The sequence below is a fragment of the Lolium perenne genome, chromosome 7 (assembly GCF_019359855.2).
Source record: "Lolium perenne isolate Kyuss_39 chromosome 7, Kyuss_2.0, whole genome shotgun sequence".
In the NCBI taxonomy this organism is placed as follows: domain Eukaryota; kingdom Viridiplantae; phylum Streptophyta; class Magnoliopsida; order Poales; family Poaceae; genus Lolium; species Lolium perenne.
Genome location: NC_067250.2, coordinates 8,573,177 through 8,645,265, shown reverse-complemented (window position 1 = coordinate 8,645,265; position 72,089 = coordinate 8,573,177). Strand labels below are relative to the sequence as shown.

Below are 72,089 nucleotides of genomic sequence, written 5' to 3'. Positions count from 1 at the left end.
GAGACAGCAGTAGTAATTATAGTAAACAGCAGGATTAAAATACTGTAGGCACATGGATGGATGACGGGCGTTGCATGGATGAGAGAAACTCATGTAACAATCAAAGCAGGGCATTTGCAGATAATAATAAAACGGTGTCCAAGTACAAAGCAATCAATAGGCATGTGTTCCATATATAGTCGTACGTGCTCGCAATGAGAAACTTGCACAACATCTTTTCTCCTACCAGCCGGTGGCAGCCGGGCCTCTAGGGAATCTACTGGATATTAAGGTACTCCTTTTAATAGAGTACCGGAGCAAAGCATTAACACTCCGTGAACACATGTGATCCTCACATCACTACCATCCCCTATGGTTGTCCCGATTTCTGTCACTTCGGGGCCTTTGGTTCCGGACAGCGCATGTGTATACAACTTGCAGGTAAGATCATAAAACAATGCATATCATGATGAAATAATAACATGTTCAGATCTGAGATCATGGCACTCGGGCCCTAGTGACAAGCATTAAGCATAACAAGTTGCAACAATATCATCAAAGTACCAATTACGGACACTAGGCACTATGCCCTAACAATCTTATGCTATTACATGACCAATCTCATCCAATCCCTACCATCCCCTTCAGCCTACAGCGGGGGAATTACTCACACATGGATGGGGGAAGCATTGCTGGTCGATGGAGAGGCATCGGTGGTGATGATGGCGATGATCTCCTCCAATTCCCCGTCCCGGCGGAGTGCCAGAACGGAGTTTCTGGCCCCCGAGACGGAGTTTCGCGATGTGGCGGCGTTCTGGAGGGTTTCTGGTGACTTCGACTTCGTCCTCGCGATTTTTAGATCGAAACCTTTTTATAGTCCAGAGGGGGGCGTCAGAGGCCAGCCGAGGGGGCCACACACTAGGGCGGCGCGCCCCCCTGGGCCGCGCCGACCTGGTGTGTGGGGCCCTCGGGCCTCCACCTAGCTTGCCCTTCTGGCTCTGTGAGTCTTCTGGTAAAATAGGCCCATTGGTATAAATTCCGAGGATTTTCCCGAAAGTTGAATTTCTGCACAAAAACAAGACACCAGAGCAATTCTGCTGAAAACAGCGTTAGTCCGCGTTAGTTGTATCCAAAATACACAAATTAGAGGCAAAACAATAGCAAAAGTGTTCGGGAAAGTAGATACGTTTTGGACGTATCAGCGAGCTCCCCAGTAACCCCATGGATCCAGGCCGGATTTTTGGCCAGACTTTTTCAGAAGGCCGGATTTTCCGCGGGGGGGGGGGGGGGCGGATAATTCGGCCCTCACTTCGACCGGATTATCCGCCCCCAAATATCCTGCAACGGCTCGATTTTTCGGGGGGGGGGGGGTATTTATATACCCCCCTTCTTCCTCCTTGGGCTGGAGCTTCTCCCACTCTCTCTCTCCTCCATTGTTGATCTTGAGAAGCTTGCCCTATCTCTCTATCCCTCCATGATTCTCGCCCCCTTTTGAGGGAAAAGAGAGAGGCGATCTAGATCCACACTTTGACCAAACCATATCATCTCTTTGTGAGTGAATTTTTGGGATCTAGATCTTGGAGAATTTTGTGTTCTCCTCTTTGTTCTTCCTATCTTATTCCCCCAATAGCTTTTGTAGCTTTGTTGGAATTTGAGAGAGAAGGACTTGAGCATCTTTGTGGTGTTCTTGTCATTGCATTTGGTGCATAGGTTTGAGTTCTCCACGGTGATTCGTGGAAGTGAAAGCAAGAAGGTTGTTACTCTTGGGTTCTTGGAACCCTATACGGATTCTAGGCCTTAGTGGCGATTTCTTGAGAGCCTCCAATTAAGTTGTGGATGCGTGCCCCAAGCTTTGTGTAAGGCCCGATTTCCGCCTCGAAGGAAATCCCTTAGTGGAACCGTGACCTAGGCCTTTGTGGCGAGGGTCACCGGAGAATAAGGTGAGGCGCCTTCGTGGCGTTCGGTGTGTGGTGTGAGTACCGCATCTTGGGGTGAGGCCTTTGTGGCATTGGTGTGCATCGAGCAACCACACCTCAAGGTGAGGCCTCTTGTGGCGTTCGGGAGCACTAAGCCACCGCACCTCTCCAACGGAGATTAGCACTCGCAAGAGTGTGAACTCAGGGTTAAATCATCGTCTCCCGCGTGGCTCGGTTATCTCTATACCCGAGCTTTTTACTTATGCACTTTACTCTGTGATAGCCATCGTGTTTGAAGTTATATATCTTGTTATCACATAGTTGCTTGTATTGCTTAGCATAAGTTGTTGGTGCACTTAGGTGAACCATAACATATAGGCTTTGGGCTTGACAAAGTAAACGCTAGTTTTATTCCGCGTTTGTTAAGCCCATCTCGTAAAAGTTTTAAACCGCCTATTCACACCCCCTCTAGGCGACATCCGTGTCCTTTCACTCTCACTTATACCTGGCCCCATACCAAGGAAGTGTGGACAAGCTCATGACTTGGTTGAGCAATAAGGATAAGATCTTTTATGGGTACAGAAACACACCTCTGTAGAGTGTATCAAATTGTGGCTTGTCACTCCATGTTCTGGGTTTGGAACTGCGAACGCCGCTAGAAAGGAACTCCATAAAGTTCTAGACACCCGGTGAAGGCTGATGGACATAGTTCTTCAGAATAAAAGCAACCTTTTGAAGAAATGTTTACAAAAACTTGCATTGCCTACGACTTTCTGGTTCATGGCTGTAGCTAGTGCATTAAACACCTATTTCCTATAATAAACTTGTTGAATACGCTCGTACTCATCCCTCTTTAAAATCCCCTGCTTAGATCTGAAGGCATTAAAGGAGGATCTACAGTGCAACTCGAAGACCGAGGAGTCAACCAATTACTTCAAGAGACAGGATCCTGCCAGAGGAGTCCAACACCACATCCACCTTGGCGAAAACCTAGATTAGCAGTAGAAGGAAATCTTTTCCCTAATCCTAGAACCTAAATAGATAGAGTTGATCTATAGTTATGTAATAAGCCAAGTACCTCTCTAGATAGAGTTCGTGATAGATTAGACTACGAGTTATTCTTCTAGAGTTTATTTGCAGCTTTACCTCATTGTAAAGTAGGAGGCTGTGTTGATCTTCTGTGAAGAGTTTGTATTGTAATTCTATAGACATGCCTTCGATCCGTATATGTTTACATTTGTACCACTGTGAGGGATGTAATAGTAGTGGAACAGTGTTTCATTAGTGTTATGTCAACGACTTGCATACTACACCATGCAGTGGTATGCTGGGTCACCACACCTAGCCAACGCCCAACGGAATTGCAACAAAAACTCTTCGGAGCATAGGACGAGTGGTGGCTTCTCTCCTTATATCAAGGCCAAGTGAAGCAAGAAATTTATGTCCTTTGGGAGAGAGCTCTTTGAAAAAAATTGCAACTCTAATTCTAATTTTATATATTTCACGGATCTACATTTAATTAATTTTCGTAACTACCAAATCAAAAATACTAATTCATATAACACTAAAAATTACATAAAATAAATCATTAATCGTTAATAATTCAAATGTTACTTTAGTTTGTTATACTTATTAGTTTCAATCTTTATAATTGTATTTTTAATCCTTGACCAACAACAAGGATATGTTACCTTTAATGAAATTTACAAATGCGAGATGGGCTAAATTGAAAATAATATTCGATGATTAAGCTCTTGAAGTTGAAGATGCCGGAGCAACTACGACTATGGTTTGGAAACGATAATGACTACATAATTTCTTATGAACTGGCATTTTGTTTATGTCATTTTCTCGAATAAATCACTTTGCGGATCATTATTTCCATATCTTGCAAAGATTAAAAAAGATCTACATATTATATTGTACGGTTCATATGGAAGCTAAAAAGAAACAATGGTGTGAACAAACATGAATACACAAACCAGCTCCTAGGTCGTCAATGTGTGGGCTCGGGAATACTTCACTAAATAATTCGTGTGGTAGCTGAAGCTATACCTGTGCATGTGTCGGGCCGGGCCGGGAAAGCCCGATGCTGAGAAAATAGGCCCAAGCCCGGCCTGACCTAACCAAATACCCACAAGCCTGTCGGGCCGTCGGGCCGCGGGCTGGGCCGTAGTGCAAAATCGTGTTTTCAGGCTACCCAGGCCCGGCCCGGCTGTCGGGCCAACAATTTCAGACCCAGGCCCAAGTTTTTCAGGCCGGGCTTCGGGCCGGGCCTCGGGCCGGGCTGCCCATGGCCAGGTATGGCTGAAGCATACTCTTTATATGTGTATGGTGATCTAGCTTGCTCTGGATAACTAAAGGACTGCCTCATATTTTACTTATCATTCGATCTTTCAGTTTATGCTGTTAGACATATCGCTCCTGGATTAAGCCTGCTTTGCGTGCCGGTTGCACATGCTACTAGAGTTGCCGATTCTACCGCATCGGCGGTCTCAACCCATAGATTAGGAGGCTGGATTCTGGGAGCGGCCCAGACGCCACAGAGGTCGGTAAGCACACATACCCAGCATCCTCAAGTCGAAGCTCCATGATGGCGGCCAAGACAGCGCCGCGCGGATCATGCCGTCGCTGATGCGGTGATGCCGAAGAACGGTATCTCACGCTCGATCCTCTGGCTGCCCCAATGTGAAATCCCCCGTCGTCGTCAATTTCTCGACACAATCACATCATGTGGTGGATGCGATAATGCCGCCGGCTTATGCATGATCTCAACGTTGTTGTCTTCGGAGAGAATTAGATTGTTTTGATTTGATGCAGGGCAATCAATGATGCTCTGGTATTTAAAGGCTGAGAAAAGGCAAGAATCTGAGATCGTGTATGACAAGTTTGAAAGGATTGCGGACGATCTCTGAGATCCAGTACTACAGGTCATCCCATGGAGCGATTCCTTTCCTTTTATCTCCCGCGTTAGCTGCCGTGCCGGATTACTTAGATCGATTGTCGGCAGATTGGTGCTGCTAACGGACAGGTTTCAGCTTCAATATTCAGGTTCTGGCACGTGACCTCGATCGTCGTTAGTTGGTGCTCGTCAGCAGGCCGAACGAGGCGATGTGCAGCATGAGATGCATGCTCCGGCACCCGAACGCGTGTATCTCGCCGGCGTCCATCGCACCACCACTTGTTCCGGTGAGTTATGAGATTTGTTTAGGCCTTACGCCGCTTTTGCTTGGGTTTGGACAGTTAAATATGGAGATAGACTCCCTCACTGCTACGAAACAAACTGCACAACAGACTACGTATGTGATCTGAACTGGAAATTATATCTAACTTGATTAGACTCTATATATTCGAAACCTAGCTACCATGGATTGTTTTACCGGCCCAATTTATTTTGACATACCATCACCAACCATCACCACCTAAACGTCTCCCAGCCGCTATCGTCCACCCTCCCGGCCGCAATCCCTCCCGTTCGCATCATGTCGACGTCCGCGCTCTTGTCCGCTCTGCGCGTCGGTGGCCGGCAGAAGATCACCGCCTCCACCTTCGGCGCGAGGACGCAGGCGACCGGCTCCCACGACTTCAGGGTCCACAGGTTCACGCAGGTCAGGGAGAAGGTGGCCAATGGCACGGCCGTCCAGTCAGGCACGTTCGGCATCGGCGGGCACGACTGGCGTATCAAGTGCTACCCAAACGGCAACAACGAACGGAACCAAGGCTGCATCTCCCTCTACCTCCGGAACGCCAGCCACGCCAAGAGCGGCGACGCCACGGCTAACTACAAGATGAGCATACTCGACAAGTCCTGGAAGCCGTCGTGCACCGGGACCTCGTCACAAGGCCGCCTCTTCAAGGGTTCTAGTCTTAGTTGGGGCTGGAAGGATTTCATCAAAATTGAGGATCTGGACAAGGAGAAGCACCTCGCGGACGATTGCCTCACCATCGTCTGCGACGTCACCGTCGACACGGGGCTGCGCACCGAGGACTACACGGACGAGGTTGCTGCGGCGGAGGAACTCACCAAGGCGCCACCGCCGTTCCCCGTGCATGGCATCGCGGAAGCTATCTGGAACAGGCAGGAACCCGACGTGAAGATCGAGGCCGGCGACGGGCAGACGCTCGCCGCGCACCGGTGGGTGCTCGAGGCCGGATCCCCAGTCTTCAAGGCGGACCTCGCGCTCGCCTCCAACGACACCGTCGCTGAGCTACGCGTCGGCGACATGGACGCCGACGTGTGCAAGGCGCTGCTCCGGTTCATGTACACCAACTCGCAGCCGCCGGAGCTCGAGGCGATGGCGGAGCGGCTCCTCGTCGCGGCGGACAGGTACGAGCTGGAGGAGCTGAAGCTCGCCTGCGAGGAGGCGCTGTGCAAGAACATCGACACGAGCTCCGTGACCGCCGCACTGGCGCTGGCCGAGCGTCATGGTTGCACCGTGCTGAGGAAGGCGGGCATGCGATTCCTCTCTTCTCCCGGTAACCTGGATGTGGTCTTGGCGTCGTCCGATGGTCTTGAGAAGCTCAAGACAAGCTGCCCATCTGCTCTGCTGGAGCTCCTCGATAAGAAGAGGCCGCTGAATGAGCAGTTAATTAGCACACGCGTCTGATTCGTACCGTCAATGATGAAGTGCCATATAGTTTCTTTACTAGTATTATATTCGAGTTGATGACGTCGTCAAACATGTTTGATGTTAAAGATTGGGATCATCTGGACCATCAACAACACCCCCTAAACATAAGAAGAATCATAACCGTTGGATGGACCGCTGCCCACACCTCAAAATCTTTCATAATCAACAGTTATGGAAGTAAATTATGTACCAATGAATCACCATAATCCGAATTTAATAGAAACATGGAAGGACCGTAACTCCTGCTTTTTCTCTATGCACAATTACGGGAATCTCTACCAAAAAGGACGAAGTGATTTTCAAACGGAATCAATCACCTTACTAAGCAGAATCTCCATAATTATTGTATATGCTAACGAAATCACCGTAATTTCCTGCCGCTTACATTCATTATTTCACTACCGTGAATCATGCTTCATTTGACGGGAAACAGGGTTTCCCCAACATCTTTACTACTTCATCCGTCCCAGTTCGTAAGGCAAAGTTCCAAAAAATATTTGTCCCAAAATGTCTCACCTCCTAGGCACATTTGCATTTAATATGGGAGTAAAATTGATTCATTATTACATGCAAAAGACTCCTTGTAGAAAATAATTTTTTTAATTTCCCAATTAATTGCAGCACCGATGTTAACGTTTTTACGTGGAAATTTAGAGCCAATAAGAATTCATCTTGGGCCAAGATATTTGAAAACTTTGCCTTGCGAACTGGGACGGAGGGAGTATTAAATTGCAGTCCCTACATCATTAAAAATGTTTGATGTCAAAGATCAAAATCATCTAGACCGTTGGATCTATTCAGCGTCTATCCCACCGGTTTGGAAAAATTAAAATCGAGACGCGATCCCCTCTTTCCCTATTAACACATTAACACATATCTATTGAAAGAAAGAAATTGTTGATGCAATCCCGTTGTTTCCGCTAAGGGAGTTATTTCCAAAAAGATCTGAATGCAATCCCTTCTATCCTCTTGATCTCCTGAATACGCCATCTTCCCTAACGCCAATCCGAGCCCAAGAAGCCCTTGTGGCGACCTTTAGCTCCTTGGCTCTTCAAATCCATCTGTACCGTCGTCCATGGCCTTCTCATCGCTAGCGGCCTTCTCCTCCACCAGAAGCGACGGCCATGGGGCGAGGTTGTAGATCCGTCACCCAGGACCCACAATGGTGGAGGCGGACCGCATGTATGCGGAGCAGCACACGCTGGCAGCGGTGCTGGTGAGTGGGAGGGCGGCTACGGTGCTGCAGATTTATTCGACGTGGTGCCGCCTCTACTCATCGCTGCAGGGCCTCGTGCGCTAGATCGAGGACGAAGCTGATGAGTGTGCGAGCTTCGTGCTCGCCGACGCGAGGATGACCGATGGCTCCATGAGGTAAGATACCTCCACTTATTTGTGCCAATTGTGTGGTGTTGATTTTTGTGTCATTTTCCAATTCTTCTCTAGGAAAAACAACACAACCTGAAGAGCACAACTTGAATATGAAATAAGGAACTTGAATAAAATGCATATCCTACAGGCTCTCATATCTCTTTGAGGTCTCAATAGGAATCTGACTGGCACCAAAATATTTTAACCGCCTTAATCAAGAGCGGATATAAATTGCAGGCTCTGAAATTTAGTTTTACTCGGTGAAGAACTACTAACTGCAAGATGCAAACGGCAAATCTTGACTGAAACTGGTAGGTGGCAGCACAAATTGATTTAGGCAAAAAAGAGAGGTTAAAATAGGGACAAAAGTGACATACCATGATACCAAAGAAGTAAAGAAGAGGGTGCTTGACGCAAGTCAAATTCTTCATCTGGCCATGGTAAATATCAGATGTTATCTTTACTATTATATGCGAGTTGGTACGTCATCAAAAATGTTTGATGTCAAAGATTCAGAGCATCGAGATCGTCTAATCATATAAAACACCTCCCGCTTAATATCTAGCCATCCACTAAGATCTACGCTTCTCAAAATCTCCTAAGCACCGATCACTTTCCAAAAAAACAAACATCAGAAGCATTACATTCATGGGATCACCACATTAATCACCGGATCACCACAATCAAGGGATGGCCATGATTAGGAAATCGCCAAAATCAAGGGATAGCCAAAATCAGGAGACCCTCCTTTCTGTCTCATTTCTCTTAAGGGAGGTCTCTCCGGGAAAATCGGGACACAATCCCATTCTTCCTTGTTAACGCATGTATCCAAAAATGATGGACACGAGATCCTCTCGTTCCGTTAAGGGAGGTCTCTGCAGAAAACCAGGATCGTTTCCCTCAATGGTCGAAGGGAAATCTGCAACTTTTCCGTTTTTAAGTGATTCAGAATTGGTGGATACATAGCTATGGTACAGCTTGAAACTTAATATAGGTACAGTCATGATTCTGCCTCTAGCGTGACCAAATTTGCTTCCTCTACTCCCCTGCTGCTTTTCCATTGAACGGAAAGTAACAGGTAGGCTGACCATGCCGGCGACACCCTCGTTGGAGCTGGCTACCGTGATGGAGATAATACCCATGGTGTTGCCGCCACATGCATGGGTATGGTGATGGCGTTCGTGGACACGACGAAGGTACACCTGGACGTGGAGTTGGTGTTCCTTGTCGTAGTATGTACCGGTGGCCAAGCTGCCCATGGGCTGCTTGGGATGGGTATTACCGGTCGCGGTTTCCGTGCACTCAACTATGTGGCATTTCTTCAGATTAAGGGCATCTCCAACGGGGTGATGCATTTCAGACGTTGAAAATATCGCGCGCGTCCGTTTTTGTCGGCCCAAATGGTCGAAATTGATCGCGCGTCCGTTTGCATCGGGGATGGCTTCAGCAGCACGACGTATTTATTTTTGATTTTGCATTTTTTAACATGAAAATATAATTTACATAGTAAAAGAAATAGTAAAAGAAAGGAAAATAAAAACCCTAAAACGCCTGCGCCTACTGGTTCTCGTCGTCGCTGTCGATCACGACGAGCTCCGGTATCACCCATGGCCAGTTGGGAGGCGGCGGAACATACGCCGGTGCCGCCGGCGGTGGTGGTGGTGGAGCATCCCAGGTCGGTGGTGGTGCGTGAGATGGAGAAGCCCAGTATGTGGTGGTGTGTGAGGTGGAATAGCCGCGACGTTGATGACGAAGGCTGCGGCGCAGACGCGGAAGCGATGCCCTTGATACAGGCTCACTGTTAGGCGGACTGATGACGCGTAAAGCACACGCTCGTTGGGAACCCCAAGTGGAAGGTGTGATGCGTACAGCAGCAAGTTTCCCTCAGTAAGAAACCAAGGTTTATCGAACCAGTAGGAGTCAAGAAGCACGTCGAAGGTTGATGGCGGCGGGATGTAGTGCGGCGCAACACCAGGGATTCCGGCGCCAACGTGGAACCTGCACAACACAACCAAAGTACTTTGCCCCAACGAAACAGTGAGGTTGTCAATCTCACCGGCTTGCTGTAACAATGGATTAACCGTATTGTGTGGAAGATGATTGTTTGCAGAAAACAGTAGAACAAGTATTGCAGTAGATTGTATTTCAGTAAAGAGAATTGGACCGGGGTCCACAGTTCACTAGAGGTGTCTCTCCCATAAGACAAACAGCATGTTGGGTGAACAAATTACAGTTGGGCAATTGACAAATAAAGAGAGCATGACCATGCACATACATATCATGATGATTATAGTGAGATTTAATTGGGCATTACGACAAAGTACATAGACCGCCATCCAACTGCATCTATGCCTAAAAAGTCCACCTTCAGGTTATCATCCGAACCCCCTCCAGTATTAAGTTGCAAAGCAACAGACAATTGCATTAAGTATGGTGCGTAATGTAATCAACAACTACATCCTTAGACATAGCATCAATGTTTTATCCCTAGTGGCAACAGCACAACACAACCTTAGAACTTTCTGTCACTGTCCCAGGTGTCAATGCAGGCATGAACCCACTATCGAGCATAAGTACTCCCTCTTGGAGTTACAAGCATCTACTTGGCCAGAGCATCTACTAGTAACGGAGAGCATGCAAGATCATAAACAACACATAGATATAACTTTGATAATCAACATAACAAGTATTCTCTATTCATCGGATCCCAACAAACGCAACATATAGAATTACAGATAGATGATCTTGATCATGTTAGGCAGCTCACAAGATCCGACAATGATAGCACAATGGGGAGAAGACAACCATCTAGCTACTGCTATGGACCCATAGTCCAGGGGTAGACTACTCACTCATCACTCCGGAGGCGACCATGGCGGCGTAGAGTCCTCCGGGAGATGATTCCCCTCTCCGGCAGGGTGCCGGAGGCGATCTCCTGGATCCCCCGAGATGGGATCGGCGTTGGCGGCGTCTCTGGAAGGTTTTCCGTATCGTGGCTCTCGGTACTGGGGGTTTCGTCACGGAGGCTTTAAGTAGGCGGAAGGGCAAGTCAGGAGGCGGCGCGAGGGGCCCAGACCATAGGGCCGCGCGGCCAGGGCAGGGGCCACGCCGCCCTATGCTCTGGCTGCCTCGTGGCCCCTCTTCGTTTCGTCTTCGGACTTCTGGAAGCTTCGTGGAAAAATAGGCCCCTGGGCGTTGATTTCGTCCAATTCCGAGAATATTTCCTTACTAGGATTTCTGAAACCAAAAGCAATGAAAACAAAGAATCGGCACTTCGGCATCTTGTTAATAGGTTAGTTCCAGAAAATGCACGAATATGACATAAAGTGTGCATAAAACATGTAGATAACATCAATAATGTGGCATGGAACATAAGAAATTATCGATACGTTGGAGACGTATCAGCATCCCCAAGCTTAGTTCTGCTCGTCCCGAGCAGGTAAAACGATAACACAGATAATTTCTGGAGTGACATGCCATCATAATCTTGATCATACTATTTGTAAAGCATATGTAGTGAATGCAGCGATCAAAACAATGTATATGACATGAGTAAACAAGTGAATCATAAAGCAAAGACTTTTCATGAATAGCACTTCAAGACAAGCATCAATTAAGTCTTGCATAAGAGTTAACTCATAAAGCAATAATTCAAAGTAAAGGCATTGAAGCAACACAAAAGAAGATTAAGTTTCAGCGGTTGCTTTCAACTTGTAACATGTATATCTCATGGATATTGTCAACATAGAGTAATATAATAAGTGCAATAAGCAAGTATGTAGGAATCAATGCACAGTTCACACAAGTGTTTGCTTCTTGAGGTGGAGAGAAATAGGTGAACTGACTCAACATTGAAAGTAAAAGAATGGTCCTCCATAGAGGAAAAGCATCGATTGCTATATTTGTGCTAGAGCTTTGATTTTGAAAACATGAAACAATTTTTTCAACGGTAGTAATAAAGCATATGCATCATGTAAATTATATCTTATAAGTTGCAAGCCTCATGCATAGTGTACTAATAGTGCCCGCACCTTGTCCTAATTAGCTTGGACTACCGGATCATCACAATGCACATGTTTTGACCAAGTGTCACAAAGGGGTACCTCTATGCCGCCTGTACAAAGGTCTAAGGAGAAAGCTCGCATTGGATTTCTCGCTATTGATTATTCTTCAACTTAGACATCCATACCGGGACAACATAGACAACAGATAATGGACTCCTCTTTTATGCATAAGCATGTAACAACAATTAATAATTTTCTCATTTGAGATTGAGGATATATGTCCAAAACTGAAACTTCCACCATGGATCATGGCTTTAGTTAGCGGCCCAATGTTCTTCTCTAACAATATGCATGCTTAACCATAAGGTGGTAGATCTCTCTTACTTTAGACAAGACGGACATGCATAGCAACTCACATGAAATTCAACAATGAATAGTTGATGGCGTACCCAGTGAACATGGTTATCGCACAACAAGCAACTTATTAAGAGATAAAGTGCATAATTACATATTCAATACCACAATAGTTTTTAAGCTATTTGTCCCATGAGCTATATATTGCAAAGGTGAATGATGGAATTTTAAAGGTAGCACTCAAGCAATTTACTTTGGAATGGCGGAAAATACCATGTAATAGGTAGGTATGGTGGACACAAATGGCATAGTGGTTGGCTCAAGTATTTTGGATGCATGAGAAGTATTCCCTCTCGATACAAGGTTTAGGCTAGCAAGGCTTATTTGAAACAAACACAAGGATGAACCGGTGCAGCAAAACTCACATAAAAGACATATTGAAAACATTATAAGACTCTACACCGTCTTCCTTGTTGTTCAAACTCAATACTAGAAATTATCTAGACCTTAGAGAAACCAAATATGCAAACCAAATTTTAGCATGCTCTATGTATTTCTTCATTAATAGGTGCAAAGCATATGATGCAAGAGCTTAATCATGAGCACAACAATTGCCAAGTATCACATTACCCAAGACATTAATAGCAATTACTACATGTATCATTTTCCAATTCCAACCATATAACAATTTAACGAAGGAGAAACTTCGCCATGAATACTATGAGTAGAAACCAAGGACATACTTGTCCATATGCTACAGCGGAGCGTGTCTCTCTCCCATAAAGTGAATGCTAGGATCCATTTTATTCAAACAAAACAAAAAACAAAAACAAACCGACGCTCCAAGCAAAGCACATAAGATGTGATGGAATAAAAATATAGTTTCAGGGGAGGAACCTGATAATGTTGTCGATGAAGAAGGGGATGCCTTGGGCATCCCCAAGCTTAGACGCTTGAGTCTTCTTAATATATGCAGGGCTGAACCACCGGGGCATCCCTAAGCTTAGAGCTTTCACTCTCCTTGATCATGTTGCATCATACTCCTCTCTTGATCCTTGAAAACTTCCTCCACACCAAACTCGAAACAACTCATTAGAGGGTTAGTGCACAATAAAAATTAACATATTCAGAGGTGACACAATCATTCTTAACACTTCTGGACATTGCATAATGCTACTGGACATTAGTGGATCAAAGAAATTCATCCAACATAGCAAAAGAGGCAATGCGAAATAAAAGGCAGAATCTGTCAAAACAGAACAGTTCGTATTGACGAATTTTAAAATGGCACCAGACTTGCTCAAATGAAAATGCTCAAATTGAATGAAAGTTGCGTACATATCTGAGGATCATGCACGTAAATTGGCTTAATTTTCTGAGCTACCTACAGGGAGGTAGACCCAGATTCGTGACAGCAAAGAAATCTGGAACTGCGCAGTAATCCAAATCTAGTACTTACTTTTCTATCAACGGCTTAACTTGGCACAACAAAACACAAAACTAAGATAAGGAGAGGTTGCTACAGTAGTAAACAACTTCCAAGACACAAAATAAAAACAAAGTACTGTAGGTAAAAACATGGGTTGTCTCCCATAAGCGCTTTTCTTTAACGCCTTTCAGCTAGGCGCAGAAAGTGTGTATCAAGTATTATCAAAGGGTGGTGCATCGTTATTATGAGCTCCCCCATCCGCAGTGGTACTAAGGACTTTGTCAATTTTAGGCCTATAATAATACTTCTTTGGTTTAGGCACTTTAGAGACATACATAAACTTTTGCTCCTTACCCACATAAGCTTTCTCCTTATATTTAAGAGAAGAAAATGTTGAACCCAAAGTTCCCATAGCCTTTTCAAGTTCATCAATCCTATTGATTTGATCATCATGGACAACACAAGTTCCTAGGACACTAATTCTTTCATCAATTCCTCCTAAGGATTTATCAAGTTCATCAGTTTTATCAAGTAACATTTCCAATTTAGCTTCAATACTTGGAAAAATTTTCTCTATGGTTTCCAATTTTTTCATAACATCTTCAAGAGAGATTTCAGTTTTAACTTTATCAACAGGGGGTATTCCAAATAAACTCTCAATAATGCAACTAGCTTCTAATGCAGGAGTACTTAGGAAGTCACCTTTTGCGAGACTATCAAGAACATATCTATTCCAGCTAGAGATACCAACATAAAAATTCCTGAGTAAAATAATGGTGGAGTGTTTCTTAGTGCATCTATTATGGGCATCACTAATTCTATACCAAGCATCTCTCAAACATTCTCCCCCTCGTTGCTTAAACGTACGAACTTCAACTTCAGGATTACTCATTTTAGTAGTAGTAAATAAAGCAAACTAGATAAAGTAAATGCAAGTAACTAATTTTTTTGTGTTTTTGATATAGCAAACAAGATAGCAAGTAAAGTAAAACTAGCAACTAATTTTTTTTTTTTTTGTATTTTGATTTAGTGCAGCAAACAAAGTAGTAAATAAAACTAAGCAAGACAAAAACAAAGTAAAGAGATTGAGAAGTGGAGACTCCCCTTGCAGCGTGTCTTGATCTCCCCGGCAACGGCGCCAGAAATTTAGCTTGATGACGCGTAAAGCACACGCTCGTTGGGAACCCCAAGTGGAAGGTGTGATGCGTACAGCAGCAAGTTTCCCTCAGTAAGAAACCAAGGTTTATCGAACCAGTAGGAGTCAAGAAGCACGTCGAAGGTTGATGGCGGCGGGATGTAGTGCGGCGCAACACCAGGGATTCCGGCGCCAACGTGGAACCTGCACAACACAACCAAAGTACTTTGCCCCAACGAAACAGTGAGGTTGTCAATCTCACCGGCTTGCTGTAACAATGGATTAACCGTATTGTGTGGAAGATGATTGTTTGCAGAAAACAGTAGAACAAGTATTGCAGTAGATTGTATTTCAGTAAAGAGAATTGGACCGGGGTCCACAGTTCACTAGAGGTGTCTCTCCCATAAGACAAACAGCATGTTGGGTGAACAAATTACAGTTGGGCAATTGACAAATAAAGAGAGCATGACCATGCACATACATATCATGATGATTATAGTGAGATTTAATTGGGCATTACGACAAAGTACATAGACCGCCATCCAACTGCATCTATGCCTAAAAAGTCCACCTTCAGGTTATCATCCGAACCCCCTCCAGTATTAAGTTGCAAAGCAACAGACAATTGCATTAAGTATGGTGCGTAATGTAATCAACAACTACATCCTTAGACATAGCATCAATGTTTTATCCCTAGTGGCAACAGCACAACACAACCTTAGAACTTTCTGTCCTTGTCCCGGTGTCAATGCAGGCATGAACCCACTATCGAGCATAAGTACTCCCTCTTGGAGTTACAAGCATCTACTTGGCCAGAGCATCTACTAGTAACGGAGAGCATGCAAGATCATAAACAACACATAGATATAACTTTGATAATCAACATAACAAGTATTCTCTATTCATCGGATCCCAACAAACGCAACATATAGAATTACAGATAGATGATCTTGATCATGTTAGGCAGCTCACAAGATCCGACAATGATAGCACAATGGGGAGAAGACAACCATCTAGCTACTGCTATGGACCCATAGTCCAGGGGTAGACTACTCACTCATCACTCCGGAGGCGACCATGACGGCGTAGAGTCCTCCGGGAGATGATTCCCCTCTCCGGCAGGGTGCCGGAGGCGATCTCCTGGATCCCCCGAGATGGGATCGGCGTTGGCGGCGTCTCTGGAAGGTTTTCCGTATCGTGGCTCTCGGTACTGGGGGTTTCGTCACGGAGGCTTTAAGTAGGCGGAAGGGCAAGTCAGGAGGCGGCGCGAGGGGCCCAGACCATAGGGCCGCGCGGCCAGGGCAGGGGCCGCGCCGCCCTATGCTCTGGCTGCCTCGTGGCCCCTCTTCGTTTCGTCTTCGGACTTCTGGAAGCTTCGTGGAAAAATAGGCCCCTGGGCGTTGATTTCGTCCAATTCCGAGAATATTTCCTTACTAGGATTTCTGAAACCAAAAACAGCAGAAAACAGCAACTGGCACTTCGACATCTTGTTAATAGGTTAGTTCCAGAAAATGCACGAATATGACATAAAGTGTGCATAAAACATGTAGATAACATCAATAATGTGGCATGGAACATAAGAAATTATCGATACGTTGGAGACGTATCACGGACCCAGTGGAAAAACGAGCGATCACTTGGGCGTCCGCGAAGCATCCGACGTGACGCATCCTAGGCGCAAATATGCGCTGGGTTTCCATCGTGGAAGGCCCGATCACTATGCGTCGCCTGCTGGAGCGTGTTCTAGAAGCATTTTTGACCCGGACGGATGACCGTTTGCATCGCCCCATTGGAGATGCTCTAAGACACATGGGAGCACATTAGACTATCATGGTCATCGAGAGAAATAAAATGACAGGTTTCTTCCAACGGTCCTTGAGCTTGAGTGTGTGTCATGGTGGGATAAAAGTATAAAATGAATTCAGCTGATATCTCTATGTTTGTTCTGTTGTTTTGTGGCAGCTGCCCTGAATTTCTAAGGAAATAAATGTCCAACAAGCACTTCTTGCTTGCCAAACCAGGTTATATATTGATGGATATAAGAATTACTTTATGTAGATTTTAGTTACAAATATAGAACATTGATGTGGAATTCGTCTTACTCTAATTCTAGGAGACAAAATTAAAATGTGAAAATAAAATGAGAGAGTGACTGTGTTTTCATACAATAGTTAAATGTATGAGCACAAAGAAGCTTTGTGTTCATACAATTAACTGGAAGTGGTGTTTTGGAATATAGAAGCATGTGCTCTCTCTATTTTAAAATGCATCTTACACATATTTTAAATTAAAAAAATTAAAATAAAAAATTCCACATACATCTTCACGTGTTACGGGCTCACATATAATAGTGAAGATGTACATGTAGATTTTTTTGTCAATCTTTTTTAACATTTTAGAATATTTTTTTTGTAGAGGGAGCATACGCACCCAAGAGGGGAATAGAATTTTCACAATTAATGCAGACATTTTTCTATTTTTGGCACCGTAGCAACATACAGAGCTAGATTTGTAGACACTAAAAATTTGGAGACTCGTTTAGCCCCTTGGATATAAGAGAAAGCCAGGTACTATTGGATAGTCTAATGGATTATTGCATGGCAAGTGACAAGACCGAGAAAAAGCACACCGAGGTAATCCCACAGGCATAACAACGACAAGCGATTTTTGTATATTGTTTGAAGTTGCCTTTAGGATACAACAAAGTGAAATCTTAATATATTTATTTATTCTTTACTATTATATTCGAGTTGGTACGTCGTCAAACATGTTTGATGTCAAAGATTGGGATCATCTGGACCATCAACAACACCCCCTAAACATAAGAAGAATCATAACCGTTGGATGGACCGCTGCCCACACCTCAAAATCTTTCATAATCAACAGTTATGGAAGTAAATTATGTACCAATGAATCACCATAATCCGAATTTAATAGAAACATGGAAGGACCGTAACTCCTGCTTTTTTCTCTATGCACAATTACGGGAATCTCTACCAAAAAGGACGAAGTGATTTTCAAACGGAATCAATCACCTTACTAAGCAGAATCTCCATAATTATTGTATATGCTAACGAAATCACCGTAATTTCCTGCCGCTTACATTCCTTATTTCACTACCGTGAATCATGCTTCATTTGACGGGAAACAGGGTTTCCCCAACATCTTTACTACTTCATCCGTCCCAGTTCGTAAGGCAAAGTTCTAAAAAATATTTGTCCCAAAATGTCTCACCTCCTAGGCACATTTGCATTTAATATGGGAGTAAAATTGATTCATTATTACATGCAAAAGACTCCTTGTAGAAAATAATTTTTTTAATTTCCCAATTAATTGCAGCACCGATGTTAACGTTTTTACGTGGAAATTTAGAGCCAATAAGAATTCATCTTGGGCCAAGATATTTGAAAACTTTGCCTTGCGAACTGGGACGGAGGGAGTATTAAATTGCAGTCCGTACATCATTAAAAATGTTTGATGTCAAAGATCAAAATCATCTAGACCGTTGGATCTATTCAGCGTCTATCCCACCGGTTTGGAAAAATTAAAATCGAGACGCGATCCCCTCTTTCCCTATTAACACATTAACACATATCTATTGAAAGAAAGAAATTGTTGATGCAATCCCGTTGTTTCCGCTAAGGGAGTTATTTCCAAAAAGATCTGAATGCAATCCCTTCTATCCTCTTGATCTCCTGAATACGCCATCTTCCCTAACGCCAATCCGAGCCCAAGAAGCCCTTGTGGCGACCTTTAGCTCCTTGGCTCTTCAAATCCATCTGTACCGTCGTCCATGGCCTTCTCATCGCTAGCGGCCTTCTCCTCCACCAGAAGCGACGGCCATGGGGCGAGGTTGTAGATCCGTCACCCAGGACCCACAATGGTGGAGGCGGACCGCATGTATGCGGAGCAGCACACGCTGGCAGCGGTGCTGGTGAGTGGGAGGGCGGCTACGGTGCTGCAGATTTATTCGACGTGGTGCCGCCTCTACTCATCGCTGCAGGGCCTCGTGCGCTAGATCGAGGACGAAGCTGATGAGTGTGCGAGCTTCGTGCTCGCCGACGCGAGGATGACCGATGGCTCCATGAGGTAAGATACCTCCACTTATTTGTGCCAATTGCGTGGTGTTGATTTTTGTGTCATTTTCCAATTCTTCTCTAGGAAAAACAACACAACCTGAAGAGCACAACTTGAATATGAAATAAGGAACTTGAATAAAATGCATATCCTACAGGCTCTCATATCTCTTTGAGGTCTCAATAGGAATCTGACTGGCACCAAAATATTTTAACCGCCTTAATCAAGAGCGGATATAAATTGCAGGCTCTGAAATTTAGTTTTACTCGGTGAAGAACTACTAACTGCAAGATGCAAACGGCAAATCTTGACTGAAACTGGTAGGTGGCAGCACAAATTGATTTAGGCAAAAAAGAGAGGTTAAAATAGGGACAAAAGTGACATACCATGATACCAAAGAAGTAAAGAAGAGGGTGCTTGACGCAAGTCAAATTCTTCATCTGGCCATGGTAAATATCAGATGTTATCTTTACTATTATATGCGAGTTGGTACGTCATCAAAAATGTTTGATGTCAAAGATTCAGAGCATCGAGATCGTCTAATCGTATAAAACACCTCCCGCTTAATATCTAGCCATCCACTAAGATCTACGCTTCTCAAAATCTCCTAAGCACCGATCACTTTCCAAAAAAACAAACATCAGAAGCATTACATTCATGGGATCACCACATTAATCACCGGATCACCACAATCAAGGGATGGCCATGATTAGGAAATCGCCAAAATCAAGGGATAGCCAAAATCAGGAGACCCTCCTTTCTGTCTCATTTCTCTTAAGGGAGGTCTCTCCGGGAAAATCGGGACACAATCCCATTCTTCCTTGTTAACGCATGTATCCAAAAATGATGGACACGAGATCCCCTCGTTCCGTTAAGGGAGGTCTCTGCAGAAAACCAGGATCGTTTCCCTCAATGGTCGAAGGGAAATCTGCAACTTTTCCGTTTTTAAGTGATTCAGAATTGGTGGATACATAGCTATGGTACAGCTTGAAACTTAATATAGGTACAGTCAACTGATTCTGCCTCTAGCGTGACCAAATTTGCTTCCTCTACTCCCCTGCTGCTTTTCCATTGAACGGAAAGTAACAGGTAGGCTGACCATGCCGGCGACACCCTCGTTGGAGCTGGCTACCGTGATGGAGATAATACCCATGGTGTTGCCGCCACATGCATGGGTATGGTGATGGCGTTCGTGGACACGACGAAGGTACACCTGGACGTGGAGTTGGTGTTCCTTGTCGTAGTATGTACCGGTGGCCAAGCTGCCCATGGGCTGCTTGGGATGGGTATTACCGGTCGCGGTTTCCGTGCACTCAACTATGTGGCATTTCTTCAGATTAAGGGCATCTCCAACGGGGTGACGCATTTCAATCGTTGAAAATATCGCGCGCGTCCGTTTTTGTCGGCCCAAATGGTCGAAATTGATCGCGTGTCCGTTTGCATCGGGGATGGCTTCAGCGGCACGACGTATTTATTTTTGATTTTGCATTTTTTAACATGAAAATATAATTTACATAGTAAAAGAAATAGTAAAAGAAAGGAAAATAAAAACCCTAAAACGCTTGCGCCTACTGGTTCTCGTCGTCGCTGTCGATCACGACGAGCTCCGGTATCACCCATGGCCAGTTGGGAGGCGGCGGAACATACGCCGGTGCCGCCGACGGTGGTGGAGGTGGAGCATCCCAGGTCGGTGGTGGTGCGTGAGATGGAGAAGCCCAGTATGTGGTGGTGTGTGAGGTGGAATAGCCGCGACGTTGATGACGAAGGCTGCGGCGCAGACGCGGAAGCGATGCCCTTGATACAGGCTCACTGTTAGGCGGACCCAGTGGAAAAACGAGCGATCACTTGGGTGTCCGCGAAGCATCCGACGTGACGCATCCTAGGCGAAAATATGCGCTGGGTTTCCATCGTGGAAGGCCCGATCACTATGCGTCGCCTGCTGGAGCGTGTTCTAGAAGCATTTTTGACCCGGACGGATGACCGTTTGCATCGCCCCATTGGAGATGCTCTAAGACACATGGGAGCACATTAGACCATCATGGTCATCGAGAGAAATAAAATGACAGGTTTCTTCCAACGGTCCTTGAGCTTGAGTGTGTGTCATGGTGGGATAAAAGTATAAAATGAATTCAGCTGATATCTCTATGTTTGTTCTGTTGTTTTGTGGCAGCTGCCCTGAATTTCTAAGGAAATAAATGTCCAACAAGCACTTCTTGCTTGCCAAACCAGGTTATATATTGATGGACATAAAAATTACTTTATGTAGATTTTAGTTACAAATATAGAACATTGATGTGGAATTCGTCTTACTCTAATTCTAGGAGACAAAATTAAAATGTGAAAATAAAATGAGAGAGTGACTGTGTTTTCATACAATAGTTAAATGTATGAGCACAAAGAAGCTTTGTGTTCATACAATTAATTGGAAGTGGTGTTTTGGAATATAGAAGCATGTGCTCTCTCTATTTTAAAATGCATCTTACACATATTTTAAATTAAAAAAATAAAAATAAAAAATTCCACATACATCTTCACGTGGTACGGGCTCACATATAATAGTGAAGATGTACATGTAGATTTTTTTGTCAATCTTTTTTAACATTTTAGAATATTTTTTTTGTAGAGGGAGCATACGCACCCAAGAGGGGAATAGAATTTTCACAATTAATGCAGACATTTTTCTATTTTTGGCACCGTAGCAACATACAGAGCTAGATTTGTAGACACTAAAAATTTGGAGACTCGTTTAGCCCCTTGGATATAAGAGAAAGCCAGGTACTATTGGATAGTCTAATGGATTATTGCATGGCAAGTGACAAGACCGAGAAAAAGCACACCGAGGTAATCCCACAGGCATAACAACGACAAGCGATTTTTGTATATTGTTTGAAGTTGCCTTTAGGATACAACAAAGTGAAATCTTAATATATTTATTTATCAGATGAAAATTTATGAATTTTTTTATTTTTTTTGAAATATATTAGCTAGCTATATCTTTATACATGTAAATTCAAATGTACATTATGTTTACATATGGGATATGAAATTAATGATGGACGCGTAGCAACGCACGGGCATTCAACTAGTAGTTGTTAATATCCCATAGCCATCTGATTTCTACGGGTCAAAAACGCTATAGATTAGGTAAATATATATTTGAGATCTTTTATGCTATCGTTTGTGGCATACGAAATATTTTCTCGACACAACTTTTTTTTTTACCAAAATTAGTTGATGGGCATAGAGATACATCCCTATTTAGACAAAATCTAACAGCAAAAGTGGCTATTGCAGCAGCGAAATTCAACGAAGAACCGGTAGCCTACGGAACTGAAGAATACAGATTTCAACCTCATGGAATATATACACAACTACACATTCATTCAATTGTTTCCAACTCTTTGATTACAAGATGGCATCGATCAATACTGACAAGGAAAATTCAAAGCTGGAACATAGCAACATTACATGGAGCAGGCCGGACAGAATTTCTCAACCCCAATACGCATTAATCAGCAAAAACAGTACTATGTACATACAATTCCACATGATTCAGACATAGCTTACAGCTGCAACCTTTTCGTCTCCCATCTTTAACCAGTTAATTTTGTAAAAAAAACATTTTGCAAGGCCAGGGTAACAAAGTTGGAACACTACAACACTATTACTATGAGGAGAAATATATCTGGTGTACAACAAGAAAAATATCATCATCGCACATCGACAGCCGATGTGGTCAAGCCAAACAAGGTGACTAAATTAGCTGACATTATCGGCGCACCAAGAACCTCCAGCTAGGTCAACAAAAGTCTGGACCGAGCAAATTCACAAATGACCTGGCCAACAACTTAACGCCTAACACGACCACCACCACCACCACCAGGTCCTGATTGCCCCCTCGGACCCGTAAAACGTGCAAATTGCAGCCGCAGGTGAGGTGAATTCCGGTCGTGTTCATCAAACTTATAACCTGCAAAATCAGCACAGGATGTTCATGATCCATAATGTCGTCGCCACGTGCATACATTAGCATCTAAAGAACAACATATTAACAAACGACCAGGCAAACATATGGGTAAAACTCCGCTAAAGATGTGCAAAAGAAATTCTAAGCGGATTCACGACAAACAGACATCACCTTCTCTCAGAATGATGACTAGATCAGCAGAATAGCATACCATGGTAAGCTTGTATAGCCATCCATTCAGAAAATGCCTTCAGAACAACCACGAGATGACATAAAAAAAAACTCTTGCATGCATAAGTATCAAACATTGCCTCGACATATTTTACATGTTAAGTCACTTGATTACATCTACCGAGCTAGAAAAATGTGTCCAATGAATAATTACATGGCATCCATAGCTTTGCTAAAATGGTTGGGATAATGGCAGACAAGTAGCTATTCAAAGGATACTTTGCCCAGAGGCTTCGAACTACCACCACTACTCAAACAGCCATATGGATATTGAGATACACATGTTTCAAGTTTATGCTTGTAGAATTATAGAACTAGCACTCCAGGGAAAAGAAAAGAAAAGAAAACACACTAGTTCAGAACAAACCAGTATACAACACAAGATATTCATGCCAAATTGGTGCTGATGTGACCAACGTAGCACATTGTGTGGTCAGAGCTGTCAACTTGAGGACCAAGGTAGTTGCTACAAGACTTAATGCAACCAGACGTATCTCGTGAATAAAGACTGGCGAATGGTTAGGGTTAACAGAATATATCTTACCTTGCAAAGCTTCCATGGAAACAGCTGCTTGAGCAGCATTAGCAAAATCAACAAAGCAGAGCACGATTGGATCACCACCAGGCTGTCAGAAGCAAAGGAGTTAGAAGAATGAATGAAAATCAAATGTGAGGCAAGGCCTAACAAACACCCAATAAGTTCACTTACATGTCTTGGGTCTTTGGTTACGAGCCTCACCTCCTTAAAACCAACAAATGGTCGAAAGATATCTGGATGGAAAAGTGAAGGACCAACAGCTATAAAAATAAATTGAAGAAGGGCAACAAATGCAGTTTAAGAACACAAAGGTTTAGATTGAGAGACACACAAAAGGTATAATCCTAGAGTGTACAAGGATACGAGAAACTTCTCGGCGTTCACAATCAGTAGGGATGCCTTCAATGAATAAGGTATTTGAGGCATCTGGCGGAAGGGGAGGTTCTGAAATTCCACCACCAAAACCAGCATTCCTGCCATCCATACCCCCAGCAGCCACCACTGGACGATCATCAGCTTGGTAACCAGCATTAGCCCCCGCAGTAGGCCTAATAGATCCTCCGGCAGGTCCAGCACCATAGGACTGAATTTGCTGAAGTTCACAAAAATGTTAGCTGAGAGTGTTGTTTAGTAAATGATTATGCAAGAAAATGAAGATCAATACCCCGGTACGTAGAAAACGCTCATAGGAAGCATTAAGAGCCTGAGTTTCTCTCACGGCAGCATATCCTGCTCTATCTTCCTCACGAGGGTAATAGCCAGCCATCTCATGAGCACCAGGTAGATCTAAAAGGGGAGGAAAGCTACAAGTAAATGTAGGGCTCAAGGCATATTATTGCAGAGCTTTTACAAGAACATTTGGAATTTTATATGAATTAGAGATAGTGCTATCCACCTCTCTCAAGCCGTTCATTCAATGCACTGGCTTCAGATATTGCTATGTTGTTCGAGATATATTGTCCGACGCATCTTTTTGTGACATGATTAATCGACAAGAGTATCCGTTTGAGGCACAACTAGCAGTCACAGCTCACAAGCAACGACTAGTATCAAGCAATCAAAACTAAATTCTGCAAGCTGAACCCTGCACCACTTAAATACTAAACAGAACTGTCGATAAGTTCCGTCCTAAACTGAAACCAACCGCTCACGAAATCCCAGTCTCCCTCGCGTGGCAGTGCCACTAAAATTGAGGCATACCACGTGAATCCACTTCAACATTACAAATTCAGACACCACTAAGCTAAGAAAATCATGCAATTTTCCATCCGAGTACACTAGGAATGAATGATACCGCTTTCAAGGTTGAAGACCTGAAATCCCTGCACACCTGAGACCTAATTCTCTGCATAAGATTACTTGACCGCATCAGAGACAGTGAGCACACTGAGCAACGATACCAAACGAGAGAGCAAACTCGACCGAGCGCAACAAACGTCGCACCTGCTCCCGGGTGACGTCAGCTGGGGTGTAGGCCAGGCCGAAGCGAATTGACCAGACACGGCGCTAAAGCCCTAAACATCCGCGCCGGCACCGAATTCCGAAGGCGCGAGACGACGAACGGATCAAAACGCGGAAGGCGCGGGGAGGGGAGGGTGAGGGAGAGGGAGCGAACCTGCGGGGTAGTCGGCGGGGCGGGGGCGCTTAAGGGGCTGCTGCTGCTGCCCTGCGGCGGCGGCCGCCGCGGCCGGGTTCAGGGCCCTGGCGGAGGGAGGCAGCATCAGCTGCTGCTGCTGCTGCTGCTGCTGTTGCTGGCGCGGGTCGCCGTACCCCTGCCTCCAGTACGCGTCGGCCATGGCTGCCGCGCCGCGCCGCGCCGGTCGAAGGTTCTGGATTCGCCGGAGAGAGGTGGGAGGAAGGGGGGGATCGGGAGAGCGTGTTGAGTTTTTTTTTTTTTTTTGGACAATCGGCGGTTGGATCAAACCGTTGGTTCCGTACACACGCACAAGGCTGAATGGTCCGGATGGGTTCCACGACCGCGTTTCTGGACACGTTCCTAAATATTCTTACACCCTAAGCCCGGCCCGAAGCCCGGCCCGAAAAACTCGGGCCTGGGCCGAGAAATGTTGGCCCGACTGCCGGGCTGGGCCTGGGTAGCCCGAAAACAGCATTTAACACTACGGCCCGGCCCGGCCCGACACATGCCCAGGAATGAGTTGAACTGAAACTGTTTGAAAGATTGGTAAATTCAATTCGGCTCGATTTGCCAAATTGGACCAATTTATCATTGGCACAATAGTTTAATATAATTATATCGTTTACATTTGATTTTGTATGTATTGATATTTATCATGAATAGCTAATCAGAGATTATAAAAGTTTGACTCAGATAAACTTATAGGTGGAGTAATATGGTATAGATGGAGTACCAAAAACAAGGAAAAATCAGTTGAAACTAAAAATATTTTTAAAGTAATTTTCGTAAACCCTGCACAACATGACCACATGCACACGTCATTCTACTAAAGACCTGCTATCGGGCTCGCAGAGAAGATCGATGAAGAGGTTATGGACATCTTGCTATCGATGCAAACATTGTCTCCCAATAAAGCAACGTTCCACATAATACATCAAATTTGATGTTCTATTTATACGAAAAACTATTCATCGTGAAAAGGGGTGGACCCGGATAAAAATGAATAAACTTGTTTCTCTACTACTATAGTACACAATTTTTTGAACATTTGAATCCACCTTCCTCTCCCCTTGTCCACCCGCCATTGGCAAAATAATTTCACTATTAGCCGTCGATTTCACTCAATCCAACGGCTGCTCTTGTCCGGATTCGCTACCCCGCCCAGTCCCGCCATTCCATCTCGCATGTGAATCAGTCGAGCCTTCTGGATTGCTCCAGAGCTGTCCTTTGCGATCTTGCCACCTCTAGCAAAATGTGAAGCATCGCCTGGCAGCTTTGAGCCTTTGATAGCCATAGAAAATCTCTAGCCCGTCACTCACCACCAGTCCACCACTCCCACCGGTCCATCACTCCATCCCCTCGCCGCCTCCACTCCACAGCACCACCATCTCCAGAGTCCAGATCTCTCACATCCACGTTGCAGCTCCGCCACCATCGTCTTGCAAGCAAGCTCGCGTCAAGTTCGAAATATCCTGGTGCCTACCGATTCCAGTCTCATAATTAAGTTGTTCCTTCTCTTGGTTCCCTATATTTTCCCGTTGCTTGTCAGTTTTGTGAAATTATTTTGCATGAGATTGCTGCAAACGTGATTCTTCTTGTTAATGTTGATCAAGTGTCACTATATTAGCACCCAAGAGTAGTAGATTGGTCTGGTTGTCCTTTTTGGATTAATCGGGTTATTCTTGCACGCAAGGTGCTTGTCTTATTGTCCAAACTACTATCCGCTGGTAGACCAAAAGGCAATGCTACCGGAAAGCAAAATGACTCCATAGCATTAAGCATGTGCAATCCCCATCTAAGATGTGTTCCATTGGCTCTTCAACACAGGCCGCGTGCCACAGTTTCATTTGGTTTAGACGGGAGATTATATGCCGGCCTGGTGCGGACTGGTTGCACAGGGTAACTGGTTTTTGCACGGGTTGAATGCTAAAAGAGGAGACATGCATAAATCGCTGTAAGGGACGCGTCGTCCATCTTTTAGCGCACCATCCTGATGGCCAGCTCCTGCTAGACTGCAGCCGTTGCCGCGTCTGACCCGGCGGCGAACAGTTGATTCTGGTCTGGCCATCGACCCTCGTGCCAGTCGGTGACGCCAACATTGGCATCTAATACGAGGTCCGCTAGCGGAGCAAGCCATGGCCTGCGTTGGGCACTCACTGGGTTGCTCGTGGGCTCGTGGGCTCGTGGCGCTGATCCGGCTATGTGCGTTCGACATCCGCAACGAGAAGAGCCACTGCATGCTTCGGCATGACTACCTGGAGGACATGCATGGCATGTGATTAGTGGTTCATGGATGATGCGCCGGCGGCGCACATGGCCACGAGACAATGGCGTTGGACGAGAAAAAAATGGCTGCTAGCCGCCGAGGAGAATAAACGTCTGCCTGTCACCGAGGAGCAGGCAAGTCATGTCTGACAGCCTCCACCACGCCCTCAGCAGTACACTCTTCCGTCTTCGTCACAGCTTGGCGCTGGCGCTAGATCGTTCTCTGCTGTGCCATAGTGCCGGTGCGACAGGATTGTGCTGACTGCGGTTGATTTTGAACGGGTAGGATGGTTTCGTCAGGATTGAGCCCATCTCAACCTAGCTAAAGTTTTACGCACGACGTTTGAATCCGAGAACCAGCGAACCCGAGATAAACCTGGCGTAGTACGGGCTAGGCTCTTGGTTTAGCCGGTTTTAGACCAAACCATGAGCATCTGACATTTTTTCGACAAAGGGAATATATTGATATCGCGAAGATACCAATTACACCTAATTATACCGGGATAGGCTGACATAGCATTGCTTTTCTTGTGACGTTTTCTTATTAGGGCATGTACACTGCTAGCCTCTTACCCGAGCGCTAAATGAGTCAGTTACTCCACGCAGCCAAGCGCCGGCAGCCTAGCTAACATATTTTGCATTGTTATTCACAGCGCCGGACTCTTAATTGTGCATCGATGCTTCAAAAATGGCCGGGAACAGCAAGAAACTACCGGTAATTTATTCCTAGCACCTGGGCATAAGCGCCCCGTTGTACATGCCCTTAGTAGAACATAATGGCCTGCCACCGCAAATGCTCAGATTGAATATCTTTCTTCGTAATTTTAATCCTTCTAATTGTTTACGCACAGGAGAATGCTATTAATGCAAAAGTTATTGGTGGCCAATAGAGTGTTCCTTCCACGAATTCCTCTCTATCCTTTGGAGGATGATGTACTTCCCTTCAGGTTTGAAATAAGGCAATTTCCTGTTCGGCTGAGTTTTGCCATGACAATCAACAAAGCTCAAGGTCAAACAATCCCAAATGTTGGTGTATATCTTCCTGAGCCGGTGTACTCACATGGTCAACTTTATGTTGCTTTGTATAGAGTGATATAAAGACAAACAACTCCAATACTTGCAAAGAAAAATAAGGATATTGACCCATCAGGAAAAAGCACAAAAAATATTGTCTACCGGGATGTTTTGGTTTTAATTCATGTACATACCATGGCACTGCACTATGATTTTCGTGACTAACCAAAGCAAGAAACTTTGTGTCCGGCCTGGCTGTTCTTTGTCTGAATGTGGGATTGCCCCTGCCTGTGCATGGCCTTTCTCTTGTAATCTAGAAGTAGAACCTGCAACCTTTTGCTTATGGTTGATGTTTTAGTCCTTTTTATTGTGATTGTAGCTGGTTATGGTGTTTCTGTTCCAGCTTTCTATAAAAAACCTGACTATCGTGCATTGTTTGTAAACAAAAACTATGTGTCATCAGATAAGAGAAGTCTTGTGTAAATATGTTCCCTTTTTAATAGAATAATTTGTCTAACCTCTTAGAATCGCATACAACTATTAGGGAAGTGAGGATATAGTACATGCATACAATTTTTTGTACGTTTCTCATGTCAGATTCACTTGGATTTCTGTGTGGATTAAATCTCTTTGGTCACGAGCAGATTTCATAAAGCTGTTTTAGCAACGTCAATATTCCTTTTGTGTTGTGTTAACACAACGAGTACCCAAAGAGAGCTATTCAACTGGGTTTGGTCATTGAGGAAGGCAGACCAAACAAATTTGTAGTGGTACTATACTATTGGATTAGCAGTTAGCATTCATTTTTCAGTATAGCATACACTTGGGCACATCCTTTTTTTCCTGCCATTGGGATTCAAATTTACATGCATCATCTTTCCGTTTTAGCATACAACAAAAGCATCCGAGCAAAAGACGACCCGTGAAATGGCTCTGAACTTGTCATTAACTTGTCTCATGTCCCTCTGATCTGGAATATAACAACCACAACACAGCTGTTGTAAAAGTTTATACAGGGAGATTGACTAGAAGAATGGACTAAATGGTTCTGAAGACAACAATATTACAATGGAATTAATATAAGATGGCGAGTGCGCTAGGTTTTTTAGGGGATCAATGAAACCTGGCTGAATCATGTCCCTGTAATTCTAAATGAGCTGGTGATACATGACATAACTAACTCTTTTGATGATAATTGAAGTGCCTCTCTCCCTCAAAAACAAAGAGAGAGAAAACCAGAGGGCAGATCATTTTCATACATTGATCCATTGGGCTTCAAACTTGATTTAATACCTGGTCATTTTACTGCAAACACCGATATTTCTTCACTAATGCTGATAAATCAGTTGAAGAGAGTACAATGTACATAAGATGCGACTGTATTGCTTGAAGAGATAAATATCCGAGGAACTATGCAAAATATAGGTGTATTAGCAAGCCATGTATATTTCCTTCCATCCTGAATCTAAATGTATGCAAAGTGACATACAAATGTATAGCAACGCACACGTGCAAAGCACGTGCCTTCTACTAGTACCTATAGGGAAGATGCGGCAGTTTCTTTGTCTTTCAAACAAGCTCTTTTATTGAGATCAACATACATATGTTAAGCACAACAAACACTTGCAAAATTACTCTTACAAATATTGAAAACAATATCCGATGTCTTTGGGGCGCCGATGCCTTCTTCCTCCTGGATCCATCGACGGCGCGCCATGACCCGAGCTCAGTGTCGCCTTTGGACCTTCAGAACACTACAAGAGCCATATAACATTGTTGTAGCAATAGGGAAGGCACAGGTACAAACCAGAAAATGCTAGTGGCCACATCATTGCCCTGGAAAAATAAAGTCCAGAAAGGCCACGAACGACAAATTGGGTTTGGCTAGACCAAATTGGGGAACACAAACCTTACACACTCCTCGATAAGGTCAAGATGGCCAACCATTATCAGTCGAAAATAGAGTTAGAGGACCAAGATGTGCATCCACGTCATATATTTGTTCCACATGATAATTCCGATGAGATAAATCTGCAACACATGTAGACAAAACAAGATCCACCAGTCCAAGGGATCAACAAATAGACGATTCCTTGTCCTCGTTAGTCCAAGTGGTGAGACCTTCAAAGATGAGGTGGACGGAGTGAAGGGAAAACATTATTCCTGTTCTACACAAGGCCACCATAGCTCCACCCAGGGTTGACCAATCCCTAACTTTAGAAACCTAACTAAATCACCTAGCGTATGTCCGAGGTCTCCACCCCTCCTAGCGCTAGAGTAACAAGGAAGCGAGATCCCACGAGGTTAAGAGAGGGTGTAATGTAGGGTGAAATCTTGATAGTTGACACTCCTTAGGGCATGTACAATTGTTATATCTTAGCATGCCACGTAGAACGATTACTAGTTTGGATGAGAAAGAAATGAAAAGAACATTTGTCTTCTCTTAGCTAAGAGACGGTTTCCTGGTAAGAAAGATAGAAAACTTTTTCTATTATACGAGATGCCTTATCTTAGTCACATGATTATTGGTTTATTATTAATCATGTCATAATTTAAGGAGCATGCAAATAATATATTTTGGAGATAATGCTAAAAGATAATTAGTTGCATGACATTGGTTTGTCTTGTCTAACGAAATGCAATGTCTAAAATAAAATGACTTATCAACCATTATATAAACCTTTCTATCAATTATATTAAGGAGCAGCAAAGACTATAGTCTAACGATTCTACAACAAATTAATTGCCCTCTCTTTTGCCTCAAACGACTAAGAAGTCGATCCAAGGATTTTTTTTTCTTTTTGATGGCATTCAAACAATTTTATGTGATTTCGGTAGTTTTACAAGTGGTTCTTTCCGTGGTTAAAGACATGTCTTTCCTAAGTGTGTTTGAGGCCTAGTTAGGCTTGGGAGTTGGTTCCATTCACCTAAGCCAAGCTGCCTTTGGTATGTTTTCTTATAAATAGAGTAGCTTTCTCTTGCAACTGCTTCCTGCTGTTACGGCAAACCCTATTCATCGCCCGCGTGCGCGCAAAAATATGTGGTTATGTTAGGCTGGCCCAGTAATGAGTAGACCGGGTTTCTCCCAGCGTTTTTTATTTTTCTAAGTCTCTTAGTTTTCCTTGGTTTTTTTTGGTTTTGTTGTTTTGAAGGTCGTTTTTGTGAGATTTTCACATTTTCTAAAACAGTTCAGATTTTTAATTTTTTTTACTATTTCAAACTATTCAGATTATAAAAATGTTCAATTTCGAAATAAGTTTATTTTAAAAAAATGTTTAGATTTCAAAATGTTCAGTTTTGAAAAGCGTTCAGTTTCCAAAAAAATTAAATTAAAACTTGCTTGATTTTTAAAATGTTTGATTTTTAAAAAAATAAACAATACTGGGCCGTTTTGAGGAGCCTCCCAATCTATGTGTTGCATGCATGCCCTACTTTCCCATACAACGGACGGTGAGTTCGAAGGTAATCCATCATGGCACCTCCAACTAGTGACATCTTTTTCTTTGGAGGAGATGAATGACACATCCAACGAGGGGCTTCGAAACCAAGACCAGCTAGTGCTCAAGTTGTTGTTCTATTTTGTTTCTGTGCGGGGAGCTCAAGTTGCTCTGGTTAAACACAGTCAGACACCAACTCAGCCTACACCAGCTCGAGCTGGCTTACTTTTCTTCCAGATTTGTCAAGGGGAAAACATGCCAATGTTATTACCATTCGAAACATTGAGTACCTCCAAATCCAGGAATTAAGGCAGGCCTTGACCAGACGTTAACAAGAAAAAATCGAAGGAAGCACGTAATCGGTGTCAGCAAAAGGGAAACAAGTTGCCGAGGAGTAGAGTCAAAGAGTAGCAGGTTAGTGGCCAAAAAAAACTGAAGCTTAACGGACGCCTAACTTTAGCTGGTTTCGAAAAGGTCATGCAGTTAGTTTAGCTTACCTGCTCATGTCCATCGATCTACCCAAAAGTGGATTTTGTTAGCGACTACGGCCGTGATCGCTTTTGAGGTTGACATCAGTGCTGGAATTTTGCCTTGGGTTTTAGCCTATGTTTCAATACAAATTCTGAACTTCTCTTTTGGTTCATGTGAAAATGGTAAAGGGTGGGACTAAAGTTTAGTCACACATTGCTAGTTAGGAGAGAGTTGAAGTGATATATAAGGTGGACACTTCTAGTCCTAGTAAGTGAGTGAGAAGAGCGAGCCCTCACGCACTCCTCCTTCGCCCGCCTCGCCTCGCCACGATGCGGGTTGCGGAAATCTCGCCGAGTCGAGCTTATCTTTTTGATGTTCAGGAAATTAATTGTGTAATCAATTATCAGTCATTAACGGACGCGTTACTATATGACAAGGTATTAACTTGCCAATGCCTACGGGTTGTAGACTAGGGTTTAGTTGGAAGTAGAGGGCAAGTAGATCTCGAAGGTTTCAGCCGAAAAGTACTCGACGATTATGAAAACTGGGGTTTGAGAGACAATGATTCGATGCTTTCAACTCCCCCTTATATAGGAGGCGGAGCCGAGGGATTCGTATTGTACAAGTTACAGAGTCCGGGAAGGTTTCTAACTCATCCCGCAAGATTACAAATAATGCTTCCTATTACAACTCTAACTTTCCTTAATAATATCTTGGGCTTCCGAATCTTCTTATTCTTCGGGTAGTGGGCCTTCAGTAAACCCCGGGTACTATCTTCGGCAGGCCCACTGGGGATGCCTATGTCAGTAGCCCCCGAGATTTTGCTTGAATCGTAGAGTCGGGAAAAATCTCCACTGTTTATTTTTACTCGACAGCTTAAAACTTTTCTATATTTCTTCACACAAATTTCTATATTGTACATGGATAATGGTAGTTGGGGCTAGTTCATCTGACGGATCAGGTACTAGTTAACTGCTCTAGTGGCAATCCGCAAAAACCTACTTCAAGATCACGTCCCTGGACATGATCTCGGGATACTGGTGTAAACTTCGACAGGTGCTGCTTAAGGTCTTACCATTCTGTCGAGTCCCAGTCATATTTATCGGGTACCTAATGCGTCCATTAGGATTTTTCTTCGTATCTGTTGATACGGATAAAAGTAGCAAACCGACGTCAAAGACGGCGCCACGTCTCACAGAACGGATCTGGGGTCTTACCTTCGCAAAGTTTTGCGGCATTCAGAAATTGATCGCAACTTTAGCGTTCTGAGAATATATTGTCGAGTGCTTATTCGGCCTTTGGAATGGCACATTTTATTGAGTCAAAGATGACTTATATTGCTCTCCCGATGGGAGTATATGCAGAGTTATTTATAACTCGAAATATACTCTTTTGCTCTTCTATCTTTCTTCTTTTCATTCATTCTTTCTTTTTTATAATTTCATCGGGCACGCGAACAGCGTTTCCGATGGGAGTAGCCCCCGAGGCTACATCCAAGGACTTATGCTTGGGTGTAGGCTCGACGCCTTATGCTGCTATATTATCTTTTTCTCCCGAAGTTTGATAATTTCTCGGGTGCGCGAACAGCGCTCCCGATGGGAGCAGCCCCCGAGGCTATGAGCAAATATTTGTATTTGATCATAGGCTCTCGCCATTTCTATTTTGTCTTTCTTGATCTTTTCATTTTTTCAAAGTAGCCCCCGAGCATTTGATCAAAAACTTGTATTTGATCAAAGGCTCACCAATATTTTCCATATCGCCTTTTTATGAAGCTGTTGAGGCGAATTTTTCCTTCTGCCAAGGTGACGTTATTGCTGACGATAGCCACGATTGCGAGTCCAAAAATCGCGAGAAGTTTTCTCCCGCTGTCTTGCGGGCCCAAATTATCAATTATCTTGACACGTCGTGCAGGTGGGGGACACACGTCCTCCGCTTTTCCTGGCGCACGTACCGTAACTTCTCCAGTGTTAAAATACTTTCTTACCCCTATTCCACGTGGTTATCATCTGTCACACAATTTTTCCATCCAACGGTCCGCCGCTTCGCCGCACCTCTATATAAGATCTCCTTCTTCTTCCTCGAGCACTTCCGCTCGCGCCCTTCTCCTGCTCTCCTCTGCAAAACTTCCTCCTGCGCCCCACAACTCCCTAAGCTCATCTTCTCCAAGCTGCATTCCTGCGCCATTGTTGATGCCACCGCATCGGTTGATCAAACACAGCACGCCTGAATCGTCAATGGCTGCCGCATATCTGGGAAGCGCGGAGTGGGAAAGGTCCAAAATTTCCACCCAGGACATCAACCTCTTGAAGAAGCTGGGGATCAGCAAGAAGCCGAAGGCGCTGTGCTTCCCTAGTGAAGAAAGCTACCCACCCCTCCAATGGGGTATCGGGTAAGTTTCGTCGACCATCTCATCCGCGGTCTTTCTGCCCCCATTCATCCTTTCCTCCGCGGACTGCTTTTTGTTTATGGTCTGCAACTTCACCACCTCACGCCCAATGCTATCCTCCATATCTCCATTTTCATCACCCTCTGCGAGGCCTTCCTTGGCGTCCAGCCTAACTGGGCGCTATGGAAACGCATTTTCTTTTGTCGCCGCAATGGCTCTCCCAATGTCGCCTATAATATAGGCGGCGTTGTTATTTCCGTTCGCCCCACAGTCGATTACTTCGACGTCAAACTCCCTGACTCAGTTCAAGGGTGGCGCAAGAAGTGGTTGTACATTCAGGAGGAAACCATGGATGTGCTGAAGACAACATCCCTCCTTTCGATGGTGCCGAAAAAATCCTTCGCCGCCGCTCCTGGGATGCAGAGGCTACCGAAGAAGAAAAAATATCGACAGAAGCCCTGATGACTCGCATCCATGAGTTGCAGAATACTCGCGGCAAAGAGTTGTCAGGTATTCAGATCACAGCGTATTTTCTTAGAACCAGAGTGCAGCCTCTTCAGGCTCGCAAATTCCCTCTCTGGAAGTACGCTGGCGACAAGGACGCAGATCGGTTGTCGGCGGATTTAGAGGTCAAGGACTTAGAGAAGCTTGTCCGAAAAATCTCCTCCCTCAGCAAAAAAGACCCTGTCCCTTCTTCTTGCCGTGTAAAACCATATAGCGCCACCAATGCGCTTCCCAAGGTAACCTTTGTCGATCGATTTGTTATTGCCTTGCTATCTTTTTGTAACTCCTTTTTTGACATCTTCCCCTGTTTTTTGTATAGAACCATCCAAATCTTGTCTCGCTTCCTCCCCTTCCTGAAGGTGGAGAAGTCGACGAAAGGGCCGTTGTCACTGACGACAATCAAGATGCCCCCTCTTTTGTGAATGAACCCGTAGATTCTCAAAAATCTGCTGGATCTTATGAAAAGGAGGCTGCCTCCGAAGGCACTGCATCGGCACAATCTCCTCCTCCTGCTGTTTCTCCAAGGAACAAAAGGAAAAGGGATGATGTCGAAGATTCCGGCACCTCCAAAGCCGAAGAAACTGTTCCTTCACGCCAGAAGGCAGCTTATGATCCATACCTTGAGGCCCTCATCAGCTCGTAAGTTACCTTTTATTTCACTTTATTTTGTACTCGAAGATTTTTGTCTATCTTGCTTTTTATGCTGCCGATATTTAATCGCAGTGATGATGAGGAAGAAGTACCAACTTTTGATGTGGCTGCTCGAACGAGTACATCACATACTCTAGTTGTTTCAGAAACACCAGTTGAAGGAGAGGAATCCTCGCCTCCTCAACAAAACGTCGGCGCTCCTACTCCTCCTTCAAGCCCCCTTGTCCCTTCACCAAAAAGGACAAGAGTTGAAACAATCCTGGAGCCTACCCCCCAATTGGGTAGCTCCTCTAATCCTCTCTTGGATGATGTAAGTTCTTAATTTTTTTTGTCATTGTCTATATTTCCTCTGTTTGCTTCTTTATGCCAGCATATTTTCCCCATACCGACGTTTTCTTTCTTTTTTCCTTCTTTGATAGCCTATGATCAAAGAGCTTTTTCGCATCGGTGCCCAATTCATTGGGTACCGTGAATATGCCAGCAAGACTGAAGGTAATAATTCTTTGCTGGCCCTTGTTTATAACTTCTTGCTCCTGTTTTGTCGCAATTTTGACGATTCTTAACTATTTTGGTAGAAAAACTTGCGGAAGCCAACAAGCTTGTCGACACGCTTGCTCAGAAATTAGAGCAAAGTGAAGCGGCTCGCAAGAAGGCTGAACTTGATGCTAGCAAAGCTAAAGCGGAGGCTGATAAGGCCAAGGCAGAAGCTGCTGGTGTCGAAGATCTGCAAAAAAGACTTGATGATGCCGAAACTGCTTTGAACGAGCACAAAGCCGCGCAGGCTACTCGTGAGAAGGCGATCATCAAGCGCTTGAACACGCAGATTCGACGCTTTGTCGGTAATTTTGTCGATCCATTCTATTTTTCTTAGACTTGCTTTTCTTTACTTACTGTCGACCAACATATATTTTCTACGATAGGTAAAACAAACCAAGAATTTGAGCTTGAAGATCCCGACAATGATCCTCTTCTTGACGCGCTCTCTGTCCTTGAGCTTAATGGAACCGAAGCTCGCGAAGGCATTGAACAGGCTGACGCAGGACTGTCACGGTTGTTCCCCTATTTCTTCCCGAAGAAAGCGGAACCCAAGACTTTCCTTGCTCTTGCCAAGGACTTCAACCCACCAGAGGATCTTGGACTGAAGATGCGCCAAGAAAACATGAAGATTGCTGTCGAAAGTACTGTCGCCTTGGTTGCCGACAGCCAACAAACTATCGACTGGGCGAAAGTAGGCAACACGGAACAGATAGAGCAAACACAATGGCGATCGCTGATCAGGGCGACAAAGCCCAAGACGAAGAAAATCCTGGCCTATCTCGGAATCAAGCCATCTTCAACTCCTAGCTCATCAAAGCCGGAGGTCTAGTTGAAAGCCCCTTCTTTTTTTTCTGTTTCTTTAGCTATTGTCGCCATATTAGCTTTGGCGACAATTACCTTAGTAGTCCCTTTGAAGAACCCCTTCTGTAATATCCATGTAAATTTCCTGAAGATCAATGGGATTCTGTCTTGTGCAATCATTTGATATTGAAATTTTCTTTTCCAGTTGATATTTGATAACTACTCTGCCAGTCCTCATCCTGCCGATACTTCTCCTGCTTCCTCCTTCTCGAAGAAAACACTGGTCGATGATAACCTCATCGAAGGTTCTTCAAGCAAACATTTGTCGCAAGATTTGCAAGAACTTCGACAACAACTTCAATCCATGAAAAAACAAACTCTGGCAATGATGGAACAATCTCGAAAAGCATCCGAGAGAGAGAAAATTGCTCTCCAACAAGCAAAAGAGGCCATAGCTGCCAAGGATGTTGCTGTGTCGGAAGCTGAGAAAGCCACTACTCGAGAAAATAGCATGCTCGAGCTAATGTCTGAAGCTAGCGCGGATATGCTAGGTATGTTTTTCCAACCTCACACTGCTTTTTTCTTGTTTTACTGTGCCTCCCCTTAGATTTCTTGCTTTGTCGCTTAATAGGCTCGGTTCTCGACGCTGCCGCTGAAGATGAAAGAGTGAATGTCAGGACGAATCTCCTCGTCAATCTTTCTCTTAACCATGGCTGTCTGTTCTGGGCCACCCCTGAGCGAACCCAGCAAATTGTCAGGTTCCAAGATCGCGCTTGTCAGGTGCGCGAATTTCTCAATTTCTGCACGAGAACCTTAACCCTTGTTTACAAGACTTTATTTCCTCGAGATGAGGCTCCCGAAACTCTTCTTGGACTGATGGAGAAATTTAGAGATGCTCCTCACATTCATAATTTTGTGCGAGCTCAATTGACTGCTGGAGCAAGGTTCGCCATGATTATGATACACATTTGCCATCCCAAGTTGGACCTGACGAAGATTGTTGCTGATTGCTTGGCCAAGAAATCGCGGTGAAAAAATAACATTGACTCAATCAATGAGATGGTTACTCCTGTGGCTGAGGCGATGATGGATGAACTTCTCCGGATGGATTCAGAATTCTTCGTCAAGGGGACCTATGCTGAGCACAAGACAACCAAAGGTTTATCCATAGATAGTATATTAGGCCTAAACTGAACTGTACTATATTGCGAGAAATTATGTCTATATCTTGTTGATCTCTTTTTGTTCCGAAGAATTTGTTTATATTGTAAAGTAGCCTATATTGTTGGAGCCCCCGAGCCTCTGGCTGGAGTTTATACTGTTTTGCTATCTCAAAGATTTTTCTCTTGTTGCAAGAAGATATATTTATTTTTCCGTTGATGTGTTACGAGCCCCCGAGTGTCTTGGTGGCGAAGTTCTATATTTTTGTTGCGAGGTTTTCAGACCAAAGCAATAGGATTTTGACGAGTATACTATATTTATAGTTGTTAGCTCCCGATGTTCTATTTAGCGAGGTATTCTTGTACCAAGGCGAAATATTTCGGTAAGTCTAGTTTATCTATATTGTGTATATTTTGTAACTTGAAGGCGTTGAGCCCCCGAGCGTGTCGAAAAATAAGAAGTATATCTCCACTATCTTTATTATATTGCAGCACCGCGAGCCCGCCTCATTAAAAACCTTTCCGGCCCCACTCGGTGCCCCGAAAAGGAAAAGAGTGCGTCTGGAAACTCGCGGGCGTTTCAGTACATTGTATTTTTACAGAGGAGGACTATATTTCGACTCTAAGCGTAGAACCGCCTGAGTTGTGCCACGTTCCAGGGGTTTTTCTCGGGAACCCCTGTCTTCTTGTCTTGATCCTGTATGCTCCTCCGTCGATGACTTCCGTGACGACATAAGGTCCCAACCATGGTGACTCGAGCTTTTCAGTACTTTGCTGGTTAAGCCGTAACACCAAATCGCCAACCTGGAAAGATCTGGGCCGCAATCGTCGACTGTGGTAGTTTTCTAGGTCCTGCTGGTATTTGGTAACTCGTGATAGTACTTCATCTCGAGCTTCATCGAGTGCATCCATATTGTCCTCCCGAGCTTTTCGTGATGTTTCCTCGTCATACTCTGTTACTCTTGGAGAATTATGCTCTATTTCAATTGGTAGTACTGCTTCGGCTCCGTGGACGAGGAAAAACGGAGTTTCTTGTGTCGCCATATTTGGTGTTGTTCGGATACTCCATAAAACACTTGGCAATTCTTCTGGCCAGGTATGTCGAGCTTTTTCAAGCGGTCCTAGCAGACGTTTTTTAATGCCGTTGCAGATGATACCATTGGCTTTTTCGACTTGGCCATTGGTTTGTGGATGTCCTACTGACGCAAAGTACAATTTAATGCCTACTTCTGCGCAGTATGCCTTGAACTCCTTAGCTGTAAAGTTGGTACCGTTGTCTGTGACAATGCTATGAGGCACTCCGAACCGAAAAACGAGGCCTTTCACAAACTTTATTGCCGACGCTGCATCTGATGAATTTATTGGCTTCGCTTCTACCCACTTTGTGAATTTGTCGACAGCAACCAACAGGTACTCATATCCTCCTGGCGAAGCTTTGTGCAACTTGCCCACCATATCGAGTCCCCATTGGGCAAAGGGCCACGACAATGGTATTGGCATCAGCTCTGCCGCCGGAGAGTGAGGTTTTGCGGCGAATCTCTGGCACGCGTCGCAGGTTCGTACTATCTCTTTTGCATCCTCGATTGCTGTCAACCAGTAAAATCCTGCCCGAAAAACCTTGGCTGCAATAGCTCGGCTGCTCGCGTGGTGATGTCTACGCCCCCTCCTTTTCCTGTAGACAGTGTTGGGCCTCCAAGAGCAGAGGTTTGTAGAACAGCAGCAAGTTTTCCCTTAAGTGGATCACCCAAGGTTTATCGAACTCAGGGAGGAAGAGGTCAAAGATATCCCTCTCATGCAACCCTGCAACCACAAAGCAAGAAGTCTCTTGTGTCCCCAACACACCTAATAGGTGTACTAGTTCGGCGAAGAGATAGTGAAATACAGGTGGTATGAATATATATGAGCAGTAGCAACGGTGCCAGAAAATAGCTTGCTGGCGTGTAGTTGATGGTGGTAGTATTGCAGCAGTAGTAACGCAGTAAAACAGTAAACAAGCAGCGATAGCAGTATTTAGGAACAAGGCCTAGGGATTACACTTTCACTAGTGGACACTCTCAACATTGATCACATAACAGAATAGATAAATGCATACTCTACACTCTTGTTGGATGATGAACACATTGCGTAGGATTGCACGAATCCTCAATGCCGGAGTTAACAAGCTCCACAATTCAATGTTCATATTTAAATAACCTTAGAGTGCATGAAAGATCAATTCGACTAAACCAAGTACTAACATAGTATGCACACTGTCACCTTCACACTATGTAGGAGGAATAGATCACATCAATACCATCATAGCAATAGTTAACTTCATAATCTACAAGAGATCATAATCATAGCATAAACCAAGTACTAACACGGATGCACACACTGTCACCATTACACCGTGCAGGAGGAATAAAACTACTTTAATAACATTACTAGAGTAGCACATAGATAAATTGTGATACAAAATACATTGCAATCATAAAGAGATATAAATAAGCACTTCACTATGCCATTCATAACAGTGAATAAGTATTCTGTGAATATAGCCTAAGAGACCCACACGGTGCACACACTGTCACCTTTACACACGTGGGACAAGGAGTCTCCGGAGATCACATAAGTAAAATTCACTTGACTAGCATAACGACATCTACATTACAAGCATCATCATATGAATCTCAATCATGTAAGGCAGCTCATGAGATTATTGTATTGAAGTACATAGGAGAGAGATTAACCACATAGCTACCGGTACAGCCCCGAGCCTCGATGGAGAACTACTCCCTCCTCATGGGAGACAGCAGCGTTGATGAAGATGGCGGTGGCGATGGCAGCGGTGTCGATGGAGAAGCCTTCCGGGGGCACTTCCCCGTTCCGGCGGCGTGCCGGAACAGAGACTCATGTCCCCCAGATCTTGGCTTCGCGATGGCGGCGGCTCTGGAAGGTTTCTGTGGGTTTCGTCGAACGTTTTAGGTCGAGGGCCCTTAAATAGGCGAAGAGGCGGCGTCAGAAGGTCGAAGGGGTGGCCACACTATAGGGCGGTGCGGCCAGGGCCTGGGCCGCGCCGGCCTATGGTCTGGGGGCCCAGTGCCCCCCTCTGGTCCTTCTCGTGTGTTCTGGATGCTTCTGGGCAAAATAGGAACCTGGGCGTTGATTTCGTCCAATTCCGAGAATATTTCGTTACTAGGATTTCTGAAACCAAAAACAGCAGAAAAACAAAGAATCGGCACTTCGGCATCTTGTTAATAGGTTAGTTCCAGAAAATGCACGAATATGACATAAAGTGTGCATAAAACATGTAGATAACATCAATAATGTGGCATGGAACATAAGAAATTATCGATACGTCGGAGACGTATCAGCATCCCCAAGCTTAGTTCTGCTCGTCCCGAGCAGGTAAAACGATAACACAGATAATTTCTGGAGTGACATGCCATCATAACCTTGATCATACTATTTGTAAAGCATATGTAGTGAATGCAGCGATCAAAACAATGTATATGACATGAGTAAACAAATGAATCATAAAGCAAAGACTTTTCATGAATAATACTTTCAAGACAAGCATCAATAAGTCTTGCATAAGAGTTAACTCATAAAGCAATAATTCAAAGTAAAGGTATTGAAGCAACACAAAGGAAGATGAAGTTTCAGCAGTTGCTTTCAACTTGTAACATGTATATCTCATGGATAGTTGTCAATGCAAAGTAATATAACAAGCGCAATATGCAAGTATGTAGGAATCAATGCACAGTTCACACAAGTGTTTGCTTCTTGAGATGGAGAGAAATAGGTGAACTGACTCAACATAAAAGTAAAAGAAAGGTCCTTCAAAGAGGAAAGCATCGATTGCTATATTTGTGCTAGAGCTTTGATTTTGAAAACATGAAACAATTTTGTCAACGGTAGTAATAAAGCATATGTATCATGTAAATTATATCTTACAAGTTGCAAGCCTCATGCATAGTATACTAATAGTGCCCGCACCTTGTCCTAATTAGCTTGGACTACCGGATCATCGCAATGCACATGTTTTAACCAAGTGTCACAAAGGGGTACCTCTATGCCGCCTGTACAAAGGTCTAAGGAGAAAGCTCGCATCGGATTTCTCGCTATTGATTATTCTCAACTTAGACATCCATACCGGGACAACATAGACAACAGATAATGGACTCCTCTTTTATGCATAAGCATGTAGCAACAATTAATTTTCTCATATGAGATTGAGGATATTGTCCAAAACTGAAACTTCCACCATGGATCATGGCTTTAGTTAGCGGCCCAATGTTCTTCTCTAACAATATGCATGCTTAACCATAAGGTGGTAGATCTCTCTTACTTCAGACAAGACGAACATGCAGAGCAACTCACATAAAATTCAACAAAGAGTAGTTGATGGCGTCCCCAGTGAACATGGTTATCGCACAACGAGCAACTTAATAAGAGATAAAGTGCATAAGTACATATTCAATACCACAATAGTTTTTAGGCTATTTGTCCCATGAGCTATATATTGTAAAGGTGAAGAATGGAAATTTAAAGGTAGCACTCAAGCAATTTACTTTGGAATGGCGGAGAAATACCATGTAGTAGGTATGTATGGTGGACACAATTGGCATAGTGGTTGGCTCAAGTATTTTGGATGCATGAGAAGTATTCCCTCTCGATACAAGGTTTAGGCTAGCAAGGCTATTTGAAACAAACACAAGGATGAAGCGGTGCAGCAAAACTCACATAAAAGACATATTGAAAACATTATAAGACTCTACACCGTCTTCCTTGTTGTTCAAACTCAATACTAGAAATTATCTAGACTTTAGAGAGACCAAATATGCAAACCAAATTTTAGCATGCTCTATGTATTTCTTCATTAATGGGTGCAAAGTATATGATGCAAGAGCTTAAACATGAGCACAACAATTGCCAAGTATCACATTACCCAAGACATTATAGCAAATTACTACATGTATCATTTTCCAATTCCAACCATATAACAATTTAACGAAGAAGAAACTTCGCCATGAATATTAAAAGCTAAGAACACATGTATTCATATGCAACAGCGGAGCGTGTCTCTCTCCCACACAAGCATGATGTAATCCAATTTATTCAAACACAAACAAAAATAAGAAACATACAGACGCTCCAAGCAAAGCACATAAGATGTGACCGAATAAAAATATAGTTTCAAGAGAAGGAACCTGATAATTTGTCGATGAAGAAGGGGATGCCTTGGGCATCCCCAAGCTTAGACGCTTGAGTCTTCTTGATATATGCAGGGGTGAACCACCGGGGCATCCCCAAGCTTAGAGCTTTCACTCTTCTTGATCATAGTATATCATCCTCCTCTCTTGACCCTTGAAAACTTCCTTCACACCAAACTTCTCATAAACTTCATTAGAGGGGTTAGTACATAATCAAAAACTCACATGTTCAGAGGTGACACAATCATTCTTAACACTTCTGGACATTGCTCAAAGCTACTGGAAGGTAATGGAACAAAGAAATCCACCCAACACAGCGAAAGAAGCAATGCGAAATAAAAGGCAGAATCTGTCAAAACAGAACAGTCCGTAAAGACGAATTTCTAATAAATACTTCCGTTGCTCAGATCAGAAAACTCAAACTAATGAAAGTTGCGTACATATCTGAGGAACACGCACGTAAATTGGCATATTTTTCTGAGTTACCTACAGAGAAAACAGCCCAGATTCGTGACAGATAGAAATCTGTTTCTGCGCAGAAATCCAAATCTAGTATCAACCTTCGATTAGAGGCTTCACTTGGCACAACAAAACACAAAACTAAGATAAGGAGAGGTTGATACAGTAGTAAACAACTTCCAAGACACAAATATAAAACAAAGTACTGTAGCAAAATAAACACATGGGTTATCTCCCAAGAAGTTCTTTCTTTATAGCCATTAAGATGGGCTCAGCAGTTTTAATGATGCACTCGCAAGAAATAATATTTGAAGCAAAAGAGAGCATCAAGAGGCAAATTTCAAAACACATTTAAGTCTAACATGCTTCCTATGCATAGGAATCTTGTAAATAAACAAGTTCATGAAGAGCAAAGTAACAAGCATAGGAAGATAAAACAAGCATAGCTTCAAAAATTTCAGCACATAGAGAGGTATTTTAGTAACATGAAAATTTCTACAACCATATTTTCCTCTCTCATAATAACTTTCAGTAGCATCATGAGCAAACTCAGCAATATAACTATCACATAAAGCATTCTTATCATGAGTCTCATGCATAAAATTATTACTCTCCACATAAGCATAATCAATTTTATTAGTTGTAGTGGGAGCAAATTCAACAAAGTAGCTATCATTATTATTCTCATCATCAAATATAGGAGGCATATCATAATCAAATTTATCCTCCATAACAGGTGGTAACAAAAGACTACTATCATTATAATCATCATAAATAGGAGGCAAAGTATCATCAAAGAAAATTATCTCCTCAATGCTTGGGGGACTAAAAATATCATGCTCATCAAAGCCAGCTTCCCCAAGCTTAGAATTTTCCATATCATTAGCAACAATGGTGTTCAAAGCGTTCATACTAATATCATTGCTACTAGCATGCAAATAAGATTCCATAGGTTTTTTAATTTTCGCATTAAACCATTCATGTCTTGACTCAGGAAATAGAATAAAAAGCTCACAGATGTTTTCCATTATGCCTTACTAGTGTAAACAAGAAACAAAAAGTTGCAATTGCAGGATCTAAAGGAAATAGCTTCGAGTACTTACGACGGCGGAAAATAGCTTGGTAGCCGAGGTCCGGAGTGTGAGTACCTTTTACCTTTCCTCCCCGGCAACGGCGCCAGAAAATAGCTTGATGTCTACGCCCCCTCCTTTTCCTGTAGACAGTGTTGGGCCTCCAAGAGCAGAGGTTTGTAGAACAGCAACAAGTTTTCCCTTAAGTGGATCACCCAAGGTTTATCGAACTCAGGGAGGAAGAGGTCAAAGATATCCCTCTCATGCAACCCTGCAACCACAAAGCAAGAAGTCTCTTGTGTCCCCAACACACCTAATAGGTGTACTAGTTCGGCGAAGAGATAGTGAAATACAGGTGGTATGAATATATATGAGCAGTAGCAACGGTGCCAGAAAATAGCTTGCTGGCGTGTAGTTGATGGTGGTAGTATTGCAGCAGTAGTAACGCAGTAAAACAGTAAACAAGCAGCGATAGCAGTATTTAGGAACAAGGCCTAGGGATTACACTTTCACTAGTGGACACTCTCAACATTGATCACATAACAGAATAGATAAATGCATACTCTACACTCTTGTTGGATGATGAACACATTGCGTAGGATTACACGAATCCTCAATGCCGGAGTTAACAAGCTCCACAATTCAATGTTCATATTTAAATAACCTTAGAGTGCATGAAAGATCAATTCGACTAAACCAAGTACTAACATAGTATGCACACTGTCACCTTCACACTATGTAGGAGGAATAGATCACATCAATACCATCATAGCAATAGTTAACTTCATAATCTACAAGAGATCATAATCATAGCATAAACCAAGTACTAACACGGATGCACACACTGTCACCATTACACCGTGCAGGAGGAATAAAACTACTTTAATAACATTACTAGAGTAGCACATAGATAAATTGTGATACAAAATACATTGCAATCATAAAGAGATATAAATAAGCACTTCACTATGCCATTCATAACAGTGAATAAGTATTCTGTGAAATATAGCCTAAGAGACCCACACGGTGCACACACTGTCACCTTTACACACGTGGGACAAGGAGTCTACGGAGATCACATAAGTAAAATTCACTTGACTAGCATAACGACATCTAGATTACAAGCATCATCATATGAATCTCAATCATGTAAGGCAGCTCATGAGATTATTGTATTGAAGTACATAGGAGAGAGATTAACCACATAGCTACCGGTACAGCCCCGAGCCTCGATGGAGAACTACTCCCTCCTCATGGGAGACAGCAGCGTTGATGAAGATGGCGGTGGCGATGGCAGCGGTGTCGATGGAGAAGCCTTCCGGGGGCACTTCCCCGTTCCGGCGGCGTGCCGGAACAGAGACTCCTGTCCCCCAGATCTTGGCTTCGCGATGGCGGCGGCTCTGGAAGGTTTCTGTGGGTTTCGTCGAACGTTTTAGGTCGAGGGCCCTTAAATAGGCGAAGAGGCGGCGTCAGAAGGTCGAAGGGGTGGCCACACTATAGGGCGGCGCGGCCAGGGCCTGGGCCGCGCTGGCCTATGGTCTGGGGCCCCAGTGCCCCCCCTCTGGTCCTTCTCGTGTGTTCTGGATGCTTCCGGGCAAAATAGGAACCTGGGCGTTGATTTCGTCCAATTCCGAGAATATTTCGTTACTAGGATTTCTGAAACCAAAAACAGCAGAAAACAGCAACTGGCACTTCGGCATCTTGTTGATAGGTTAGTTCCAGAAAATGCACGAATATGACATAAAGTGTGCATAAAACATGTAGATAACATCAATAATGTGGCATGGAACATAAGAAATTATCGATACGTCGGAGACGTATCACGTGGTGACCACATATTCCTTCATGCACATCCTTTAGGATTATCCTTCCTTCTTCGGGTGTGACGCACCTTTGCAGAACGCCTGAAATACTTCGCTTGTATAACTCCCCTTTAACCACTGTGAAAGCTTTGGATCGTCGAATAATTCGCCTTGCCACAACTGGATCGTCGGGTATTTCTTTCCGAAGGATATACGATATGTACGCTTGCATCCAAGGAACTTCTACCATCATCACAAGCTCTTGGTCCTCTTCGTCCTCTACGGCTTCTTTGAGGGGCGCCGAAGTTTTTTCTTCCTTTGCTTTTTTCTGCGTTTTCTTCGGCTTTGTGGATCTCTCCGCTATTTCTTCCCAAAATACACCTGGCGGGATTGGGAGGCACTGCGACCCGATGTTTGCGAGAACGTCGGCTTCATCATTGCTCAACCTACTGATGTGATTTGCCTCGCATCCATCAAACAGCTTCTCAAGCTCATTGTACACCTCCTTGTATGCTATCATGCTATCATTGACTGCATCACATTGGTTCATAACTTGCTGAGCCACCAATTGTGAGTCGCCAAAGATTTTTAGTCGAGTTGCGCCGCAAGCTTTCGCCATCTTCATCCCGTGTATGAGGGCTTCGTATTCTGCTTCATTGTTGGATGCATTTGGGAACGTCATCCGTAGGACATACTTTAACTTGTCGCCTTCGGATGATATAAGTATCACTCCTGCGCCAGCTCCTTCTACTCTCTTGGATCCATCAAAGTTCATAGTCCAAGTTCTCGACAAATCTGGGGGTCCCGTGTTTTGCAGCTCCATCCATTCTGCAATGAAATCTGGCAAAACTTGCGACTTGATTGCCTTTCTTTTTTCATACGTGATGTCCTGAGGGAAAGTTCTATTCCCCAAAGGGAGACACGCCCTGTAGCTTCTGGATTGTTCAGTATATTCGAAAGAGGTGCCTCATTGACTACTATTATCGGGTGTGCCGAAAAATAGTGGCGCAACTTTCTTGCCGTTGTAATCACTCCATATGCTAGCTTCTGGTACTGCGGGTACCGCTGTTTGGAAGGCGATAAAACTTCATTGATGAAATATACCGGCCTTTGCACTCCATGGAGTTTTCCTTCTTCTTCTCTTTCAACGACTAACACCGTGCTAACCACCTGGGGTGTGGCTGCAATGTACAGCGGGAGAGGTTCCTTTTCCTTCGGCGCCACCAAGATTGGTGGTGTCGAGATTGTGCGTTTCAGATCCTCGAAAGCTCTGTCGGCTTCTTCGTTCCACTGGAATTTCTCCCCTTGCTTTATTAAAGCGTAGAACGGTAACGCTTTTTCTCCCAGCCTGGCGACGAATCTGCTTAAAGCCGCGACTCGCCCAGTTAGTTGCTGTATTTCTTTCAACTTTGTTGGCTTCCTCATTGTTACGATGGCTTGTATTTTGTCGGGATTTGCTTCAATCCCTCTTGCTGAAACTAGGAACCCAAGAAGTTCTCCTGCTGGGACGCCGAAGGAACACTTCGTCGGGTTCAGCTTGAGGCAGAATTTGTCGAGGTTGTCAAAGGTTTCCTTGAGATCCTCGATCAGCGTCGTCCCCTTTTTTGACGTTATGACGACATCGTCGATGTACACTTGCACATTTTTTCAAATCTGTGTCGCCAAACACTTCTGCATCATCCTCTGATATGTTGCTCCCGCGTTTTTCAAACCAAAGGGCATTGTTCTATAGCAAAACACGCCGTAAGGTGTGATGAACGCTGTTTTTTACTTCATCTTCTTCTTTTAATCTGATCTGGTTATAACCAGAATATGCGTCCAAAAAGGAAAGACGTTCACATCTTGCCGTGGAGTCGATAATTTGGTCGATCCTCGGGAGGGGAAAGTGATCCTTTGGACAATGTTTATTGAGACACGTAAAGTCGACGCACATGCGAAGGACCTTAGTGTTTTTCTTCGGCACCAACACTGGATTTGCTACCCATGTGGCCTCTGTGTGCAGCTCCTTGATAAAACCAGCTTCTCTTAGTCGATCAATTTCTGACAGCATAGCCTTGCGGTTTGGTTCCGAAAAACGTCGCAAAGGTTGTTTGATTGGTCTCGCTAGTGGGTCCAAGTTTAGGTGGTGCTCGGCAAGTTCCCTGGGTACTCCTGGCATGTCAGCTGGACACCATGCGAAGATTTTCCAGTTCTCACGGAGGAACCCAACGAGCGCGCTTTCCTATGCGAGGTCCATGTCGTTTGCGATGGACGTCGTCTTTTTCGGGCCTGTCGGGTGAATCTGCACCTCCTTGGAATTTTTCTCAGTATTGAAAGTTGATTCTTTATTTGGCCTTCCAACGTCTGGCAGCACGTCGTAGTCAGTCATGAGCCTTGACGCCAAATACTCAGCTTGCATCCCGAAAGTTTCTGATATTCGATGAAAATCCTTGTCACATTTATCGGCTAGGGCGAAGCTTCCTTTGACTGTGATTGGTCCCTTAGGTCCAGGCATCCTCCACAACAGGTACGTGTAATGTGGTACCGCCATAAATCTAGCATCTGTTGGTCGTCCCAACAGAGCGTGGTACTGTGACGGGAAATCTACGACTTCAAACTCCAACTTCTCGATTCTATAATTTTCTCGGGTCCCAAACTGAACGTCGAGATTAATCTTCCCCAGCGGATAGCTTGGCTTCTCTGGTGTGATACCATGGAATCTCGTGTCTGTTGGCTTCAGGTTTGCTAGGGATATGTTCATCTTCCTTAATGTATCTGCGTACATAAGGTTTAAGCTGCTGCCGCCATCTATAAACACGCGAGATACGTCAAATCCTGCGATGACCGCTGGTAGTATGAGTGCTGACTGCCCTGGTCGAGGAACTTGCTGTGGATGATCCGCTATGGTGAAGCCAATGTCTTGCCCTGACCAATTAAGATACTCGACTGTTGGTGGAGGCATTTTTTTCTGCCATGAACACATGTCGCGAGATTACTTTCTGAGCTCTACTGGATGGCCTTCCCTTCTGAATCATCGAGACCGCTCCGTTAGAGTTAGGATCCACGTAAGGCGGTGGTGGAGGTGCTGCCGCTATTCTGAGCTGGTGTCGATTGTCGTCCGTAATCGCGGGAGGAGGTGGCAAGTGAATCTCACTCCTGGGTTCTCGAGGATTTCTCTGTGCTGCCTGTGCATTAGCATGCCCTGCATACCTTAGCATTGCCTGGAAATTGCGACAATCCTTCTGCAGATGTCCTGACTGTCTTTTTCCATTGCTGTCGAGGAAAAAGTGCATCTGACACGGCCCGTTCATCATCTCTTCGGGAGACACGAAAGGCCTCTGGAACCTTGGCCCGCTATTTTGCCTATTGTTTCGAGAGTCATCTCTATTGTCGCCTCGTTGCTCGTTGCTTCTCTGGTACTCATATCTGTTGTTTCCTCCTGCGCTTGCTCGGAAACCAGCCGAGATTTGTCCTGGAGCATCATAGCTCGAGTACTGCCGAGGAAATCGTCGCCTTGGTTGATAATTTCGACCGCGGTCTTCCTCTGGCGACCTATGTCGTTTGTTGTGAACAGCATCTTCTCCATCTGCCCATCTGTTTGCTATTTCCATTAATGCGGATACTGTCTTTGGATTGGTCCTCCCCAAATCCTCGACAAAATCTCCACGCCTGATCCCTGCGACAAACGCATCTATTGCTCTCTCGTCAGATATGTTTTCTGCCGAGTTTTTGATGATATTCCACCTTTGGATATATTTTCTCATTGGCTCATCTGGCTTTTGTCGGCACGCTCTTAGCTCCTCTAATGATGCAGGTTTTTTACATGTGGACCGGAAGTTCTTGACGAACACGTCCTCGAAGCTATCCCAGCTATCGATAGATCCTGGAGGAAGTTTCTTTATCCAAGATCGTGCGGCTCCACTCAAATGCACCTGGATACTTTGCATAGCTGTTGCTCTGGTTCCTCCTGTGAGTTTCACCGTCTCGAGATAATCAACTAGCCAATCCTCTGGATCCTGAAGGCCGTCGAATTTCTTGAAGTTATCAGGTAACTTGAATCCCGAAGGGACTCGAGTTTTTCGAACTCTCCTTGTGAAGCATGGCAAACCACACATATCCTCGTCGTTTAGCTCTGGGGACTGCCGATGTTCCCTTCTGCTTTGTCGCGCTCTGTCGACCCTTGCTTGTGCTGCCGTGTCCCTTGCTCCACTTGGTCCTTCGGGAGCTGCTGCTGTTGCTACCGCAGGTCGTGGACTATTTTTCCTTGCTGTTCCTTCGGGAGGTGTTGATACAAACGCCGTCCCCATGGCTCCAACTCCTGCCATTGCCATGTTGTACAATGCCTCCCTTGGATCTCCTGGGGGTGGTCTGGATGCAAGGATGAAAGCTTGTGTCGCCATATACCCAGCTTCTGGTGTCTTGGGGATGATGTTTCCTCTCGTGTCTATCGACATAAAAGACATGTCGAGTTTTTGAACCAAGTGCTCTCTTTCTCCTTCAGGTACGTTTTGTAACCTTGATCTTGCTCTGTTCCGAGCTTCCCTGTGGCTATCACCCGAAGTTCTAGATTGTCAACTCAGCTCTGCCCTGCGCCTACTTGATGCAGAGGCTGCCTCCTTTCTTCTGTTTAACTCAGCTGTCTGTTTTTCCAATTCCCTTGCAGCTCGTGCGAGCCTGTATTGATATGCTTGTAATTCTTCTGGCGTGGCTGTGGTGGCCATTGGTTCTGAGCCATCCATAGCCCTTGCGGCTCTATCCCATGCTGCTTGCGGAAGTTGGACTCTATCTCGCGGCTGTGGCCCGATATATTTATTGCCTAGGCCTCGTCGCAAATCAGAGGGATCGACGTATGGATTTCCCAAATCGTCGAAAGCCTCAGATGTTTCCTCCTGATCACGACTTGGCTCTCCGATGACATAAATCTGATGATACTTTGTATTCAGATCTATGTTGGGTTTGGTGACACCATCATGAAGATTGGCGAAGACCTTGCCCACTGTAGTAGATTTGTCGATGAAGTCGTAGCTGTCGACACTGCTTGAGCCATCGCTTATATAGGAGTCCGCAGACGACTCAAACGACATGTCGCTGAAGATCTTGGCAAGTTTTTCTCTTGCCCTGGTGCTGATGAAGCGTGACGATGAAGTTTCTTCCTCTCCTGATTTGGTTGACGATGTATAGCTTGAAAAATCGGAATCGACCGCCGACGATCCCAACGAAATCGGAATTTCGACACGATACGATCCCTCTTTCTCGACGTGAAAGTGAAATCTTCCGAATGCCATCTCCATAGGCTCCTCCAGATACGCATATGCATCCAAATGGGAGGGCGGGTGAGGAACAAAATCGACAAGACCAGTTGCGATATGTTTACCTCGATCCATCGCGTTGCTTGCGGTTGATGAAGTCGACGATCTTGAACGTGCCATCGAGATCGGATCCTTGACGCCTCTAGTTCCCACAGACGGCGCCAATTGACAAGGTATTAACTTGTCAATGCCTACGGTTGTAGACTAGGGTTTAGTTGGAAGTAGAGGGCAAGTAGATCTCGAAGGTTTCAGCCGAAAAGTACTCGACGATTATGAAAACTAGGGTTTGAGAGACAATGATTCGATGCTTTCTTTGTCCCTCGACTCCCCCTTATATAGGAGGCGGAGCCGAGGGATTCGTATTGTACAAGTTACAGAGTCCGGGAAGGTTTCTAACTCATCCCGCAAGATTACAAATAATGCTTCCTATTACAACTCTAACTTTCCTTAATAATATCTTGGGCTTCCGAATCTTCTTCTTCGGGTAGTGGGCCTTCAGTAAACCCCGGGTACTATCTTCGACAGGCCCACTGGGGATGCCTATGTCACTATATATAAGCGCGGACGCAAATCCTATCCTGCACGAGACACCATATGCGACCGCCTCTTTCCAGTTCATTGCGTCGTCACCTTCGTCTTCCTCATCCCGTCATTCGGCGTGCACCGAGCGGCGGGACAGTACGCCTCCGGAACCCTGCCTCTCGTAGACCTATACGGGTGAGGGGTAATCAGGTGTTTGGGGAGCGCTTACGCGCGACTACTGGCAACACGACGTCGTCCGACGATGACTTTCCGAACGACGACTTCTTCCCGGACATCGATAACCTCTTCGGCAGCCTCAACATGGGCGACAACCAGGATGCTGCTGCCGCCAACATCGCTGCTGCTGCTGCCGCCAACGCTAGACGGTACACGTTGATACGTCTCCAACGTATCGATAATTTCTTATGTTCCATGCCACTTTATTGATGACACCTACATGTTTTATGCATACTTTATGTCATATTTATGCATTTTCCGGCACTAACCTATTAACGAGATGCCGAAGAGCCAGTTGTTGTTTTCTGCTGTTTTTGGTTTCAGAAATCCTAGTAAGGAAATATTCTCGGAATTGGACGAAATCAACACCCAGGATCTTATTTTTCCACGAAGCTTCCAGAACACCGGGGGAGATACGAAGTGGGGCGACGAGGCGGCCACACGCTAGGGCGGCGCGGCCCAAGCCCTGGCCGCGCCGGCCTGTTGTGTGGGCCCCTCGCGTCGCCCCTAAACCTACCTCTCCGACTATAAGAAGCCTTCGTCGATAATAGTTCCAGTACCGAGAGCCACGATACGGAAAACCTTCCAGAGACGCCGCCGCCGCCAATCCCATCTCGGGGGATTCAGGAGATCGCCTCCGGCACCCTGCTGGCGAGGGGAATCATGTCTCGGAGGACTCTTCACCGCCATGGTCGCCTCCGGAGTGATGAGTGAGTAGTTCACCCCTGGACTATGGGTCCATAGCAGTAGCTAGATGGTTGTCTTCTCCTAATTGTGCTTCATTGTTGGATCTTGTGAGCTGCCTAACATGATCAAGATCATCTATCTGTAATGCTACATGTTGTGTTTGTTGGGATCCGATGAATAGAGAATACTATGCTATGTTGATTATCAATCTATTATCTATGTGTTGTTTATGATCTTGCATGCTCTCCGTTACTAGTAGAGGCTCTGGCCAAGTTTTTGCTTGTAACTCCAAGAGGGAGTATTTATGCTCGATAGTGGGTTCATGCCTCCATTAAATCTGGGACAGTGACAGAAAGTTCTAAGGTTGTGGATGTGCTGTTGCCACTAGGGATAAAACATCGATGCTATGTCTAAGGATGTAGTTGTTGATTACATTACGCACCATACTTAATGCAATTGTCTGTTGTTTGCAACTTAATGTTTGGAAGGGGTTCGGATGATAACCTGAAGGTGGACTTTTTAGGCATAGATGCATGCTGGATAGCGGTCTATGTACTTTGTCGTAATGCCCAATTAAATCTCACAATACTCATCATATCATGTATGTGCATGGTCATGCCCTCTTTATTTGTCAATTGCCCAACTGTAATTTGTTCACCCAACATGCTATTTATCTTATCGGAGAGACGCCTCTAGTGAACTGTGGACCCCGGTCCATTCTTTTACATCTAATACAATCTACTGCAATACTTGTTCTACTGTTTTCTGCAAACAATCATCATCCACACTATACATCTAATCCTTTGTTACAGCAAGCCGGTGAGATTGACAACCTCACTGTCACATTGGGGCAAAGTAATTTGGTTGTGTTGTGCAGGTTCCACGTTGGCGCCGGAATCCCTGGTGTTGCGCCGCACTACACTCAGCCGCCATCAACCTTCAACATGCTTCTTGGCTCCTACTGGTTCGATAAACCTTGGTTTCTTACTGAGGGAAAACTTGCCGCTGTACGCATCACACCTTCCTCTTGGGGTTCCCAACGGACGCGTGCTTTACGCGTATCAAGCTCTTTTTCTGGCGCCGTTGCCGGGGAGATCAAGACACGCTGCAAGGGGAGTCTCCACTTCCAATCTCTTTATTTTGTTTTTATCTTGCTTTACTTTTATTTACTTCTTTGTTTGCTGCAATATATCAAAACACAAAAAAAATTAGTTACTTGTTTTACTTTACTTAATATCATGCATGTTTTTATTTCACTAGTTAAGCATAATGGAAAGTAACAGTGAGCTTTTGAAGCTATTTCCTGAGTTAAGACATGGATTGTTTGATGCGAAAATTAAAAAACCTATTGAACCTTATTTGCATGCTAGTAGCAATGTTATTAGTATGAACACTATTATTTCTAAGGTTATGGAAGAATCTAATCTTGGGGAAGCTGGTTTTGATGAGCATGATATTTTTAGTCCCCCAAGCATTGAGGAGAAAATTTTCTTTGATGATACTTTGCCTCCTATTTATGATGATTATAATGATAGTGGTCTTTTGGTGCCACCTACTATGGAGAGTAAATTTTATTATGATTACACTATGCCTCCTACACTTGATGAGAATAATAATGATAGCTACTTTGTTGAATTTGCTCCCACTACAACTAATAAAATTGATTATGCTTATGTGGAGAGTAATAATTTTATGCATGAGACTCATGATAAGAATGTTTCATTTGATAGTTATATTGTTGAGTTTGCTCATGATGCTACTGGATATTATTATGAGAGAGAAAAATATGGTTGTAGAAATTTTCATGTCACTAAAACACCTATCTTTTTGCTGAAAATCTTGAAGTTGCGCTTGTCTAGTCATTCTATGCTTGTTGCATTATGCTTCATGAACTTGTTTATTTACAAGATTCCTTTTCATAGGAAGTGGATTAGACTTAAATGTGTTTTGAATTTGCTTTTTGATGATCTCTTTTGCTTCAACTCTTATTTCTTGGGAGTGCATCATCAAAATTACTGAGCTCATCTTAATGGCTATTTAGAAAGCACTTCTTGGGAGATAACCCATGTGTTTATTTTGCTATTGTTTTGTTGTGTCTTGGAAGTTGTTACTACTGTAGCAACCTCTCCTTATCTTAGTTTTGTTGCATTGTTGTGCCAAGTAAAGTCTTTGATAGCAAGGTTCATACTAGATTTGGATTACTGCGCAGAAACAGATTTCTTGCTGTCACGAATCTGGGCCTAATTCTCTGTAGGTAACTTATAAAATTATGCCAATTTACGTGAGTGATCCTCAGATATGTACGCAACTTTAATTCAATTTGAGCATTTTCATTTGAGCAAGTCTGGTGCCTCAATAAAATTCGTCTTTACGAACTGTTCTGTTTTGACAGATTCTGCCTTTTATTTCGCATTGCCTGTTTTGCTATGCTTGATGGATTTTTCTATTCCATTAACTTTCAGTAGCTTTGTGAAATGTCCAGAAGTGTTAAGAATGATTATGTCACCTCTGAACATGTGAATTTTAATTGTGCACTAACCCTCTAATGAGTTGTTTTGAGTTTGGTGTGGAGGAAGTTTTCAAGGATCAAGAGAGGGAGATGATACAATATGATCAAGGAGAGTGAAAGCTCTAAGCTTGGGGATGCCCCGGTGGTTCACCCCTACATATTTCAAGAAGACTCAAGCGTCTAAGCTTGGGGATGCCCAAGGCATCCCCTTCTTCATCGACAACATTATCAGGTTCCTCTAGTGAAACTATATATTTATTCCATCACATCTTATGCACTTTGCTTGGAGCGTCTGTTTGTTTTCGTTTTTGTTTTGTTTGAATAAAATGGATCCTAGCATTCATTGTGTGGGAGAGAGACATGCTCTGCTGTTGCATATGGACAAATATGTCCTTAGGCTTTACTCATAATATTCATGGCGAAGGTTGAATCTTCTTCGTTAAATTGTTATATGGTTGGAAACGGGAAATGCTACATGTAGTAATTGGTAGAATGTCTTGAATAATTTGATACTTGGCAATTGTTGTGCTCATGTTTAAGCTCTTGCATCATATACTTTGCACCTATTAATAAAGAAATACATAGAGCTTGCTAAAATTTGGTTTGCATAATTGGTCTCTCTAAGGTCTAGATAATTTCTAGTAAGGGTCGAACAACAAGGAAGACGGTATAGAGTCTTATAATGTTTACAATATGTCTTTTATGTGAGTTTTGCTGTACCGCTTCATACTTGTGTTTGTTTCAAATAGCCTTGCTAGCCTAAGCCTTGTATCGAGAGGGAATACTTCTCATGCATCCAAAATCCTTGAGCCAACCACTATGCCATTTGTGTCCACCATACCTACCTACTACATGGTATTTCTCCGCCATTCCAAAGTAAATTGCTTGAGTGCTACCTTTAAACAATTCAAAATTTATCACCTCTGATTTGTGTCAATGTTTTATAGCTCATGAGGAAGTATGTGGTGTTTATCTTTCAATCTTGTTGGGCAACTTTCACCAATGGACTAGTGGCTTCATCCGCTTATCCAATAATTTTGCAAAAAGAGCTGGCAATGGGATTCCCAGTCCCAAATTAATTAACCTTCATAATGTTACAAAAATAGACACTCCTCCATGGTATGTGATTGTTGGACGGCACCCGAGGATTCGGTTAGCCATGGCTTGAGAAAGCAAAGGTGGGGAGGAGTGTCATCTAAATAAAACTAAAATAAAAAGGCACTCCTTCATGATATGAGATTGTTGGCAGGCACCCGAGGATTCGGTTAGCCATGGTTTGTGAAAGTAAAGGTTGGAAGGAGTGCCACCCAAAAATAAAATGTTTCATGGGAGCCGCTCTTTGAAGGTTTGTCTGGCAAGGGGGTTAGAGTGCCCACTACCATTCGTTGACAACAACAAACACCTCTCAAAATTTTACTTTTATGCTCTCTTTATGTTTTCAAAATAAAAGCTCTAGCACAAATATAGCAATCGATGCTTCCCTCTGCGAAGGGCCTTTCTTTTACTTTTATGTTGAGTCAGTTCACCTATTTCTCTCCATCTCAAGAAGCAAACACTTGTGTGAACTGTGCATTGATTCCTACATACTTGCATATTGCACTTATTATATTACTTTACATTGACAATATCCATGAGATATACATGTTACAAGTTGAAAGCAACCGCTGAAACTTAATCTTCCTTTGTGTTGCTTCAATACCTTTACTTTAAATTTATTGCTTTATGAGTTAACTCTTATGCAAGACTTATTGATGCTTGTCTTGAAAGTACTATTCATGAAAAGTCTTTGCTATATGATTCATTTGTTTACTCATTGCATTTACCATTGCTTTGATCGCTGCATTCATTACATGTGCTTACAATAGTATTGATCAAGATTAGGATGGCATGTCACTTCAGAAATTATCTTTGTTATCGTTTACCTACTCGGGACGAGCAGGAACTAACCTTGGGGATGCTGATACGTCTCCAACGTATCGATAATTTCTTATGTTCCATGCCACTTTATTGATGATACCTACATGTTTTATGCATACTTTATGTCATATTTATTCATTTTCCGGCACTAACCTATTAACGAGATGCCAAAGAGCCAGTTGCTGTTTTCTGCTGTTTTTGGTTTCAGAAATCCTAGTAAGGAAATATTCTCGGAATTGGACGAAATCAACGCCCAGGATCTTATTTTTCCACGAAGTTTCCAGAACACCGGGGGAGATACGAAGTGGGGCGACGAGGCGGCCACACGCTAGGGCGGCGCGGGCCAAGCCCTGGCCGCGCTGGCCTGTTGTGTGGGCCCCTCGCGTCGCCCCTAAACCTACCTCTCCGACTATAAGAAGCCTTCGTCGATAATAGTTGAAAGAACATTTCCCGCCCTTTTGGGTTTTGTGTGTTTGATGTCAACACTAGGTATATTTTTATGTGTGTTGATGTAGACAGGTACAAGCTATCAAGAAATATGTTGGATCGGTGAAATGGTATGGTTGTTCTGAAGTTCTGCAGGTCATTTTGTTTCTGGCGGAAGTTCCGGCCCCAACAGGCGGAAGTTCCGCCCTGGTTTGTTCAGCAGAAGGCTCTCAGCACAGTCCTGTGTTCAGCTGTTCTCTCCCTGACCGGAAGTTCCGGTGGAGTTGGCCGGAAGTTCCGCTCAGCGGAACTTCTGCCCAACTTCCGGACAAGTTCCGGAATTCTGGTTTTGAGGCTCTGTGTTGTCCAGTATGGTTTTCGCCAATTTCCGGAACTTGGCTGGAACTTGGCCGGAACTTCCGGTCCCCGGAAGTTCCGTGCAAGTTCCGCCCCAAAGTCTTTTGATCTGGACATCTGACAAAGGCGGAAGTTCCGGCCCTCATGGCCGGTACTTCCGGTGGAAGCCGGAACTTCCGGCCATCCTGGCCGGAACTTCCGGTGTTAGTGAATTTCGTCCCAACGGGCAGATCTGAGAGCTCCAATCATATAAATAGCTTTCTTCTCCAAAGGGACAAGTTGCTCAATCATTGCAAGAAAAATCTGCCAAGCTTCACCACCATTAGAGCCACCTCAAGAACACAAGATTTGCAAGATCTCCTTCCTCTCCCAACCAAAGCTCTACATCCTCACCGAAGCGTTTCTCATTTCCCCCTCTCTTGTTTGAGGGATCTCATGCTAGTGTTCCTATTTGGTTCCCTAGTTGATTTGTGTTGATGTGTTGTTGTTGATTGTTGTATTGTTACAGATTTGGGAGCCTCCAATTCAGTTGTGGATGTGTGCCCCAAGAACCTTGTAAAGGCCCGGTTTCCGCCTCGAGGAAATCCCTTAGTGGAAGTGGGCTAGGCCTTCGTGGCGTTGCTCACCGGAGATTTGAGTGAAGCCTTCGTGGCTGTTGGTTTGGCTTTCGTAGCAACCACACTCCTCCAAACGTAGACGTACCTTCTTGCAAAGGAAGGGAACTACGGGAATCATCTCCGTGTCATCGCGTGCTCCACTCTCGGTTACCTCTATCCTATTCTATCTCTTATATTGCTTAGCTATATCTTGCTTAGTTGATTGCCTTGTCATATAGGTAAATTCACTTAGTTGCATATCTAAAGTAATTTGGTTGTGTTGTGCAGGTTCCACGTTGGCGCCGGAATCCCTGGTGTTGCGCCGCACTACACTCCGCCGCCATCAACCTTCAACGTGATTCTTGGCTCCTACTGGTTCGATAAACCTTGGTTTCTTACTGAGGGAAAACTTGCCGCTGTACGCATCACACCTTCCTCTTGGGGTTCCCAACGGACGCGTGTTGTACGCGTATCACACGTTTTTGTCATCCTCGTTTTAAATCTTACTGTAGTTTCTAGTACTGCTGTTTGGACTAGATGCGATAGGTTTATCTTGTCTAGATGCTATATGTTCATCTACTCTGTTGATCTGCATGATTAGTTCATCTATTGTTTGTGTAGTCATGATTGATCAAGTATTAGTTCGGATTAATTCATATAATAATTTGCTTATATATTCAACAGTTCAAAAACCTGATTATAAGCAAATGAATTCAAGTGGCATTGCCGCTTCTACTAGGCCACCTCTCTTTGATGGTTCGCACTATAAGAGGTGGCGCACGAGGGCAGTTCTCTGGTTTCAAAACCTAAAATGCGATAGCGCCCTTCTTGGCAAACCTGAGGGTGATCTTTCTCCTATTCAGGAGGAAGCTTACAAGAAAGTCGATGCCATGTTTCAAGCGGCTCTCTTCAGTATTCTTGTGGACAACATTGTTGGCCCGTACATGACTTTTGAGCATGGTAAGGATGCGTGGGATGCACTCGAGGCCAAATTTGGGGTCCCGAATGCTGGCACTGAATTGTATATCATGGATCAATACTATGACTACAAGATGACTGGTGAGCGCTCCGTTGTTGAGCAAGCTCATGAGATACAGTCACTTGTCAAAGAACTTGATCAGTTTAAGTGTACCTTATCACACAATTGTGTGGTTGGTGGCATTATTGTCAAGCTTCCTCCTTCATGGAGGAACTTTGCTACTTCTCTGAAGCATAAGAGACAATAGGTTTTCGTTTTGGATCTCATTGGGTCTCTTCATGTGGAACAAAAGGCGAGAGCAAAGGACACACATGCTCGAGATTTTGAGGGAGGTTCTAGTGCCAATGTGGTACCGAAGAAAAATTTCCAATCTCACAAGTTCAAGAACAAGAACAAATCTGAAGGCAAAGGCAAGTTTGATGGCAAGAACAAGGCCTCACACTCAACCAACTTCAAGAAGAAGGCTGATAAGAAGAAAGGGGCTTGCCACGTCTGTGGTGAGCCTGATCATTGGGCTCCTAATTGCCCTAATCACTATGATAAGCGTGGGAACGGCGGCAAGACCACTAATGTTGTTATTGCTGGCGATACTGAGATGAAGGATGTTGGGTACGGTATTTCCCCTACTATCCTTTCAGTATGTAACTCTCATGATTGGTGGATTGATACGGGTGCCAATACACATGTATGTTCTGATGTCTCCATGTTTTCTTCTTATCAGGTCGCAAGGACTTGCTCCGTGCTGATGGGAAATGGCTCACGTGCTTCTGTTCATGGTGTTGGTACGGTAAATCTGAAGTTTACTTCGGGAAAGTCCATCCAGCTGAAGAATGTGCAGCACGTTCCCTCCATCAATAAGAATCTCGTTAGCGGATCGCTTTTATGTCGAGATGGTTTTAAGTTGGTTTTTGAGTCCAATAAAGTTGTAATTTCTAAGTATGGATAATTTGTTGGAAAATGTTATGAGTGCGGAGGCTTGTTCCGCTTATCTTTATCAGACTTATGTACTCAAATCATTAATCATGTTAGCAATGATAGTGAGTCCAATATTTGGCATTCACGACTTTGTCATATTAATTTTGGGTGCATGACGCGGCTAACCAATATGAATTTAATTCCGAAATTTACTACCGTCAAGAGTTCCAAGTATCAAGTGTGTGTGTGTATTATCCCAGGATTCGAGACGATTGCGGGGTAGAATTTAGAAAGGGATGTGCATTGCATCATCAAATCTGGGAAATTTCGCGCTTTATTACAAACTACATCTTAAAGGGGGGACAAGTTTCTCTCTCGACACCAGATAGAGTTAGGGTTTCGTGAGTGCGATAAACTTGGACCTATCCTATCCTAACTTAGGGTTTTGAGAAGAGAGGAGAACATTTCACATTTCAACTTAAGTTGCATGATTGAATTCAAACAAGTTAGGTTTGAATTTCAAATTCAAACCTCAATTTGATATATTATAATTCAAATAATGATTAATCCATTAAACAATTATATAAATTGGAAAAATATGATATAAAAGAATAAAAAAACATATATGGAAAGCTCATTAGAGAAACTTGAGCTTTATTGATTATCACACAAGATACATTGTCATTTACAATATCCAGATGAAGTATAAATATTACAACACATTCCAAAATTGGCTAAATGAAAAAGAAAATGAAAATTACAAATAATTGCAAATGCCTAATCTACACAAGTTGATCTTCAAGAACTTCTTAATCAACATGATCTTGAGAACTTCTTGATTCTCCAATTGATCCCTGCACACACACATACCAAACAAAATTGGCATTATGAAAGCCACTTGGCAGATTAGAGAAAGAAACAGAAATTGATGGATAATACCAAGGCTCAGCCGAGCTGATCCATCAGCAGCCCAAGTTCCAACCATGGAACACACAGGCAGCTCACAATGTCTTGTGCATGCCCAACAACACACAGGCCATGGGAGAGTCACCAAAGTGCCAGGCAGTGTTGTCGACCAAGGAAGCGAGGAGAGGAGAGTATAAAACCTTTTCAGAAGCAAACCATAGCTGTTCGCCGACAGCAGCTCCAAAGGGTAAGAACACATAACAGCAAGAACATCACAGCCAACAAAACTATCCAGAAACAGTTCCACCAAGAACTGCTTGCTGTTGAGCAAGAAATGATGAAGTAGATCATCACCAGCAAGCCAGGAGGAGCAGGGCAAGCTTAAGCACACATCCAGAAGCAAAACCACTACACCAACATCATTTTCTAGGAGCTGGAGTGAGGTATAACCAAGAAATCCATGAGCAAGCAACTGTTTTGCTCATAATTAAGCATATGCATCACACACAAGCCAAAGGGTAGGAATACCCTATGTGTATTATCATCTAGTAATGAGCCACTAGATACTGGCAAAATAGAAGCAAGGCCAGTAGAGTTAATCCCAGGGAAACACTGATTAGAACCAAGTGTATCACCACTACAGTCAACCAAATGATCCAGCAAGGATTGGATGCACCACTAGCTTATCCCAACTCACCTAGCAGCTAGAGGTTCACTAAAACCATCAGACATATAGACAGATTGTGTCTATTTAATTTTTCAACACCAAAAGCTACTAGAAATCCAAAAGGGGATCAACCAAAAAGCATTCATCAAGCCACAGTAAGCCATAGAGAGGGGAGCCACCCTTGAAAGCAACTAGGTGCTGCCAGGGTCACCTCAACCCTAAACAGATAAGCAAGCCACTACATCATTACCCAGAAGGGTTCAGAGTGAGGTAGGGTCCCCAACCAATGGTTGGCATCCCTCTAGCTCAAGACAATCAACTAGAAGAATCATAACTGAATAACAGTTCATCTCATTTATCCATTTAATCAAGCCAAGTTACACAGATAAATGAAATACCCAAGTCTAGACACTTGCAAATGATCCAGAGGATCACTGCAAGCATCAACAGATGCTTAATCAAGCAATAGCATGCACCAGCACAAGGTTTGGAGCTACACATGTATAAGGATAAGCATCAGAGAAGCACAAGCAGTGAAATAGCAAGCAACCTGCAAGCAACTGATTATTCCCAAAATCATCAGGGCCTGTCAGAGCATGCTAGAGCATGCTAAAGCATGCTAGAGTCTAGCCTAGCATCAATTCATGGACCAGTTAAATGTAATAGCCAACAGTATTGCCTTCACAAGCAACAGCAACCACCAGTACTTGGTGATGAGCTTGATACACAAGCAACACCAGCATATAAAATAATTCAGACAAGTGTATAAGCAAATAGGAAGCTCATGATGATCACATGATCATCCAAAGCCACCGAGATAAGCAGTAACCACCGCAAGCAACAACAGATGAACATACTTATATAAATTCACCTTTTATAATTGTATCCAGAAGCACATCAAAGAAGAATGGATGCACTACTACAATAGGCAACACAAGAATGACACAGCAAGGTATAGCATGTGATCAACAAGCATACTGGCACTTGCACAAGCAAGAATTGCTCACTGCAATTGGCCAGAATCATCCCATAGACATACACATGAAGAGATAAAGTAGCAGGATAGCAACCAGAACAGCATGGCATTGCGAGGAGCACCACAGCAGCAGCAGTAACACAGACATGAGCATGGATATAGCAGCAGCAGTAGAACAACATTGCATATAGAAGAGCATAGGTACAACAGTAGCAGCTAGCACTACAAGAAAAGTTCTGATAGGCAACGTCTCAAAATCGTCCGCTAAGGGGTGTTTTTCGTCGCCTATGGGCCTAACCCGACGATATGGGTTCTGTTGTCGAAACTGCGTCAGGCAAAGTCCTACCACGTATTTTTCGGTCCGTCGCGCTTGGGTGCCCTTCCGCCATGGAAAATCGGACCGTTGCAGAAGTGTTTCCGGGAGCCCGTTGACTGCTGACGTCATGCAAACTGCCACGTGGCAAACGCCGTTAACTGGCAGTTAACGGCGTTAACCGCTGAAACCCCGTGGTAGATGGTAGGCCCACACGAGGCCTGCCACGTCTTAAGCGGGCAGGCCCATTAAGTTTGCGGGCCGGCTTGACTTAGTTTGACCAGGTCAACTACATAAGGCTGGTCCATTAGTTACGTGGGTCGGGCCTAACCTCTAAGGTTGACTGGTCAAAACATTAATGGGCCGGCCCACTAAGCATGTGGGCCGGGCCGAATGCACTCGTTTGACCGGTCAACAGGCAAAAATGCCGGCCCACAAAACATGTGGGACCCACTTTCATGTTATCGGGCCGGCCCATTTACAAAGTGGGATCCACCTTAAAGCAAGTGGGCCGGCCCAAGAAGTTATTGGGCCGGCCCAATTAGCAGGTGGGTCCCACTTTCCTGCTAATCGGGTCGGCCCATTTAGTGCGTGGGGTCCACATTAGATCAAATGGGCCGGCCCACCAAGCCGATGGTAGGGCCAAAAGCACAGGTGGATCCCACTTTCCTGTTAATGGGCCAGCCCATTTAGTATGTGGGGTCCACCATATAGCAAGTGGGCCGGCCCAACAATATAGTGGGCCGGGCCAAAAACACAGGTGGGTCCCACTTCCCAGATAAAGGGCCGGCCCATTCAGTATATGGGGTCCACCATATAGCAAGTGGGCCGCCCCAACAAGATAGTGGGCCGGGCCAAAAGCACAGGTGGGTCCCACTTTCCTTTTAAAGGGCCGGCCCATTTAATATGTGGGGTCCACCATATAGCAAGTGGGCCGACCCAACACGCTAGTGGGCCGGGCCAAAAACGCAGGTGGTCCCACTTTCCTCTTAAAGGGCCGGCCCATTTAGTATGTGGGGTCCATCATGTAGCAAGTGGGCCGGCCCAACAAGACAGGTGGGCCGGGCCAAAAGCGCTGAGTGGGTCCCACTTTCTGATATGAGCCGGCCCAGTAAGTAAGTGAGCCGGCCCAAAATGAAAGTGGGTCCCACACTACTGTTAATGGGCCGGCCCAATCTGTTATAGGGCCCTGGTTGTTTGACTAGTCAACTTGCATTAAATTTCATGAGCCTAAAATCTGATATCAATGATACACACAATTACATACACAAATAAAATAACTAGGAAAATTACAAGGCAATTAATGTGCCCAAATAAAAAAATTACATAGAATCATTGAGGACTTCTATTAGCATCATCAATAACATGTTGACATTTGGCAATCGCCTTGATTGAATCTTGTGTACTCTTGGTCAACATATCGACTACGAGACCTTAAAGCAGCACTACCATGTCTTTTATAAAGTCCAGCCTTGAGATGTGCACTGGTTGATGACCCGAATGGGCTAGGTTGACGGCGCTGTGAGGATGCCTCGGTACAAAGATCCGAACTTTTGGTGGGCCTCTCTTCGAATGGAGATTGCTTCATCGTAATCGCATTACGATAATAATGCAAAAAGATTAAACGATGAACTATGCAAACATGTATTAAGCATTGTCGATATGAGATAGTCACAAGTACTAAGCGCAGACTTACATTATATCGTTGCATAGGCTCACGCCGGAACCTTTTTGCGCTCTATCTTCTACTAAGGACTTCTTCATTACAACTGCATTCTAGTAATATTGCAAACATAGTTACAACAGTGAACTTTTCAAACATTTATTATGCAATGTAGATATAAGATAATAACAAGTTGCATAAATAAGACAATGTATGGAACTTGTACTAAGCAGACTTACATCATAATGTTGCACGGGGTCGCTTTGGCGACTATCTTCTAATGATGACTCTTCACTAAAACTGCATTCTGGTAATATTGCAAAAATAGTTACAACAATTAACTATTCAAACATGTATTACGCAATGTAGAGATCAGATAACAAAGATGTAGCGAGAACATCTTGGCTCATTGCAGGTCCTTCTCTTGCGTGCACTAGTCGTGGTCGACATGCCTGTCATTTTAGGTTCAGCCATCAAGTGAAATGCTAATCCTCCTGCTCCATTGTCCTTAATCTGTGTTTAGATATCACATTTAAGACCAAGTCAGCTGGTTTCAAATAACAAAAAACTTGAGCTGCCAAATGAATAAGCCAATATTTACCAGATATCAGATTAAAACCAACTAGATGTTGCTTTGCATGAGATACGAATTTCAGACATTCAGATTTAGATTAGGGTAATGCCAAGGTTTTCCACATAAAGTAAGCGGCATTAAGAATGACCAAATGTCAGGTTCAAATCACCTTCGCAGTTGCTCCAAGACAAGCATATCAAATAGGCAGAAACATAGTAAAGCATGGATGGCATTGCTATGGCAGGGTTCCAAGTGTTTATCTCTTGCATATGGAACAATGCATATAGGTTATAGATAATAACGGAAGTAAACTGCCAAAGTTACCAACCAAGAACTCAGATTCCAACCTTCCCTAGCGTCCCCGCTGTTAATGTTGGATATTCTAATAAGTGGTTCGTATGATCAATCCCTAGGAAAAATAACATTGACAAGTTAGTCTACGATAATACAAAGACCAGACATGCACGCAGCAATAACTATACAAGCTGTGCGACAGGAGCATTCATGGAAAAAAATAGCTATAAGCTAAAGACGAGGTATAAGAGCAAGCAGATTGGAAATGCACATAGCATGATTATAAAAGCAGTAAAAGAATAGCAGACACGAGAAAACAGCTAGCGGCTAGCGGTGAGCTAATGACGTGGTATAAGAACAACCAGATTGGAAATGCCCATAGCATGACTATAAAAGGAATAGCATGCAGTACAAAAACAGTTGGCAGCAAATGAATGGGTCCCCTATAAATATGTGGATGCACAGAGGTGTCAGTAGAATGAACAGGATGGTAGCGACCGGATAATGCTTTGGTACTGTACAATATTTAAACGAACTTCATGCGAAGTAACACATCAAGAAATTTAATGGCATATGAGATCTGCAAATAACTACACAAAACATGGCTAAAGAAACACCGCGATCTAACGGGCCAGCGTACTAACCAAGCTGCGGCCGGGTGGACGGGGGCGGCAACTTGCATTCCAGCGGCGGCGAACGCGGGAGACGATGAGTCGACCCTGTTTCAGTAGAAGCGGGCGTTAGTGAAGCAGATCTGGTTGGCTGGCAAGGGATTCGGTGAAGTTGATACAGCCGCTGCGCCGAGGTAGTCGGTGGAATAGATCGGCCACGTGGAGGGGGGCCGCGGTGAAGTAGACACGGTTCCGTTGGAGAGGATCCGGTGCGTCGACAGGAAAGGCGTTGATTGCTACGCTGTGGATGAGGTCGGCGGTGAAGCAGATCCGTCGGTGGCGAGGTCGGCGGTGAAGCAGATCTGTCGGTGGCGAGGTCGGCGGTGAAGCAGATCCATCGGTGGCGAGGGCGGCGGGGGAGCGGATCAGGTGGGTGGACAGCCAACACGATCAAGGCTAGGCTGTGGAGGAGTATGCCGGCGGCGAAGCAGATCTAGTACTGTAGAGAGTCAGAGCTTTGGCGTGTGAGAGTATTTTTGAGCTAATGGGGCGAATGGTTGGTGGGTGGGTGTGGGCCTGTGGGGAGGGTACGGGATCTAGGCAAGATATTTCATTGTTACCGAATGAGCCCTCCATGGTCGGTGGGTTGTAGCTTCCGGACCAGGGTTAAAAGGGTAAAACTGGTCACGGGATTTTCGAATGGATGCGGCGGGATGATTTGGCGCGCGGCCGAAATTTTCAGTTTCAAGCTACGAGCAGAACGACAAAAATAATGTTCTTCCCCAGGGAGCTCTCATTTCTTCCTCTTCTCTTTCTCTCTCGAGTCTCTCCCACTCCCCTGGCTCCTCTCCCCCTTCTCTCCGCAGCCTCGCCGGCCGGAGACGAGGCCGACTTCTCTCTGTATATCGTACACCCTCCGAACTAAATTAATTGATTCAACTTTCCTTAGACGTGTATGTATCTCGAGTAAAAACATGTGTGGATACATCCATATTTAGATAAGCAAAGTTGAGTCAGTTAGTTTGGATCTGAGGGAGTTCATGTTGTTGTAAGCTTAGATCCAGTGTTTCCCATGAGCAGAATGGCGCAATGGAGTCGGGGATCTCGTCATCGGCTTCAGATCTGGCCTACGGTGAATCTGGCGGATCTTGCCGGCCAAACCCCGATCTGGTGCCATCAAGGTGATGGCGCTAACGGTGAGGCTTGCTTTGGTCAGTGCTTCAGATCTGGTCAATGGGGAAGTCAAGCTGCTAACGTTCACAAGCTCGGGGCATACGACGGCGTCATACGTCTTGCCCGTGAACATCTTGGCCTTTCAGCGGCCCTTCTCGTAGCCAATGTGCCGTTGCCGAGGCCCTTCTTCTCCTTCGTCCTGGCGACTACCGGCGACACCGTCCCAAGTGGTGCGTCCCCGGTGACGGAGTTCTTTGGAAAGGATGCGGAGCGAGAGATTCGATGTGCGGTCCGAAGGACTCGATTGATTTTCTGCTATATGTTTTGGGGTCCTTTTTGTAAAGTTGCAGGTCCTATTAGTTATTGTCTAGTTCTCTTGGACCTCTATGTAATTTTTTGGACTAGTTTCCATTTGCACCGATAAACTTGAATTTTGACAAGTTCACGGGAAAAAAATTCCTTTGCACATATGGCCTATCATGTATGAACATTCTTGAGTTTTAAACTATATGTAATGGCCAGCACTTGCGCAAGGGGCTCGTCTAGTGCGCACTAGTTTCCATTAGCACCGATAAATTTGAATCTTGACAAGTTCTTGGAAGAAAAAATTGATTCACATATAGCCTATCATGTATGAACATTATTTGGATTCAAACTATACATAGATGGCCAACACGTGTAAGAGGGGGTCCTCTAATGTGCACTAGTTTCCATTAGCACTGATAAATTTGAATCTTTACAAGTTCTCAAAAAAAAATTGCTTCACACCATATGCCCTATCATGTATGAACATTATTGGGATTCATATTATATATAGATGGCCAACACTTGTGCAAGGGGTCCTCTAATTCTTGGGGATTTCAATCTATCTATCTCTCTCGATCTATCATTGGTGGCCAGAACAACACACATATGCATGCACTTTATGCGCAAAGGCGCGGGTGCCTCTAATAATTCATGTGTGTGCGTATATTTGAACATATTCTTGGGGATTTCAATCTCTATCTCTCGATCTATATATCGTTGGTGGACAAGAAACACACTTATATATATACGCATGCACTTTATGCGCAAAGGCGCGGGTGCCTCTAATAATGTGTGTGTGCACTCGATCGATGATCCCTAAACCTTAAACCCTAAAACCCTAATCCCTAATTATACCCTAAACATACAACCTAAACACCCTAAACACTAAACCCTAGACCCTAAAACCTAAACCCTAATTAAACACTACATATATATAGGCCAACGACACTTAATTGCGCATCAAGCAGGCGACCAAATAATTAGCGCTGATAAATTAATTAACTTGAATCTTGACAAGTTCTCTTGAATGAAAACACATTTGATTAAGTTGCCTCATAATATATATACAATTAGTGTGCATGCGCGCATGGCATACCATGGACATATCATTCGTGCATATATATATCTCAATATATATCTGAACATATTCTTGGGGATATATATATTTCAATCTCTCTCTCTCTCGATCTATATATATCGTTGGTGGCTAAGAAACAAACTTATTATATATATACGCATGCACTTTATACGCAAAGGCGCGGGTGCCTCTAATAATGTGTCTGTGCACTAGCTCGATCGATGATCCCTAAACCTTAAACCCTAAAACCCTAATCCATGATCCCTAATTATACCTTAAACGTACACCCTAAACACCCTAAACACTAAACCCTAAACCCTAGACCCTAAACCCTAAACCCCAAACCCCAAACCCTAAACCCTAAACCCTAAACCCTAATTAATTAAACTTAACCCTAACCCTACCCCTAAAACCCTAGCTAGATAATCCTAAATCCTAAACCCTAATTAAACCCTACATATATATAGGCCAACGACACTAAATTGCGCATCAAGCAGGCGACCAACTAATTAGCGCTGCTAAATTAATTAACTTGAATCTTGACAAGTTCTCTCGAACGAAAACACATTTGATTAAGTTGCCTCATAATATATATACAATTAGTGTGCATGCGCGCATGGCATACCTTGCACATATCATTTGTGCATATATTTCAATATATATCTGAACATATTCTTGGGGATAAATATATATATTTCAATCTTTCTCTCTCGATCTATATATATATCGTTGGTGGCCAAAAAACACACTTATATATACGCACGCACTTTATGCGCAAAGGCGCGGGTGCCTTTAATAATGTGTGTGTGCACTCGATCGATGATCCCTAAACCTTAAACCCTAAAACCCTAATCCCTAATTATACCCTAAACATACACCCTAAACACCCTAAACACTAAACCCTAGACCCTAAAACCTAAACCCTAATTAAACACTACATATATATAGGCCAACGACACTTAATTGCGCATCAAGCAGGCGACCAAATAATTAGCGCTGATAAATTAATTAACTTGAATCTTGACAAGTTCTCTCGAATGAAAACACATTTGATTAAGTTGCCTCATAATATATATACAATTAGTGTGCATGCGCGCATGGCATACCATGGACATATCATTCGTGCATATATATATCTCAATATATATCTGAACATATTCTTGGGGATATATATATATATTTCAATCTCTCTCTCTCGATCTATATATATCGTTGGTGGCCAAGAAACAAACTTATTATATATATATACGCATGCACTTTATGCGCAAAGGCGCGGGTGCCTCTAATAATGTGTCTGTGCACTAGCTCGATCGATGATCCCTAAACCTTAAACCCTAAAACCCTAATCCATGATCCCTAATTATACCTTAAACGTACACCCTAAACACCCTAAACACTAAACCCTAAACCCTAGACCCTAAACCCTAAACCCCAAACCCCAAACCCAAAACCCTAAACCCTAAACCCTAAACCCTAATTAATTAACCTTAACCCTAACCCTACCCCTAAAACCCTAGCTAGCTAATCCTAAATCCTAAACCCTAATTAAATCCTACATATATATAGGCCAACGACACTAAATTGCGCATCAAGCAGGCGACCAACTAATTAGCGCTGCTAAATTAATTAACTTGAATCTTGACAAGTTCTTTCGAATGAAAACACATTTGATTAAGTTGCCTCATAATATATATACAATTAGTGTGCATGCGCGCATGGCATACCTTGCACATATCATTTGTGCATATATTTCAATATATATCTGAACATATTCTTGGGGATAAATATATATATATTTCAATCTTTCTCTCTCGATCTATATATATATCGTTGGTGGCCAAAAAACACACTTATATATACGCATGCACTTTATGCGCAAAGCCGCGGGTGCCTCTAATAATGTGTGTGTGCACTCGATCGATGATCCCTAACCTTAAACCCTAAAACCCTAATCCCTAATTATACCCTAAATGTACACCCTAAACACCCTAAACACAAAACCCTAAACCCTAGACCCTAAACCCTAAACACTACACCCTAAACCCTAAACCCTAACCCTAGACCCTAAACCCTAATTA

At 43.9% G+C, this 72,089-nt stretch overlaps 2 protein-coding genes and 1 long non-coding RNA gene across 3 annotated transcripts; 2 read left to right on the top strand and 1 right to left on the bottom strand.

Moving 5' to 3' along the window:
• The first annotated feature begins 5,377 nt into the window (after positions 1-5,377).
• On the top strand, positions 5,378-6,502 carry LOC139833495 (BTB/POZ and MATH domain-containing protein 3-like). Its single transcript, XM_071823793.1, has one exon. It carries the CDS (start codon positions 5,378-5,380, stop codon positions 6,500-6,502), a length of 1,125 nt encoding a protein of 374 aa, XP_071679894.1.
• A 15,879-nt stretch (positions 6,503-22,381) lies between these two features.
• On the bottom strand, positions 22,382-25,528 carry LOC127311517 (nuclear speckle RNA-binding protein A). Its single transcript, XM_051341950.2, has 6 exons — positions 25,245-25,528; positions 24,294-24,415; positions 23,993-24,221; positions 23,801-23,862; positions 23,636-23,717; positions 22,382-22,863 (listed from the first exon to the last, which is right to left on the bottom strand). Exons 1-6 carry the CDS (start codon positions 25,423-25,425, stop codon positions 22,742-22,744), a joined length of 798 nt encoding a protein of 265 aa, XP_051197910.1. The 5' UTR covers positions 25,426-25,528; the 3' UTR covers positions 22,382-22,741.
• Positions 25,529-26,302: 774 nt separating this feature from the next.
• Positions 26,303-29,083, top strand: LOC127313807 (uncharacterized). Its single transcript, XR_007859211.2, has 3 exons — positions 26,303-26,740; positions 28,184-28,245; positions 28,382-29,083. It is a non-coding gene; the product is annotated as an uncharacterized lncRNA (long non-coding RNA).
• Positions 29,084-72,089: the final 43,006 nt, after the last annotated feature.

What these genes read in the sequence shown, in the direction of transcription:
- LOC127311517 (XM_051341950.2), bottom strand. Translation starts at nt 25,425, where the DNA reads ATGGCCGACGCGTACTGGAGGCAGGGGTACGGCGACCCGCGCCAGCAA. An exon ending in CCCCGCCGACTACCCCGCAG is followed by an intron (nt 24,416 to 25,244) that starts GTTCGCTCCCTC and finishes CTCCCCTTTTAG; the next exon opens with ATCTACCTGGTGCTCATGAG. An exon ending in TAACCAAAGACCCAAGACAT is followed by an intron (nt 23,718 to 23,800) that starts GTAAGTGAACTT and finishes TGCTTCTGACAG; the next exon opens with CCTGGTGGTGATCCAATCGT.
- LOC139833495 (XM_071823793.1), top strand. Translation starts at nt 5,378, where the DNA reads ATGTCGACGTCCGCGCTCTTGTCCGCTCTGCGCGTCGGTGGCCGGCAG.